Source organism: Coptis chinensis, chromosome 6 (genome assembly GCF_015680905.1).
Source record: "Coptis chinensis isolate HL-2020 chromosome 6, ASM1568090v1, whole genome shotgun sequence".
NCBI classification, from domain to species: Eukaryota; Viridiplantae; Streptophyta; class Magnoliopsida; order Ranunculales; family Ranunculaceae; genus Coptis; species Coptis chinensis.
Genome location: NC_141461.1, coordinates 5,562,749 through 5,634,837, shown reverse-complemented (window position 1 = coordinate 5,634,837; position 72,089 = coordinate 5,562,749). Strand labels below are relative to the sequence as shown.

The 72,089-nt window shown below is 35.5% G+C and overlaps 4 protein-coding genes and 4 long non-coding RNA genes across 11 annotated transcripts; 3 read left to right on the top strand and 5 right to left on the bottom strand.

Moving 5' to 3' along the window:
* Positions 1–2,974: 2,974 nt before the first annotated feature.
* On the bottom strand, positions 2,975–3,960 carry LOC147491029 (uncharacterized). Its single transcript, XR_015200185.1, has 4 exons — positions 3,909–3,960; positions 3,604–3,681; positions 3,482–3,532; positions 2,975–3,012 (listed from the first exon to the last, which is right to left on the bottom strand). It is a non-coding gene; the product is annotated as an uncharacterized LOC147491029 (long non-coding RNA).
* A 6,919-nt stretch (positions 3,961–10,879) lies between these two features.
* On the top strand, positions 10,880–16,549 carry LOC147491028 (Ubiquitin carboxyl-terminal hydrolase family protein). 2 transcript variants are annotated; one of them, XR_015199319.1, is made up of 3 exons: positions 10,880–13,046; positions 14,023–14,891; positions 15,008–16,549. XR_015199319.1 is itself a non-coding variant. In XM_086566965.1 (1 exon), the coding sequence occupies exon 1, from the start codon at positions 10,908–10,910 to the stop codon at positions 13,005–13,007; it is 2,100 nt and encodes a 699-aa protein (XP_086423091.1). In that variant the 5' UTR covers positions 10,880–10,907; the 3' UTR covers positions 13,008–13,164. The 2 variants fall into 2 exon arrangements, 1 of the variants encoding a protein (XP_086423091.1); XM_086566965.1 differs by lacking the exons at positions 14,023–14,891; positions 15,008–16,549 and having other exon boundaries at positions 10,880–13,164.
* Positions 16,550–21,184: 4,635 nt separating this feature from the next.
* LOC147491027 (uncharacterized) lies at positions 21,185–22,147 on the top strand. 2 transcript variants are annotated; one of them, XR_015199247.1, is made up of 2 exons: positions 21,185–21,344; positions 21,770–22,147. It is a non-coding gene; the product is annotated as an uncharacterized LOC147491027 (long non-coding RNA). The 2 variants fall into 2 exon arrangements; XR_015199246.1 differs by having other exon boundaries at positions 21,185–21,380.
* A 2,700-nt stretch (positions 22,148–24,847) lies between these two features.
* LOC147491026 (MATE efflux family protein) lies at positions 24,848–27,442 on the bottom strand. Its single transcript, XM_086568696.1, has 3 exons — positions 27,072–27,442; positions 26,087–26,959; positions 24,848–25,600 (listed from the first exon to the last, which is right to left on the bottom strand). The coding sequence occupies exons 1-3, from the start codon at positions 27,135–27,137 to the stop codon at positions 25,028–25,030; spliced, it is 1,512 nt and encodes a 503-aa protein (XP_086424822.1). The 5' UTR covers positions 27,138–27,442; the 3' UTR covers positions 24,848–25,027.
* Positions 27,443–39,535: 12,093 nt separating this feature from the next.
* Positions 39,536–40,614, bottom strand: LOC147491025 (nuclear transport factor 2-like). The gene is made up of 4 exons (XM_086567164.1): positions 40,357–40,614; positions 39,990–40,187; positions 39,789–39,898; positions 39,536–39,605 (listed from the first exon to the last, which is right to left on the bottom strand). Exons 1-4 carry the CDS (start codon positions 40,612–40,614, stop codon positions 39,536–39,538), a joined length of 636 nt encoding a protein of 211 aa, XP_086423290.1.
* Positions 40,615–41,838: 1,224 nt separating this feature from the next.
* Positions 41,839–43,131, bottom strand: LOC147491024 (uncharacterized). Its single transcript, XR_015198441.1, has 4 exons — positions 43,068–43,131; positions 42,687–42,758; positions 42,503–42,575; positions 41,839–41,937 (listed from the first exon to the last, which is right to left on the bottom strand). It is a non-coding gene; the product is annotated as an uncharacterized LOC147491024 (long non-coding RNA).
* Positions 43,132–56,633: 13,502 nt separating this feature from the next.
* LOC147491023 (uncharacterized) lies at positions 56,634–61,440 on the bottom strand. 2 transcript variants are annotated; one of them, XM_086568718.1, is made up of 3 exons: positions 61,197–61,440; positions 59,711–59,782; positions 56,634–58,975 (listed from the first exon to the last, which is right to left on the bottom strand). In XM_086568718.1, the coding sequence occupies exons 1-3, from the start codon at positions 61,207–61,209 to the stop codon at positions 56,889–56,891; spliced, it is 2,172 nt and encodes a 723-aa protein (XP_086424844.1). In that variant the 5' UTR covers positions 61,210–61,440; the 3' UTR covers positions 56,634–56,888. The 2 variants fall into 2 exon arrangements, with proteins under 2 accessions (XP_086424844.1, XP_086424845.1); XM_086568719.1 differs by lacking the exon at positions 59,711–59,782 and having other exon boundaries at positions 61,197–61,438.
* Positions 61,441–63,507: 2,067 nt separating this feature from the next.
* On the top strand, positions 63,508–64,279 carry LOC147491022 (uncharacterized). Its single transcript, XR_015198532.1, has 2 exons — positions 63,508–63,667; positions 63,923–64,279. It is a non-coding gene; the product is annotated as an uncharacterized LOC147491022 (long non-coding RNA).
* Positions 64,280–72,089: the final 7,810 nt, after the last annotated feature.

The following is a 72,089-nucleotide window of genomic DNA, read 5'->3' as shown; positions in this document are numbered from 1 at the left end:
AGCTTGCACGTACACTCTGAAGAGACAATGGCTAGCTACATCCATCTATATCAATGGACACTGCCTTTGTTCTTGCACTACTACAGAATGACACTTATACCACTGTTTTTAAGTGTGGTATAAATATATTTACCACTGTTATACAACCGTGACAATAGGTGGTGTGGTATATAATAATAGCAAAACTGTGGTATATATGTTTAACGGATACCACGGTTTTTCAAAGAACCGTGGTTTGTAATGCCCATTATATACCACGGTTGTCAACATAACCGTGGCATATAAACTATTGAAACCGTGGTATATAGTTATACTAAACACTACGGTTTATGCCAAACCGTGGTATATATATATATATATATATATATATATACGGGCCGGCTACGTCGACATACTATTCTAACATACTATCTTGACATACCCAGCCGACCCTCAGATCAAACAAAATCTAATAGCTAAATCTATTTTTAGAAAATCAAGCAAATAATTTTTTTTAAAAATAAGGGCAAAAATGGCATTTTGTTTCGGAAAAGGAGAAGCTTTCTTCTTCTTGGTAGCTTTTAAGCTTTTACACCCAAAAGAAATACGAAAGAGAAGAACGAATCGCCCGTCTCTCTCTTCCTATATTAAACTTTCTATGGTTGTTTTTGTTGGAACCCTCGTTTCACCTATGATAGGAGGTGGAGTTGAATAATAAGGTAGCAGCGAGTGCATATCCATCTGCGTATATTTAAATTGTTCTGTTGCCTTTTTCTATATCTATGACGGTTGTTTTGACTACCGAATGTATATTGTTATTACCTCAATACTTCTTTGTTAACCATATGACTGGTTTGTGCCTCTGATAAAATAAAATGTAGATATCAGTCTTACCTAGGAGTGCATCTTTTTAGTGTTTGTAACTGCGTACAATGCTCTCTTTGGGATATTTTTTCTGTAGTGGGCAACTCGCTGAGGAGGTTTAATTGTTTCCGTGTGTTTTGTTTAACGTGTGTAGTTGTTATTTGCAAACTCATGCTCTGCTTTTTACTAGGCCATTCTTCCCTTTGTCGTTTCTTTGGAGACTTGTTCCTAGCTTTATTAGCAGGTGTAGTGTTTACAGACAGTAACAACAACATTCTTTCTAGCACATGAGCTTGGAGTTGTGACGAAATATGAAGCAAAATACTGGGCTATTCTACTTGCAGTGGAGAGTGTTGTGCAGAGAAATTGGAGATTGATTCAGATTGAAAGTGACTCGTTAGCAGTGGTTCAAAACCTAAATGGAGCATGGTGGCCGGATCAGAGCAATATGGATAAGAGCAACCTCTATGCTAAGCAGCTGGAGACCCACGCGTACAATGTTGGATTCAAAGAGCACGAGTGTGGAAGCTGCTACAAATTTTGTTCCTAAATGGCCTACCAAAACAGCATCAGCACAGCTAGCAAACTGCGGTTTGGTTGTAATCCCACTTCTTGGTGCTTTCGTTAATCTAAAGACGCTTAATTTATCCGGAAATGCCATAGTGAGGATAACTTGTGCTCTTCCTCGAGGTCTTCATGTGTTAAATTTGGCCAAAAATCGTATATCTGCTATTGAAGGGCTTCGTGAACTATCACATCTTCGTGTGCTGGACGTGAGCTACAACAAGATATCACAAATCAGTCGTGGATGAGTAGCTTCGTGTTCATCTGTAAAGAAACTATATCTTGCTGGTAATAGGATAAGTGGGGTGGATGGGCTTCATCGACTTCATAAACTCAACGTTCTGGACTTACGATTCAACAAAATCTCTCAACAAAAAAATGTCTCGGCCAACTTGCACCAAACTACAAATCATTACAAGCCATTTATTTGGAAGGCAACCCAGCACAGAGGAACGTGGGAGATCTGAATTGCAAAAATATTTACGAAGCATTTTGCCTAGCCTTGTTTACTTCAGCAAGGAAACCATCACAGCAAACATTGATTGATAAAAATTGGGAAACCCACAAGTCCCCCCCACCCCCCACACATTTTTTTTTCTTTTAGTATTTTCGCCTGATCGAGAAAATGGGTTTCTATTTTGCAATGAATGAAAGAAAAAGGCGTTACTTTTGGCAAAAAAATATAAAATGACATTTTCGCCCCCGTGTTATTTGTAGCTCATTTTCTTTTATTTGCTTGGTTTTCTAGAAATAGATCTGGCCATTAGATTTTGTTTGATCTGAGGGTTGGCTGGGTATGTCAAGATAGTATGTTAGAATAGTATGTCGACGTAGCCGGCCCGAGATATATATATATATATATATATATATATATATATATATATATAATAATGGTAGTAAGAATAGATCTTCCACTTAAAACCGAACACCAGATAACAAAATTTACGACCGCCTACATACAACATTTCCATCTTCCCAACAAATTCCAAAATGTACAATAAACTATCAAACATTGCAAAAAAAAGATAATAATAATAAAAAAACTTCCATTAATTTTTTTGAGTGCACTAAGAAAACAAACTTCAAATTCCTTTTCATAAATTAAAAGGTAAGACTCATAAATTAAACTGGAGGGTCCGAACATAGCTAAAACTCATCCTCATTCGCCCGAATGAAGCACCCCATTTTCCCTGGATGAACCGAATAATATCGAGTCGAACACCGTCAAGTTCATCTTGCGTGTATGTCTCCTTGAGGTTCTAAATTTGTTATCTGGATGAGTCAAAGCACAACATGTGGAGTTACTATATAAGAATAAGGCGAAGTCATTGAGCCAAATAAAGTGTTTGTCAAAACTTTGAATACCTTATTTTCAAATGATCCAGGTTGAACAAGCTTCTACTATTTCCCTCATAAACTTCATTGTATAATACCCACACTCGTGCCACCTAGTTGATATGGGCCCTAACACATAGACTCACAACATATGTAAACATATACTTTTCAAAGAAAAAAGACAATAATGTGTAGGATTTGTTTACCTTGATCTTGTCCCACTTCAGCTGAACTCATTTCCCATCAACCCTTTGCAATGTGAAGACCGCACTTCACAATTAGATAAATGCAAAACATTTAATTCACAAGGTTTAGAGACAACCAATAGAAACTAAGTTACGTTCTATTAAAGCGAAACATGATTCACTCCCACATAGTTTGTACATACAGTTTTCACCTCACACATGGTCGCCAAGAGGTTTGAGAATAGATGCATTGAAAGAGAATCGAAGAAACTAGAAAGATTAAAGCAAAACACCACCAGGTAATAGGGGTAAACAAGTAGGTCCCTCATCAGACGAGTTACTCCATCCATAAATTAACATTTTTTTATGGTAAGGGTGATCAATGATAATCATCAACTTGACACATTATGAAACAAAAAGGAATAAGGTGGTTCGCAGTATCTTCAAAACCAAATTAATATGAATGGAAAACCAGGAAAAAAAAAATATCAATCATTTACTTCCTAAGTTGCACTACAATAAAAAAAAAGTAATATCAGATAGGGTGTCCTTACCGGAGAGTTGATGTAACTTGCCCCTTGCCCAAAAGATCCCTGATGAGTGAGCTGTGAAATTCAATTACCCGTATTTACAACAACTCTTTAAATCCCAAAAGACCATTGAAAAGTAATAATACCTGGGAACTTTGACTCGATTGAACTCCAGCAGCCTCTTTTCTACCATGACCACCCTTCACAGATCCTTTGCTATCACCCTGTCGAAATTGTAATTCCTCAGATAAATTAAATATCGTGTAGAAAATTAAGCTACAATTGACAAGTCACGAGAATGGATCAAGCTACTTTGTAGTGTCCTCTCCATTTTCAAGTAGAGAGAACGAGAGAGATAGAGGGGAGGGGGAGGGGAAACGTGACTCCTATAGGCAAAGCAAACTATCCAAACTATAGAAAAATATCTGGAAAGACAAGGACTTGTGCTTACTGCACGTAAAGCTTTGGCCCTTAGTATAGGAGAGTTTTCCCTTAAACTTGCCTCGCAAAAAATAAATAAACAAACAAATAATATAATATAAGCAATTGTTTGATCTCAAAAAATAAGAGAGTCTTCGCGATCGTATCATATTTACGAAGCACAAAAAGAATTTTATCAAATCCTCTTGAAAATGAATTATCTTGCCCCAATGCTAAAAAGAAATCTTTTTGGCAGAATTCCTTGTAATCAATGAAGAAACGCTTCCAATGTCCCGGATAAGTGCTTTTGACTTGACCTAGCAAGGTAGTAAATAAACTTCTCTTGGGATTTTGGGTCATCTTTGTACCATAGGCAAAGATAAAACCTACACGCAAGTCGAAGCATCAAGAAAAGACGGACACAAAACCTTATCAAAAAGATGTTCCAAATTACTTTTATGGACCAACTAACAAAAGATGTGCATCATCGGTAGATGTAGCATCCCCGCAAGTAATTTAGAAACATTTGTTGAATGACTTCGACTTTAGCAAACAGATTCTAAAGCTTCGAATTGCTATCCGACACGGTGTGATTCTTTTCCTCCAAATTTTCGCGCAACTTGCGATGATTGCAGAACAATCACCGCTTCTTTACAGAGGCAAACCGGCAAAATGAGCCACGTGTAGGAACATCATGCTCTGCAACTTCCATACAATCTGTATGGAAAGCTCTCTGACAACCATGGCAAATATATAAAATTTTGCCACCCCTTGCATCAAACTTCTTCCACAGGTTCACCTCTCATGTAACTAGCCGGAATCGATGCACAAAATACGGTAGCGAACGTGTTACGCCTCTATCTACTAATTATTTTATTCCTTCCTTTCCTTTCTCACTTGCGGATCTTCATTTATGAACAAAATCACAGAGAGTTTTCCACTATTAGTCTTTGGCGTGCTGAACTGAGCCAGGCGTCTCATGATGATGATTACATTCTCTTAAGTCTCCTTCATTATTATAAATGATAAATCATATTATTTGTTATGGCACCAATTTATTTGACTCCCATACTGCTTTGGCTCCCATCCCCATACAGATTAGGCTCCCATCCCAGATCCGTAGTTAGTATCTCTTATTATATTCCTTAGCGTACATATGTACCTTTCGTAGTCTGTATAACTAATACGATTCCTTATCGTACAGTAGTACTATACGAGCTACAGAGAAGTATATCACTAATACTATTCCCTAACTACCATATGTACTAAAACTGCTGCACATAAAAGAGCTGTTCTTTTTGTACTAGCGAGAACTCTCTATTGGGATATGGAGATATTTCTTCGTCAGTGTCGGCCCAAGACTTTTTATAAAGTTTAGCCAGCCATACTTGTTGGCTTTTGCCTCGGAAAAGGCAGTGAAATCAATCACTTTCCAACCTGAACTGCACGCCCAACTACAGGAGCGGAAAACACAACGAAATGAGTCAAAGCCCTGGCTGATGTTTCATACTTTGGAGCTTTTGAGTGCAAACGTATGAATGCCCTAGCCAATATCAATCATCTTTGGCACTATAGCCCTAGCCTATTATCAATCATCACAAAACAGATTTTATTTTATATTTTTTAACGAATTTGTCAGTTGCATCTCCATATAATACTCATTTTAACTAACTGGACCCAATGCACCGTACAACTAATTGCTAAGCTAAAAAAAATTGATCAACATTCAAGCTGTTAACTACCAGTCTACTCTGCATACTTGCAATTTCTATCAAATATTGCTTATTAAACCCAGGGCCCAAGAGCCCAATCTGATCCAAAATCCAACAATTAATCCAACTGACGACATTGGCATCAAATGTAGCATTGTGATTAAAAAATTGATACAAAATAAGATAAAATGGTGGAATATGGAATATTAAAGTGGATATCAGTAGCATCATAATTTTGTCCACACTCCTTTCCTAATCTCTTGTCATCACACAAATTAGTTAACTCCAATGAAAATTTCAACCGAAGGAGTTTCCAGTAATTTCAAATTAGGTAAAAACATATAAAATATATATATATATAAACAAGTAGTTGTAGCTATAACAGTGATGAATGAAGATTGTTCTTACTTGTAGATGGAATAACCGCCTTTACCAGTTCCAGTTGGATCACCAGTTTGTGCAATGAAATTATTTTGAACAGTGAAATAAACAGCCATTGTAACACTTGATCCTGCATTCCAACAAACAGAATAAATACAGGTGTCAGTTAAAAAGAAAAGTTATGAAAGTTTAGGTGGAAGGAAGAGTAAAGAATGCAATCAAGTAAAAAGCCCACAGTTTTATTATGGACGGACCTTCTTTTATAGACACACCATCGGGCTTTTGCGTTCTTCTTGCAAGTATAGCTACTGAAATAGCGGGCATCAGTCCCTTAAAAAGTCAAAAGTGGGTTAATGTCTTAGTGATAAATATTGATGTCCAAAAAAAAAATAATAATAATGATGTCACATACATCAATAGCACCACCACCGGCAACAACAGTGGAGTTCTTAAGAGCCTTCCGACTATCATAATCACATCATGCAAACTTCGGGCCAGCCTCCTCAATAAACTGAAATGAAAAGCAGAGGATGTTCATCAATGAGTAATCGTTAACAACGAGATTTATTTAGATCACACAATTGGTGAACTTGAGGCCGGGACAGATCTATATCACCACCACGGGGGCGGGACGCGAGGTTTACGCCCTTCTTTCAAAGCTTTCCTTATTTCTGGCCGCTTTCCAAACAACATACTTACGCTTACGCTCTAGTCACTGTCAAAGAAGAGGGTACCATTAATGTGAAACACTATACATCAATGTCATCAAATGCAAATCCCAAAACACTTTAAGAAATCGGTAGGCGAACATCGATTGCCATACTTCATTCTTGTCTAAAATCGAAGTGTCTATAAACTTAAAAAGGAGAACAAGTGAATGTGAGCATAAATTTAGAAAGAAATATAACTTGGAACTCACATCAGTTTGGAGTTCACCAAACTGGTTAAGTATCTCAAAGACAATGCTTGCATAAAAAGCTTTTGCGAGTATTTCTACAACAAGTCCGAAAGTTATTATAAAAATGGCATATCAATGTCATGCTCATGTGAAGCAATCAATGTGTAGTGTTACGCCAATAAGATAATTTGATATAGAAAGTGAAGGATTTGACATACTGAGATCACGCCTTGACCGGTCTTGCTTATCGGCCTTTGCAAAGACATTTGAAGCAAAACCCTCCACATACAAGTTATCTTCGGGCCCCAACTTCAAAGACTTCTTATCCTGTAAAAAATTGATGAAAATATTTATAGCAATGATGAGATGTATCTATAAACAATAGATGTTCTAAAATGAGTACCTTTTCAGCTCCACCACGAAGAACAATTGTTGATGTCCTACCCGATAACAAAAACTACACATACCGCTTGAAGAAGATTTAGAAGTTGAGCTTCGACATTACGCCTTCGTGAAATGGGCCTCTCTCGGCCAATTGGAAGAATACTGAGGTAATCAATATTTCTAATATAGATGGTAGTGGCAGAGAGAAGTCCTCTCTATTCAATTTTTTTCTCTGTTAAAAATTGAACAAATCAAAAAATTGAATAACAGACTAGAACTCAAGGATATACCATTTTAATCCACGAAAATTAGTTTTGAGGAGTGCTTAAAATTAGTTGGATCGAGATGATGATTTGAGGGTCTTGAGATTTGGTGAGAGAGAGAGAGAGAGAGAAAGAAAGTTATGTTTTATATTTCGATTTTTTTTGTTTTCCTATTTCACGAAATTTTCAAGTTTTTAATTTGTAACACTTCTCCAACGCCTTTTAAGCGTTAGCAATTAATTCTGGAAATTCACCCAAATAAACCAACGCTTTACAACATTGCAAATGCTTATTTAACGTTGGAAACTTACTAACGGTAAATAACCGTTGCAAATCAAAAAAGGTGCGTGTTGCAAATATCCTATTATGGTGTAGTGTAGTTCAATTTCATCGAAATTTGGGGAAGATGAATGAAAATGAGGTGGAATTCGAATAGATCAAGAAACATGGAGAAAACATCATGCGGAGTTAAGAGGGAAGGGTTTCTCTTTGTTGTGTTCTTGAGTTGAGGTCGAGAAGAAATCCAATTCTTTGCACTGTTATGGTGTAGTGACGATGGGTTTTCTCACTGTTGCGGGAATCCTAATAGTCGTAGAACTGTAGAAGTTGTGGGGAGAGACCGAGAGAATAGCGGGAATCCAATTTGAATGAGTTTCGTACTGTGTATTTTTTTTTTCGCATATTTGACTATTTGGTATAAAGTCATAAACCACGGTAGAAAGTGGAAAATTTATATACCCTTTGTTTATGTTTAAGGTAGTGGGGATGTGGAGTACTCTCATGCTGAAAAAAACTAACCATGGTATATGGCCCAACTTATCCCACGGTTTTCATGTAAGCGTGGCATATACTAGTAAACCAATGACCAAAGAAATTTCCGCCGTGGTATATAAGTATTTCCCACGGTTTTTGGAAGAACCGTGGTATAAACGTTCTTATTGACCGTGGTATATGTGTCATTTTGTAGTAGTGTTGTATTACAACTATCATTATGTTGCAGCAACAGAAAGAGGACGTGACTATTTCGAATACATTAGCTCATGTTTGATGACCTCATCAACCCATAGCTACTAATGTCTTTTCAATGACTAGTATTGCCCTATGGCATTTGGCATTTTTTAGTGCCACCTTGCAGGACCTCTACACCCAATGTGCAAGGGTTCAACTAAAATATCAACCTTGCATTCTACTAATTTTTATATCTACAGCTTGACTTACTGCAAGTCGATTACACTCCGAACTGGGGCAAGCTACAGCGATAAGCACAAATCTTGAACCAGTCAATCAAGCTCCTAACTGGGGGCTAGCCATAGCCATCTCCGGATTAGGGGCTAGTCATTGTGGTCTAAACAGGTCAATCAAGCTCCAAAGCTGGGGCTCAGCTACAGTCACACCAAATCAAGGCTAGCTATCAACTGCGATATCCAAATAAGGATGCTCACTAAAGCAAACAAACCCACTTGGGTCACGACGCCCAGCTGAGTATAACGCTCACTTGAGCTCAAACGCTACATAGCGTCACCACTTCTTACTAGTTGAGGACCTATACTTCTATGATCAACTCAATATAGAATGCTTACTTAAGCACAAAAGGTCCTTTGACCTACTGGAGCAGGAAGCTTATATAAGCGCTAAAAGGTCTCTTGACCTACGCTTACTCAAACTCAAACGCTACATAGTATCACCACTTCTCACTAGTTGAGGACCTATACTTCTAAGATCAACTCAGTGCAGAACGCCTTCATAAGCACTAAAAGGTCCCTTGACATACGCTCACTCAAGCAAAATGCTTACATAAGCACTAAATGGTCCCTTAACCTACTTAAGCACTAAAAGGTCCTTGACCTACGCTCACTCGAGCAGAACGCTTACTTAAGCACTAAGGGTCCCCTAACCTACGCTCACTTGAGCAGAACGCTTACTTAAGCACTAAAGGTCCCTAGAGCTACGCTCACTAGAGCGACTCAAACGCTCAACTTAAGGAGAAGAACAACAACGAACTCCAAACCTAGGTTAGTTACATAGAGATAGTAGATGTTCTTTTTATGAGGATGTAAAAAAGATTATTTATTGCCGCAGGACATTTCTTATATAGAGCAAAAGCGGAGTTGATCACTTGAGCTCTAATACTCTCTTGAGCTACAATCTTCTCACTAGATTAATGACATATACTTCTAAGATCAATTCAATGCAGAAATCAGAACGCTCTCTTGAGCTACAATCTTCTCACTAATTGAGGGTCTACACTTCTAGGATTAATCTAGTACTTTTCAAAGCAACATCATTCTCATATTCAATCATTATGTAACCCATGTGCTTCCCACGGATGGAGTTAATCTCTCATCATATCATCCTACGAAATAGGAACGACTTAATAAGAGGGGGATGTGTAAGGGACTAATATACACAACCAACGTATATTATACACGTGTCCAACACAACTCGTCACTATATCAAAACCGGCCAGGTCGCTCATACCAAAACCTGCCAGGTCACTCATATCATGACCGCTACCAGGTCTTGTAACGCTCAAAGACTGAAATGCAGATGTTACAACAATTATGTAACAACAACCATGCACTTTATTGCATCCGCATTAAGGCTCATTCAAGACCATATTAAGTGGAGGGGCTATAAAATCAGGAGGAGACATCATCTAAAGAGGACCGGCTCCACTCTCGAAGAGCATGACTTCTTCTCCACGATCAATCTATTTTTCTATTCAAAAAATCAATCAAGAGGAACTACGTCAGACTTGATTCCAGTTCACCGGAGAACTGGATTCGTAGGCAGCTCGCATCTATCGCAAGCTCAGTCAAATCCACAACTCAATCTCGTTATCCTAAGTTGTAAGACTAATTACGAAATCCAATCTTTACAATAGCTATCTTTAAGTACTGAGTGATTTTCCTTACGCATAGTTGCAATTAGGGGAAGAATACCTGCAGCAATCCTTCCTGCCTCTTTCCTCATACACCCTTTTCCGCCGCAAGCATCACAAGGAGATTTAGAGCACTGCGAGATAGTGAACTTGAGTTTTAAAGGCCTTAGTTTCTTCTTCAGTATCAGTAGTACTTGTTAAATCCGATTCTTGTTTTTCATCTTCTTCTTTTGAGAACGGTACCATACAAGGAGAAGCACTCTGATGTTCCATGGGAGCAATGCAGCACAAAAAAATCTTAGAGAGAGAAAAGAAAACTTATCTTGGCTATCAAGGAACTGAAAAACTTGGCATATATTTGACATATCGAACACTAGTCTATTACGCCAGAAATATCGCAAGATAAAAAACACCGTACCGATATTTAATTCACTGACCTAATAATAAAACTAAAACCCTCTTTAAACCTTTATTTATTTTTTTCTCCATCCTCATTTCTCAGTTCTCACTCATGGCTTCTTCCAGCCTTCTCCACAAAACCTCATCACACCGTCTCTACAAACACCATTACCACCAACACCAAACCTTACGTCACTTCATAGACTCTAGAGTAAAATGGGTAAGAGACAGAGCACTAGATCATGTAGTAGAGAAAGAAAAAAATCTCAAACCAATGCTTTCACTCAAAAACTTGATTAAATCTGAACCATCAAAGTCCATACCCATTTCTATAGCTGCAGATAACAAAAACAATCTCTCTTTACCTACACGTGCTATCGATTTCATCCGTAAATACCCTTCGATTTTCGAAGAATTTGTTCCAACAAGTGGGAGTGTATCTAGGCCACATGTTCGTCTTACGAATGAAGTTATTAGTTTAGATGAAGAAGAAGAGAGTATTTATCAGAGGGAAAGTTATAGGGAAGATGTTGCCAATAGGTTGTTGAAGTTGTTAATGCTTACTAGGGTTAATAAATTGCCTATAGATGTTTTGGAAAGATTGAAATGGGATTTGGGGTTGCCTCAAGATTATGTAAAGAGTCTTGTCACTGATTTTCCTGATTATTTTCAGGTTTCTAGTATAAGGAGTGGAAATGAGGATGCCCCTTGTCTTGGATTGGAAGTGGTGTGTTGGACTGATGAATTGGCGGCTTCTGTGATGGAAAAGAAGGCGAGAAAGGATAATTTGGGGTTTAAGAAGGGAATGCCGCTTGCGTTTCCGTTACAGTATTCTACAGGTTATGATTTGGAGAAAAAGGTGAAGACTTGGCTTGATGAGTGGCAAAAGTTGCCGTATTTATGTCCTTATGAAGATTTTTGGCATCTTCAGTCCAAGAGTGATCAGGCTGAGAAGTGGACTGTTGCTGTGTTGCACGAGCTACTGAATCTTTTTGTTTCTAAGAAGACTGATAGGGAGAATATTTTTTGTCTAGGTGAGTATCTTGGTTTTGGTTCTAAGTTTAAAAGAGCTTTGATTAATCATCCTGGTATTTTTTATGTATCGAATAAGATTAGGACTCATACTGCTGTTCTTAGGGATGGTTTTAAAAGAGACCTGTTGGTTGAAAAGAATCCTATAATGAGTATGAGATATCAGTATATTCACCTTATGAACAAAGAGGCTGAACAGGTTAAGTCGACTGTTTCACTAAGTACTAGTACTGTACAAAAGCGGACTCCTCGTGCTGATGAAGAAGGAGAGATGGGGGCTTGGGCCGAGGATGAGGATTCCGTTGAAAATGATAATGCAAATGAGGAGGAAGATGAGGATGCAAATGAGGAAGAAGATGAGGATGAGGTTGAAGATGAAGCTGAAGAAGATGAGGATGATGATGATGAATTAGGTGCTCGTCGTAATGATGGCAGAGGTAGGACGGGGCGAAATGCATATGGACGCATTGAAACAAAGGTCACATCCAGGACTTCTGATCGAGCTAGCTCAAATAGGAGAGGCCCCAATATGGTGGGTGACAGGGTTCCTACGCCCCCTTCTAGAGGATCTGATCGCCGTAGAAGGGATAATGCCGGTATGAGGTCACCTGGGAGGATGAGTTACTCGAGAACCAGGGGAGATGAAGGTGGTTATGAAGTGAATGCTCGTCAGAGTGTTGTTAGAGGTAGGATAGGAAGAAATGAATATGGACGCGATGAAACAAAAACTCCGTCATTCTCTTCTGATCAAGGTAGCTCAAATAGAAGAGGCTTCGATATGGTGGGTGACAGAGTTTCTACATCCCCTTCTAGAGGATCTGATCATCGTAGAGGAGATAATGCCGGTATGAGGTCACCAGGGATAATAAATTACTCAAGAACCAGGAGAGATGAAGGTGATTATCATATGAATCCTCGTCAGAGTGGTGGCAGAGGTAGAAATGGAAGAAATGAATATGGGCAATATGGACACACTGAGGCCAAAACGTCATCATTCTCTTCTGATTGGAGTAGCTCAAATAGAAGAGGCCCCAATAGGGTGGGTGACAGGGTTCCTACACCCCCTTCTGGAGGAGCAGATCGTCGTAACGGGTATAATGCCGGTGGAAGGTCACCGGGGAGAACAAATCACTCGAGAAGCAGCGAGAGATTGCGGACTGAAAAGATTTCTCAGTACTAGTCCAGACTCTTATGTGCAATATTAATCTCTGTATTGGTGGTAAGAACTTTCTCATCTCTATTTGACATTAAATCAGTTGTAATTTTGTGCGATATTTGCAATTTTTTTTTGTGTATTTTTCATTTGTCCGAAGTTATATGCGAAGCACCTTCTTTTACTCATGTACCATGAATGCTTGGTGTTATGCTTGTTTACATCATTGGTTAATAAAGTTGCATTGATCATCTTATGAACACTTTAGGGTGGGAACACCCTAAGAAGGAGAAGCCTTTAGGGATTTGTTACAAATTCATAATAAAGTTTTCAATGATGCTTGGTTGAGTAAATGACTGAGGTGGTCAAGAGGGGAGTGGTAGTCACTTGTAATAGATGTAATCCATTTGGCTGCTCCTATAATCCAACTTCAAGGTGTTGTTATCATATGGGAATCGGGTATGATGGATAAGTAGAAATGAGTCAATGTGGAAGTAACCTAGGAGAACGATGATGGAGTGCAGATCATATGTTATTCAGGTAGTTTGAAGCAGGATATATCAGCTGCGTTTAGTACCCTGCAAGCTAAATCTCTTGCAGGGCCGTAAAAAAAAGAAGAGGTTATGTGTCACACTTAGGAACTAAGACTTGCTTTTGGTAAGAGATGAACATTACCATTTATATATTCGGGTGCATGGTACACGGTGGTACTCCAGCGCATTTCTCCCCAAGTCAGAATAATACCACCCAAAAAGGCTAGAGCAAGGCCTGATTGAAAATGAATCGAATTATTGATTGTGTCATAAAGATCCTTATGTCCACTCCCCAATCCCCCAGAGGAATGTGTGCTTCTAAAAATTCTATATTGAGGCAATCCTGGCAGAGCAGGTTGGGGAGTGGTCTTCAGGGATCACAAAGGTGCAGTTAAAGGTATATTATATAGGAGGACTAGGAGTGGCTACAAACTATGAGGCAGAATGTTCTATATGACTTGAGGCTGGGAGTTTCTATATGACTGGCGATAAGCAATTTTTTCATGCAGAAGGCTTGTGACATTTTTCATTGTAAATTATGCTTTTAAGCAATCTCTTTGGGGAGCAAAATGAAAAGGAAATTGAGGTATGCTATTGCGTTATCCCTTTAACAAGTTGCATTGGTTCCACCCAAAGTAAAATGCCATGTGGTCCTCTTCACGTATTCAGCCTAACTTTTCTGCTCTTCTTTATTAGACCAAGTCTTGGTAGTTTTCTGGTACCTTGGATTCTTTTTAATCCATTTTCATATGAAATTTTGAAGGGTCCCAATGCTCTAATATGCAACATGCGAATTGGTATAGTACCATAGTAGACATGATTTATCTTTTGCAATTATTTTTGTATCAAGAGGAATGTCTTAGGGATTTGTTTTTCACAAAGTTATAACGCAATAATGCAACTGCTAATAACTAGATATATAAAAGAGAAGCAGTTGTAAATAGGCCATAGAGAAATAAATAAGGCGTAATTGCCTGCGGTTACAAGGTGCCATTAAGAAGTATGTTATATAAGTACTTAATATATTCAAACCTGATTTTTTTAGTGAATTGTCCTGCTGTTACAAAAAGTAAACGCTCTGAATAGCATATAACTTGCCATTCATATGGATCTAATCATTCATATAACCAAAGTTTAGAAAGTGAAAAGCAGGAGATCATTAACAGAAGATGCATAAACATTTGTTTTCCTTATCTTTGGTGTTGATGTCACTTGCATTTATGTTAACAAATAAGGCAGAGCCTATAGTGCCAACTCCATTTAGTGCAACAACACAATCTGCAGAAGGGCATGCTGTTTACATCGTCATATTTTCAACACCAAAGATTAAACACGCTGAAAGTTTCCATCGTAGAATCTTAGCTAAAGTTGTTGGCAGGTTAGTTTTTTTTCTCTATATCTTTTCAGGGTTTTTTTTTTCTTGTCCTTGTTACTGTTGTTGAGATGGTGCTAACTTCTTTATTTTCCCTTTTTATTACTATTATTTATGGCAAGTGAGAAAGCAGCCGGAAGAAGTTTTCATTTAGAGCATTCCCAAATGCAAGTCAGTATTGAGGGAAATTGAGAATTTTCGCCGTTTTTTATCAAAAAACCCTTGCCCGATGCAAGGGTGACAAAGTTGGCCACTTGTCACCAAGTCAAAACGAGAATAACAGTTGCTACCGAGATAGTTGCTGAGTTGTGAGCTATGGACGGAACCTTTTATTCTGTCTTGTGTGTTTTTTTTGGGTTTTTTTTTCGGACAACATTTCATCCTGCGTGTTTTTTCGTTTTTTTTTTCATACGGGATGTTTCATTCCGTTTGGCCGTTTTTTCGATTTTTACATTCAGACGGAATCAAACATTCTGTCCGAGATTCAAAATCACCTCTGCATTGGGCACCCTCACCTTGCTTTTCACCAAAACGGTAACAAAGAGGGGAAATTGAGCCTACGTGGAGGTGAAAAATACTGACTTGCATTGGGAATGCTCTTATGAGTTGGGGGGTTATGGGTTTTCTGCCAAGCTTACTCCTGACCAGGCTTCACGCTCAAGGGTATGACTTCTCTCTCACATCACTTTTGTTTTTAATTATTTTCTTATGTTTGTTTCTTTACCATCTCTTGGGCGACGTGCTCATAGACCAGCTCTTGTGCTATAGCGTGAAAAAGGCCCCTATTATATATTCCATTTCTATTCTTATGGAGTAAGCAGTACCGTTTCCTATTCCTATTGCTGCTCCATCTCCTCCCCTTTCCTAAATGATGGGAAAGCTGATGGCACCCCGACGATGTAAATATATTGTCATGTCCTAAACTAGAGTGTAAGGAGTCATTTTGTTTTAGATATGCAAATTACATAAAGCAGCAAAAAATTTAAACAACACTCTCATTGTAGTGTGACGTTTAATGAACCGGCGATTATTATCATATGTTCTTTATCTACATCTACGCCTTTAAAGTTTAAACCCTCCTCTATATGCTCATGCTGCACCCTGTCTGTAACAAGTGCTTGATTGGAGATGCTCTATTCCTATGCGCGCAGTTTGCAGAATCCACCCCAACTTAAATGCCATGTGTCACCAATTTTTCTGTAGTACTTATCTGGGATATGACATTAAGAAAATTTTAATATTTGTTTTACTGTGTTTTATGGTATGTTACTATCTCTTTTTTTTCTTTTTCCTTGGATATATTCTCAGTGTTGGGTTTTCCACCATGTTTTCAAGTACAAGTACATGGCTCAGATGTAACCATCTGCATCACCATTGGTGCAACTCTTTACAGGGATTGTTAACCAACATTCTTCTTCTAGAATCTGCAGATATATTTTTTATATCTGGCTTGATTCTAATTCTTTTACAAAAGAACTCTAGAACTTTTTAAGGAATTATATGAAAGAGCAAATTTGACTTACTTGCTGTCTGGAACTCGATATGCTTGTATGGAGTCCCACGCTCCCCTAGTATACTAAGATTGTGAAACTCAAATATAAATTGTGGTTTTTATCATACTCTTTTCATTAAGCATTTGTAATGCAGCACATTTAGTACGTGTCATTAAAGCTCCGCAATTTTTATTAGGGTTAACTAGTATTACCCCCACTCCCCCCTAGATTGGAAATTAGGGTCTCCTTCCTTAAATACACACAAAAAAAAAGTCAAAGTGGGTTGACCAAAAAAAATTTTGTGTGTATTTAGGGGGGAGACCCTAATTTCCCATCTAGTGGGGGGGAAATCCTAATTGGCTCATCTAATGGGGGGTAATACTAGTTCACCCTTTTTATTATTCCGCGTCTTTAAATGTAATCCATCAAAAAAATTTAGCAACAATTTTCTCTTTAATTTTTCAGAGGAACCAGGTGTTTACGTATACAGTATATTTGAAAAAGCAAATCCCTATTCCTATTGTGAAGACCGAGGAGACTCAGTGAACTAAGTCTCTTTGGCAGACAATATATCTACCAACTCGTCTTTGTCTACTTGGAAAATTATGTGTGCAAGCTACTGCAACACAGATTAACGGTTGCATACTAGCATGATGACAACTTGAATTGGCTTGAAAACCACACTGATAAGTGGAGATTGTAATTTTTGCTTTATTTGTGTGATCCGGGTTTATCATGATTAACATATTTTATACCGATTTGATTGTTTAAAGAGCCTTATCATAGGTGTAAACTGTTGAGGACCTGCCTCAATTGACTCTTGCTGTTCTTAGAAAGGGTGCGATCTCTTGCAACTGTTATTGACCTTTTGGTCTTCCTGCTTTTAGGAAAACCACACTGCAGAGTGCAACTTGGGCAAAATTTTAACCAGAGATGACAAGAAACAAACCGTACTCATTCAGTTTATCATAGAACAGGTAGTTGAATACTAACTTGTACATTACAAAACTTAAAAAGTGGTATAGATATTTTGCACTGAGAATAGCTTTAGCAAAGTCAAAGGGGCAACAGTCGAAGCTTCTAAAGAACAAAATATTGGCCCAACTAAGAGATCTGTATATGGGTTTTGGATTAGGCTGAAGAGTGCATGGGCTTTAGTCACGGTCTTTTTTTTATACCCGGACTTGGTGAAAAACACTGTTCTAAAAATCGGTCTAGGTGCGCTCTCTAGGTGTTAGGTGGTACCCAACCAACTCATCTAGTAGGCCTAAATCGTTTAAAAAATCGGTGAACTAATTAGGCGGGACTAATCTACCTCTAGGCGGTCCAATCAAACTTTTTTTTTTTTTTTTGAATGATTAAATGTAAAAAATTAAAGGCTCGTATAGGCATAAGATTTGAATGAGTTTAAAAGACTAAAGTCTAATGTAAATTATATACCACTTTAAGAAAGAATATGTTTTTATATGAAGTCAATATTTTTCAATTATTACGTATTTTTGTAATAAGTATTTTTGTTTGTGTTTATTTTTTGAGTTATGGTAAATGATTTTTTTTATTTCTTGTAGTATAAATGAGTATTACTATATATATATATATTATAAGATATATTAGAAAAGAAAACCGCCTAGTGCCTCAGCCCTCTCCTACTGACCGACTACTGCCTAGCATTTTTTGTAACACCAGTGAAAAAGAATGGATACTTGCCTTCCAAATAAAATGGAAAGTTTTTCGGAAGCCCGCGATCCGCAGAGATGTCACTTAATAATGTTATTGAAAATGACTAGAAAGTGGAGGAAAAGTAGTTGTCCTTGCCCAATGAATAAATAGAATCTTAACAGGGATGATTCTATATGTTTCACTTTATTAGAATGTCTATTTATATATCTAATTCATCCAATTTCATACTATAAAACTATGGGGTAAAGGTTCAAACATTGAGGATAAAGTTTGGCCCATTCGATTTTTTGGATGCTTTCTTCTTCTTTCAAAAATCTACCTAAAACTTTTCTTAGTGGCTTGAAAGGATTAAGTGGGAATTTTGGAATGACCTTGCTTCCTTAACAAACTTACCAAGATTTGTTTTCCACTAAAGTAATACATAAGAATCAATTTCAAATATAGATTTGACATGAGTGAGTCGAGTGGAATTCCTTAATATGTAGTGCTAACTTAGCTTTTATTGAATGGAAGAATTTTTTTTTTTCGCTAATCTATTGAATGGAAGAAATTGAGGCTTCACTTGTACTAAATGCAGACATGCAGTGCTGCAAGCTAAAGAGCATCTATATTCAACTATTCTATAATGCTTAAACGAAAAAAAATAAAATGAAGGCACTCAACTCCCATATATATGATAGTAATGCAGTAACGCTGTAACGCACAGTTACTAGTTAACTACCAAGAAAATTAAACACTGCCAAAAAAGATGGTACTGGCGTACTGCATAGTTAAGAGCCCATGAGTAGATGTCAATTTTAGTGCAATGTCCATATTCGAGAGTCGAGACTCCCAACTCCCAACTCCCAACTCCCAAACATTTTCTTTTCTAGAAAAAATTTACCGATATGATGTAGCGACAAAACTGCAGATGATACCTAAAACAACTATAAAACAAAAAATTGAGTGCAAGGGCAACAGCAGCCAAGGCCCTACCCCTACCGATCCCCCAACCAAACAAAATACGAAAAAGTAACGGCCAGAGCCAAATTTCATTCCAAATCAAATCACCCCACCCATCTATCACTAGCAAAAAAATCTTCTTTTTTATGTTCTCTTTTAGAAAAATGAAAAAGACTAAACATCACCACTATTCCCAATCAAAGTACTATAAAGTAGCCGCATTATGCAATGTGCCACACATTTGGAATCACTGATCTTATGGATGTGGTGTACTTTACATGTCGTCTTCATGTCCTTTTTATAGTTTCATAATCATCTGTCACAACTAACAAGTAGGTAAGCTTTTGTTCCAAAACAACAAGAAAGTTTCATTAACTCATTAAGAACTGATTACCAAAAAAAACAAAAAAACTCATTAAGAACCACGCACTTGATGTCCAGAAGTAATTATTCAGCAGATATAGTGATATATATACATTGTTTTTTTCGATAATCTAGTGATATATATACATGTTGACACTGTAGAGGCTTACTTTGTTTCTTTTGGTGGGGTTGTAGACTCAATCCCTTTGTTATCTCATTGCTAGATTGCTAGTCATGTTTGGTGGAAAACGAGTTCTAAAGTTGACTTTTTAGTGAATGCAATCTATCTAATAAAACAGGTCAGTGTGGGGCTACCACACTAACCTATTTATTTTTGGATCTAAATTGTAACTAGGCGGATCTAAAGGCTTATGGTAAAAAAATGGGCCTCAGCCTCCTAGTTTAGATCTGGGTTCATGTAAACCTCTTCTCTTCTACCCATATCATAAAACCTCTCTATTATCCATGCGTTATAACATAACCTTCATGTTTTTGAGATTGGGAAAGAAATCACGTATATTTCTCATTTTTGATATTTTTCTGTTCTTCTAGAAAAACCCCATTTGCATTCCTTGTCTTTCTCTTTCAACTTGTTTCGATTTCTTTGGATTCTCCTTCAATCAAGTTCGATATCATTAGATTTTGAGAAATTAGGTTTTGCAAAAAAGAAATTTTTTTCAACAATGAAGAAATCAAGTTTAACAATAAAGAAACATGGGTTCATGAAGAAAAAACAATGAAGAATCACTCTCTTTCTCATTTCGATTGATTGTTGTAAATATTTGTGTTTGTTTTATTGATTTTTCTTTCTTTTTCCTAATTTGAATAAATTGGGTTCTTGTGACTGTAAATTTGTTTTTGCATAGAAATTAAAATATGTAAATTTATTTTTACATATTGATTTTTCTCAGCAGATCTCGTAACTCTATGTAAATATGACTATGCAAATTTAACTTTACATATGTAAATTGATGTTTACATACAAATGTCACTATGCTATGCAAATTTAAATTTACATACCAATGTCACTATGCAAATTTAAATTTACATAAGAATTTTCAAATCTCAAATCTGGTTTTGAGTGGAAAAAAAAAAAAAAATCAAATCTTAATATTGCTTCTCAAAATTTGATTTGCTTGGTTGGAGAACAACAAATTTCAAGAGAAATTGATTGAGAGAAAGAAAAGAATAATTTCGTATTTGAAAAGAACAAAATGAGATAAAGTGAGAAAGGAAGAAGAAAGAGGGTAGTGGTGTCAGAGGCATTTTTGTCTGTTCCTTCTGATAATTTGGGGTTTTGAAAAAGAAGGAGGTTACGTGAGTTTGTTCACATACGGGGAGTTTTAATAGACCGGTTTTTTTAACAGGGAGATTAAACCCAAAATTTGGGGGCGGTGTGGACAAGTTATTAAGAGGCAACAAGAGTAGGGAGTCATTATTAAAATCAACAAAGGTCACTGCTTCTGTTGGGCATTTTCAGTTGAGCCCTAATCTGCTGGGCTGGAATTTAGATTGGGTCGGGTAGGCTGGGTTTAGAATCGTATCAAATGAGCTTTTAGAAATTGTGTCGTATGGCACGGGGCATACACTATTGTATAAACAATTTGATACCATCCAAGGGATGGTGACTTAGATGGAGACTCCCTTGCACCAGTCCAATTCCTACTTAAAGCAAATTTGTTAGGATTTATATATGTGGTGGTTGAAGTGGCTGGACAAAACTGTTTTTATTAGATACTCGGGTAGTTTCTTAGCAGAAGAATATTCTTCCTATTAAGTATGGAGCCTGATCATCACGTGGTTAGTTTTCAAATTGGAATTGGAAGCATGGACCCACCAGCACTATTTCTCTTAAACAGTGATGAACAAGTAAATTGGTTTTGGAAACCAATTACTACTTTGGTTCCTCACGTTCTCTATAAATATCCCACGATATTTGAGAATTAAGAAGACACAACTAAGAGAGCTCATAGTGTACGGGGTACGTAACGAGTATATTATTGGAGCAATAATTAGTGTAAGGCAATAGCCAAATTTGTGAGTGTATTATGATAGTGTAATAGCATAAATTTGTGAGTGTCAAAAGTATGTGCGTGTGAAAGAGAGATTGGTGTTTGTGTGATGCTTCTGACATTGTAAACAACTCTTTGATTATAGTGGATTTTGGTGTGTTTGTAGACGTAGGCAATTGTCAAACCACATAACTTTCTCTTGTTCGTTTATTCTTTGTTCTTTCATTATTACTTTAGTGGTTGTATTGGTGTTCTTGTTTTGTCATTGATTCTAAAATCTTGAGGATAATTGTCGTTAGTCAGGATTAGTGTGATCTTTAATTCCTAACACTTCTTAGTAATTCTCATTTCTATTTTACCATCTTTCTGCTGATTTTTGAACTCTTTCTGATAGGGACTGGAAAGAAATGAGTGGAAGAACCATTGGCAGGCTCAAGTTGCAGACTTGAAGAAGAAAGGCGTGAAAAAGGAGTCGAACAACAAAGTGTCGTGGGGTGCACAGATGCACCAGAAAAGGTTTGAGTCAGATGGGAAAGACTAAGCTCTTGTTTGAGTTACAACTTATGTAGATATGCAACAATCCCTTCAACTGGTTCCTCCATTCATCCAGATGCGCAAGCACAATAACGAGTACCCCGTGATCAAACAACTTTTTTTTTCTCTGGTTTTTATGCTCGATCATATGACTATACTTAGTTTTTAGAGCCATGCTTATTGTCTAATTATTTTTAGTAACTCCAAATATACTAAAATCAAGTTATTTTCGTTTTTATTCTTTAAACCTAATTTAGAAGTGTTTAGAAGTCTAGTTTGTGAGTTCTAATAGTCTTATAAGATTACTATTATGATATATATAGATTAGAAAAGTGTTTCTTAGTGTTTTAGTAGGTTTCTAAAATGATTTAATGGAGTTCTCTATATAAAAAGTTTCATAGACGAAAATTTTAATCAACTCTTCAATATTATCAATGAACTTATGTTTCAATTTATCTATTTTATGTTATACTGAACCATTTATATCGCTTTAACTACGTTAAAGTTGTATTGTATGGCAATACTTGGTAGGAATAGAAGAACATTGTACAGTGAAAATAATGACATTTGAGCTTACTTTTTTGTTTGCTATAATAATTCGAATTGATGTTTGAGATTCTAGTAATGTCCTTTATGGTATGGTCCTGCTTGAGAATATCACTTTCAAACCAAATTATTGACGAAGGAAAGGAGTTCACGAATATGAAACAAGTTATCCCAAACTTGTCTAGGGTGCGTAACGATCCAGCTATTTGTGATGACAGTTCTTTTAGTTTGATACGCACGATCAGCTAAATGATACTAGATCAGAAGACATTCTTAGAATGGAAATGTCTTTGACTCCTTGTGTTGTAGAAGTAGAGTGTTCTCACCAGATCATATCAAGTTATCGCATTGCAACACGACTGTTTGAATGTCAATTATTTGGTTAAGTTGGTTTTAATGCCTCTTTGGAGTTTGTTTCCAGCGTAAAAAAATTGCACTTGGTGCTGTCTTACGCAGTTTGCATTTCAACTCCATCCGTCATGGTGGGGATCGCTATATATATATAGCCACATCATAAGTGTAGCAAAATGGGACATTGGCCACACTTTTCATGCATTGCATCTGCAACGCTTGTAGGCGTAGTAGGAAATTGACTTACTTTCAAGTTCTGTAATGTTCAGTTTTGGCAACGCAGTTGCCCACTTGTTGTAGCAAAAGATGGTATGCGATCCAAAATATTTGATACAATAACAAGTTTTGGCAACACCTTGAATCGTGGCTAAAAAAAAGGAGTCTGCTATTCATTTGATTGTTTGCCACACTTTTTAGTGTAACAAAAACTTAAACAATTATATTATGTTTCTTAGGTGACCTATTTCCTATTTTCAAATTTGATAACTATTTTATCAAAGAAGATATTAAACCATCAAACATCAAATCCAACAAAACATTTTCATAAGTTCAACGAAAATATGTTACAAATTTGTTCAAATTTAAGTACAGAAGTATATCGACCACTTCATCCAAAATATAATGCTTGTGTAGCCCAACTTACTTGTCAAGTTCCATTAATGTTTCATGTTTTACTTGCAAATTATGAACTGTTGTAGTTCAAATCCACTGCTCCTAAGAATTGCAAGAAATAAAATAAGCAAAGGAGTTAGTACATGAAATCAAAACCCAATTCCAATTCCTGAATTCAAACCCCCACAAGTTAAATCAAATCTCAGTGTAAACAAAACAAAATTCATCTTACAACTACCAATAAACCATCGATCTGTCACTATTCTAAAGAATCCGAACAACAATGAGAAAAATGGGGAAATGTAGACAACAAAAAGAAAGAGATATTTCACTTACGGAAAGAAAAAAAAAATGTGCGTGTCGCGTGAGTCAGAGTGTTTGGGTTTTGATTTCAAAGAGAGAAATAAAAAGAAAAGGAAGAATTGGTATTGGAGGCAAGAAAATAAAATAAAATAAAATAATGCATGTGTGTTTGCTAACACTCTGCCGTATTGGTCCACACATGTCCAGTCTTTTCAACTGCCCTTTTGACCACAATACAAACCAAATAAAAGAAGACATAATAATTCCCCTTAAAAAAAAGTTTTTTTTTTTTTGGGACATGTGGTGTACAATAGAGTTTGTTTTGGGTTTTGTTTTATTTTTTACTCATATTTCATGAAAATATGAGGGTCACTGAAAAATCAACGCCAAGTTAAAGTTAGGGCGCGGATAATTGGGACGCTTGGTGTAGCCAGAGCCACCTTGAAATGCATAACCAATTCTAGTATCATCAACGCTTATAGCCTTATATAAGATATATCACCGATATATATTAGTATTTTGGTAAGCGTGGGTGATGATATTTATTTAAAAAGATAGGAAAAATCTTTTTCCGGGATATCGTGAACGAATTTCGATATGTAAACTTTATAGAAGATAAGCATTTATTTATGCTCAAATATAATTGATGACAATTAATGGATTATGAAAATAATATTTATTTTTTCAAAATGTAAAATAACTTTAGCAACGCTAATAAATGTTGCCAAAACTAGCAAATAATTTGTAGTTCTAGAATATGTTAACAACACTACAAAGCGTAGCAAAAGGTTAACAATTGCTACAATAATAGGCGTAACAAATAATTTTGTAGCAAACAGTCTCATTTCTTATAGTGAAAACACTCATACCAAATGATTATACATAACAAAGTGTTTAGAGATCTGACGTTGCAACAGCCCAAATAGTATAAATAGATTAGACGTAAATGCTCAAAAGCGTAAATGGTGACACAAAGTGGATTCCATATTTGTTTTTCAAATTGTAAAACTACTTTATCGATGTGATTTAGGAAAAAGAGACTATCCTACATCCTATGAATTGATTTAAGTTTACTAAAACAACATTCCACCAAAGAACTCTAGATTCTGCTATTTCACAAGCAGAAAACTTAAAAGGTTGTTTGAGTCGTAGGATGACATTTCCTAATTTGTTATATAGATAGAGAAAAGCAAAACGTTATGAAGGTAACTAGATGACAATGTTCAAAAAGTGTGGTGCATTGCATGATACAATTTGAAGTTGATAGCACCCTCGAACAAAATTGGCGTCGCAAGTCGGACGTGCACTAAACGCTATCCACAATGTTGATGGTATCACTCCCCAAAAAGCGTATCTTTTCTTCATCATCTTGATCAATTGAATCTCCAAACTTGCCACCACTCATCTCCAAGCTAGTAAGCTTCCTGGCGCGTAAAGCTTCACTTTCCCAATCAGTCCTCAGCAACACGACAAATAGAATAGATACAACACATGCAAATTGCGCGGACAGTAGACCATACCATAGCCCTCCGAAACCCAACTTAAGCCAAAAGGCCAGGCCAACAGCGATAGGCGTACCGATACAGTAGAAAGAGCCGAGATTTATCCTAGCACCTACTGCTGGTCTTGCTGTGCCACGTAAGACTCCACAGCCAGTTGTTTGTGGACAGTTGCCAAGTTCACATAGTCCCATTATAGGCATCACGGCTGCCACTAATACACCAACCAGCTCGTCTTTTGTGAAGACCGCAGGCCATTTCTCTCGAAAGACGACCGTCCATGTCACATTGAAGATCCCTATGAGAAATGCACATCCCAGTGCAACCAGTGCTGCCAACTTTGCTTTGTATGGATTCCCTGCTCCTAACTCGTTTCCAACCTGCAAGAAAGAATTGAATGAATCTCATTGGACACATAAAACACAAGAAGCATTAGAAACTAAAGGTGTGCCAATACATGCACAACTGTAATCAAATACAGTACCTACATGGCTACATGCATGTGCTATAGTTACTGTAATACAAGAAATGTTCCAGATGGTTTCAGAACACGAATCTCAAAAGTCAAGATTAACCCATATCCAAGTACGCTCCACTTCAATTTCTTGCTTATATGAAATACCTAATAACTATTACGATAATGTAACACATAAACTAACTCATTCATATATACATGGAAAACAGATTTTCAATATTGTAGCTATTCCAATGTATTTTAATGACTTGCACCAAGTGTAAATATTAATGCATGTGAAAATCATTATTGATAGCACACGCACTTCATTGTATTAAACCAAAGTAAAAGAATTACCATTTGCGAAAAATTTCCACTAATGACCAAAAAGTAAATGAATTATGAGACTTACCCTTGTAGAGACACAAGCAGCCAAAGCCATGGGAACAGTGTACATAAGACTTGTCGTCTGAATCAAAATAGCAGTAGCAGCAACAGCAAGTCTAGGATTTGGCAAGTAGCCAGCAAGAACAGTCATAATTTCATACCACCACCATTCCAAACAAATTCCAAGGCAACTTGGTATAGCAATTTTAAGCAAAGGACTTAAACCATCAAACACACTTCCAATATCAACTTTCCATCTCAACTCACAAACACCAGATACATAAACATACCCAGTCATCAAAATCACCATATTCAAGTTTGTCAGCACTGAAGCAATTGCTACACCTGGTACTCCCATCTTCATAACCATCACAAACAAATAATTCAATGGAACATGAAAAAGAACGGCGACAAACGAACACAGCATCATTGGTTTTGTTATCCCTTGAGAACGCAAATAAACTCGTAAAGGTTGTAACAAAGTATTTGTTAACAAGTCTGGTAAAGAATAGATACAGTAAAGTGCAGCCATTGATGTTATCTCCTTGTCTTGGCCCATGAAAAGCATGATTTTCTCTAAATTCATCCATAATAGACTAATGGGCATCGACGCGAATAAGAGAATCATTACTGTTCTTTGTAAAGAAAGTGCCATTAAATCCCAGTTCTTACTACCATAAGCTTGACTGCAAAATGGTTCCAAACCTGATGCTAAACCATTTAAAACAGAATATCCTGTTATGTTTGTGAAACCAATAGATAAAGCACCACCTGCAAGTTCCAAACTTCCTAACCTTCCCAAGAAAAGAACAGACACCATGAATCTAATGTAAACAACACAGTTCATTGCTGTTATTGGTAAAGCCATAGCCCATAGTTCTTTAAGTTCTTCCACAACCTGTTATAATAAATAAATGAAGTAAGAAAATAAAAACAAAGAAAAACAGGGGAAAACAGAGGAAAGAAACAAAAGTTATAAGTCAAGGGGTTTTAAGGTTATACGGTTATACCTGAGATACAGAAGGGGGCTTCTTGAAAGAGCAAACAGATTCTTGTTCTTCTTTATGTGCCATCATTGATGTATACCAAATGATCAGAAGCTAAAAAAGGTCTTCGGGGTTTAAGCTTTTGTAACAAAAGATGACAAGATGTCCAGATTGACAGAGAAGGAGAGAATCAAGAAGAGTGAAAAACACACTTTGCGTATGTATGCTGTTATACTTTTTCTTTATACTGCTTTCTGGTTATGTTGTTCCTGAAGAGGTTTGAAAGACGTTACTAGTCACTATAGGGAGGAGTGAGTACTGTTGTGCTAAGTGAAGTGGGTGCGGAAAAGAAGTTAAACTTTAGTGAAAAGAAAGCTGGAATACAGAGAGATAGTGAAGAGGAAAGTTGAGGGTTTTAGCTTTTTAAGGGCAAAAACAAAAGGAGTTTTAAGACTTTTAGTGCTGCTCTGCAATGATATGAGTGTTTTCGAAACAGTTCTAGTGTCGCCTGTAGATATTTTGGGCTAAATATATCGAAGTGTTCTTAAGCCTAGAATAAAAAATTTCCAAGAAATTTAATGTCCTAATATATAAAATAAAAAGTAATGAGTTTTCCTTGTATGTTAGATCTTATCTCTCCTAAGCCGATTTTTTTTTTCTTTGTAAAATAAATGTGATAGAAATCTTATGAGATGGTTTTTATGAAACAATCAACATATAAAATAGAGTAAGTAAGAAGGGAACTTCGGAAAATTTGCAGTAAATTTGTTCGGATTTGATTTAAACCAAATTCTAGAGTACAAGTTCTACATGCGCTATCACATTTGGTCTCTCTATCAAGCAAAGAATAATGAGAGTGTATTGCACGGCAAAGTCTTTAATCAAGAGCGGATTGTACCACCAGCACCCATAAAAAAGTGTACTCTAAAACTGCTATTGATTTAAATGTTTAAAATGAACATCCCATATCTGACCAGATAATACTTTTCAATAAGTGGCTACCATCTTTGCATTGCACTTTGTGTTTGGAATCCTTACTAAAATTAATTTCGTGAAATCTTTGAAGATGTTGTAGATTTTGTTTCATTTGTCACTTTTTATTTTTGTTTGGTAAAAGTTTCATTGTCACTGAATTCTGTGTGGAATGTGAAAATTTTCTGACACCATCTCACCGAAATGCATATGAAATTTCATGACACTCATTTTTTTGGAATTTCAAGTTTTGGATTCTCTTATACTGAATTACTGATGCCCTTCAAAATCAAGGAGAAAAAGGATAACTTTTATAGGTTTTATCTGAGCTAAAACAAGCAGTCACAATCACCACCTTACTAGCAAAGGCAGTTATAAGGGTAATACCAGAACATAGACTTATCCCCACTGATGTTTTTGGCATTGTTAAAGACACTGTCCTAATCTCTGATGCATCTAGCCGCCTTGTACGGTAACGCCTTTATATATGTCAGGGGCGGCGTTGCAATCATTTATATACTACTTAAGATGGGACGCTGCATTGTGAACCAAGGACCACGTTTAGGGATATGACATCTAATCGAAATTTTGGTCATGATGTTAATGTTATAAAGCGATTGTGGGCGAAGCATGGCCGAAAAATGTCAAGGGTCATTTTTTTATGAGGAGGGATCGATCTGCCCGAGCCAGGAGAGCGCATGTTCACTTGCAATCAGATAGGAAGCAAATTCCATCCCGAAAAATAAACAAAGTTTGCTGTAGACTGTAATGTGGCTGACAAGGACAAGACTACAAGCGAGACCAGACAATTTAATTAAAAAAACAAATACAAAAATAACATTTTAGCCCTCGTCTTCTTGCAGCACCAAATAGTTTTAAGTTTGGGTAATTTCCTAAATCGGACCTTAAATAAATAATTAGGACAAAACGGCCCATGGACCAATTATTCCTTTGTAGGACGTGTACTTTTATATATTTGGTTTTGGGCTGAGTGGTTTTAACTTGGACAATGTCTATTCTACTATTGTTTTCAATAGATATATTCACTCTTTTCTCTCATATCTTATATATAATAGCAAGATGCACGTGCTCTGCACGCGATGTCAAATAATAGAGCAAAAAACATAATTATTTGTAATTCACTAATTCTTTATTATTTAAAAACATAATTGTTTGTAAGAGCCAACAGAGAGCATAAGACTATTGCGAGAGAAAAGCATATACACTAATAGAGCTAAAACAATTGCCATTTTAATGCAAAATATTTGCTTTGCCAAGCATATGTCATGCTCAAAAAATAAACATATATAGTCCTTCTTTAGTTTTGTGATGAAGTTGAAGGAACAATTGGTGACCTGGTAACAATCGCACTTGTGCTAATTCCATTAGATCAACCTTATGTTTCAAATGACGCAATAATAATCACAAATGTATTGCTCGACTTCCACGTTCCGCTTTCCTGACCGGGGAGCTTCACACTATAAAGACGTACACAACTCTATCAACGATAGAGTAAGAACACTTATATGTTACCTCAACCAATACATGTATAATATTATAATGTAATTCTTACACTTACGTATGTGTCGCCAGTCCCATGTGATGTACATTATACACTCCATACCTGCTGGTGCCTGTTCTTTTCTCTTTGTTGGTCCATTTGTTTGTTTGTTCTTATTAACCACCTGCAAGGTATAAGCCAATTAGACTTCCATGTGAATAATTTGACTTACTAAGTGTGCAAATTAATTTTCAAGGCTATTACATTCGTCCTTCCCTCGGACGTGACTCCAAACTTATAAAAAGATCATTTTCTTTTGCTAGAGAATTTTCAAAAACAATACTTTTGAGTAGCGTACTATGACCTCAAACTACATAGCTACTCGTCTCAACACCAATTGGGTTATGTCATAAGGCCATCATACAAATATCCAATTCAATATAAGCATAATATTACAATATGAACTTTGGCCTGAGGCATACATTTGTCATTAGAATTTAAATAATAGTTAAATCATATGTGTAAAGCAACATACCTAAAGAAGTGCAATGAAATGTCTGATCTAGATCAAAAGTATAGCACAATGTCACCATCTACTTCAGAAACCAATGGAGTTCGTAAGAAATTGGCTAGAAAAGAACCAATGAAACTGAGATAAGCAAACTGGTGGTCTTTTCTACAATCTGATGATTTTAACTTGTCCCATTTGCCAAAACCCAAAGACACAATTGGTTCACTTGCAGCAAAGTCCATCATCTCATCAACTCTCTGCAAGTATTTCAAAACACATTCAGACATGCCAATATCAAAGTTCAACTAACAAAGTGAGAGAGGATGAAATGATAAAGTGAAACACTTCTTCCTTACCACATAGAAGTAGGTATAGACATGAGAGAAAACAAATTCCTTTAACAGACAACATATAGCTTGAAAAGTTACTATAATGAGGGGTGCCTTGTCGTCAACTCTCTTCTTTTTTTAGAACCAAGTGGAACCAGCTAGTAAGACCTCCTACATGCTTGATGTTACATGCCCTACGAATATACAAACAAAAAGGTATTACATGAAATCCTAAACCCTTTGGCAAGGTATCATAACTTGCTATTTAGTAGCCAGTGGGTTTAAATGACATCTAAAATAACAAACAAAAGTATCAATACACAACCATTCAAGTGGGTTGTGTACAAAGAACTACACCAAAGAACAGTTATGTTAATAGGGATCATTGAAGTGTAATTAAACGACCAATTCCCAAGACACAAAAGAAATATCATCAGCGATGTGGTATGCATGCAAATCACTCGATGTTTTTAAAAATAAAACTTGGGATTAGGCAAGACTTCTATTTAACTGAACATTAAGATGAGTTGATGAGGTACACAACATGTGATGCATATCATATATCAATGCCAAGTGAACCAATGAATAGTTGTCGAACCAATGAATGCATGAGCATAAATAACGCATGTTTCAATAAACCAATGGGTTGTGTACAAAGAACTACACCAAAGAACAGTTATGTTAACAAGGATCATTGAAGTGTAATTGAACGGCCAATTCCCAAGACATAAAAGAAATATCATCAGCGATGTGGTATGCATGCAAATCACTCGATGTTTTTAAAAATAAAACTTAGGATTAGGCAAGACTTCTATTTAGCTGAACATTAAGATGAGTTGATGAGGTACACAACATGTGATGCATATCATATGTCAATGCCAAGTGAACCAATGAATAGTTGTCGAACCAATGAATGCATGAGCATAAATCATGCATGTTTCAATAAACCAATCTTGATCCCAACAGAACTTGTATCACGACTTCTTTGGGTAAACGACTTCTTTTTCTTTCCTTTTTAATGATCTATCCATCAGATTTATGAAGTACAAAACAAAACTTAAGTTTACTAAATCAAACAAAACACAAAGCATTGTCTGACAGATCGAGATAGCAATGACCTTCAGCTAGGTTTGAAGTTTGTTCTTCCATTTTCTTTTATTCTTCGGATACCCTTTCAAGGTTTATGTAATCATATAGAAATTTCAACAAAGACCATTAACATACTTTATACAATTTAAAAGGGGAAATAGTAAAAGAGAGTTCAACAATGAGAGAGAACCTGAAAATTTGTCAGTGAGGTGTACCTTATCAAATTGCGTTTGAAGTTGAACCCTCCTCAAAAACCAGAATTATTTTTCCGATTAATGGCCACTTTACGGTGGAACTAATGATTGCAAGAAAAATAATGTTAAAGTTAGTTAAAATTTATATTACCATATTCAAAAGCTTGTTTTTTGTTCAGTAAATCTAAAATATCAGGGGAGAGAGTAATGTACAAAGAGGAAGATATAAACTTTATCTCCCGATTCTTATCGACATGGACTAGATTCCCTCTTTCAGTGGCGCCCTACTTCCCACTTTGAAGTTCCACAGCTCCCTTGCTACGTGCATTTCCCTGAAAAAGAAAAAGAATAAATATACACCACAATGGGTAGATGCAAATAGGCATCAGCTTCAGGAACACACATAGAAGCCGCCTCACTCTCACAATTCAACATACAATCGACTTAATGTGCAAATAAAAGAGAATCAAGTAAAAGAGCTAAGTTTGAACAGCAGAGGGTCACAACACGCTTTTATATACGAATGTCGTCAGAAGATGGAGATTCATTCTGTAATGTTATTTTTGTCTCAGGTTCTTCCTTGCAACCCATGTGTAATAAAGTTAGAAGTTAAGTCCTCTTGATGAGTACTCTTCTTAGGACAGTTGGACAGTATACAATTTTTTTTTTTATTATTATTTTGGTACCAAACTAACACCATTTATTATTGAACGACTGAACGGTACGGTATTTACATAGACCTTGCAAGTCACTAACACAGTTGGGCAGTATACATGATCCTTGGTTCCCGAACTTACATCTACGGTAGGTGTTTCCACATATTCTCAATTATTGGAGGAGAAATACGATATTGATCACTAATACAGCATAATAAAAGGAAGTATGTAGGTAGACTCTTATCAGATACCTGTCAATACATTAGTGTACTTGCATATATTTAAATTCTACATATGAAAAATTACGAAAAAGTAGGTACATGAATAAAAAAAAAATAGTAGAAAACATAACTTCATGCATTCAAACAGAAGTTTCAAAAATCCACAAAATCATACCATTAGTAAAGTTTCTTTGGAACCATCAATCCATCACTTCCCCAGGAAACATTGGTGGGAATCGAGTCATGAGAAACATCAAACACTTGGTCCAAGCCACATATTTTGCAACCCCGGCATTCTGTGAACTGCCCCATTAACATCTTTTCCTCCACCTAACATTCCCATTTGTTGCTGCATTGAATTCTCGTCAACAAAATTTATGCAAATGCTGTGAATTCTCGGGCAACTCTCTAATTGATCGATTCCTATCTATAGCCAAAACCATGACCCTTGATTTCCCATTATCTAAAATCTCCTCCAACTCACACCACTCTTGTCATCACTCATCACCCATCGATCTCAAAGCCATTTCAACAGCTAATATAACACCAGACTCACCTCCAAGTTCAAGTAAAGCCTTTTTCCCTTGTCGTGTAGTGGAAGAATCATTTTCCAGCTTTCTCAAATCTGTGGTAGATGGTACTCTTTCTAATAAACAAACAACAACCATTGATCTAAAGTCCTTGTTGTAAAAATCTTACAGCATCGAGCACTACATTATTAGAGGAATGTTACAACTCTATTCAAAAGAGAAACTAGAATAACTAACAAAAGAAAAGGATCACTCAAACAATGAAAAGAAGAAGGTTGCTTCCGTAACAATTGACCACTTTCTCCTCTACAATGTTTATAAGCCCCCATTGCATTGCATAGGTTGTAGTTTGATTGGGATAGACGTTGGCATTGGAGAAAACCCCTTATGTCAGATTATTCTTTAATTCTTCAATACTTTTTACTGTCTAAATGATGAACATGCACGTTATAGCATTTGCAGAATGACAAAATAACCATTAAGTTATGTTGGGAGTAAGGCCAAAGAGATAAGCCACTTTCCCTTGAAATTTAAAGCTTTTACTACATAATACCATCCCCATGTGGCTTTTATATGCAACTTGAAGATGTTGAAAACAAAACAACCATCACACAGAACAAATAAAGATAAACAATCTAGCTGGTAAACCAATATACACGAACTTTAACTCGTGATAGTAAACCAAGAGTTTGATGGGAGTTACAGAAATTGGAACGATAGTGAGAGAGAGATGACGCTTTCTTTATGGCTTGAAAGGTTTAATTGTGTTTAAGGAACTCTTAGTAAATGGGCACTTGTGTTGCATGTGTAAGTCATATAGTTGATTTATTGATATAGAATTTAATATGAGCACATAATATGATAATTGTAAGTACAATAATTCGCAGCATTATTGTTTTGGATCTGAATTTGGAGACACTAATTGTTTTTCTCAACTGCAGCTTCATCTTTAGTCACCTGCATTTTTGCCTTTTCATGTGCTGAAAAAAAATATTTGGAGAGGAATCTAGCTACTTGTTTTTAATTAGCAATTTTTTAGTACTTGTGAAAGGTACTATTTAATTAAAAAAAACTTAATATATAAAATAAGGGGGGGGGATGAGAATAAATAACTCAAATTTACCTTGATGTTGCTGCTATTATAACTTGGTTCTTGAAGTTGTGCATTGAACTCAAGAAATTCATTAGATTCTAGTGAATCAAAGTCCTGAAAAAATGTTCATAGTTGTTAGTTTGTAATAAATTCGTATTTTTTTTATGTACATTGTAAAAGATGTATATGATGAATCAGAAGAACCACTTTTACCTTATTGTATTTGAAACGATCAATTGAATCCATTGGTTTCACGATTAAGAATGTCAATCGAATCTCACCTAACCAGCAGAAGCATTGCAAGATATTTGAGAGTTTGGGAGAAAAAAAATTGTGATTAAAGATGGTAAAGATGAAAAAAGAAAATACATTGGCTAGGGAAAATTATTAATAGTTTGTTTATTGTGGTATATAGGCTTTTTAAATGTTTTTTTTGGTGGAGCTGCAAAAGTGGGCATAATTTATCGGGTCAATTTTTTAGTGTTGATGATTTGGATTAGCAAAGGGAGTAGCATATTACCTGACCGCTTGAGGAAAGAGCATAGGAAGGCATGCGGCAGGAGTAGTTGCACATAAATACACCTCTCTTCTTAAATGGTTGGAAATCTTTGTTGACATTTTCTACACCAAAAAACAAATTGTTCAAGCCTTAAACTTGATAGATTTGACATATCTAGGGAATTCAACCAAGTAACAAAAACTGATGGGAAGATTTTCCAAGTGTGTTAGACTTAGCAATTCATCAACAAAGTTGGTTCCAATTTCTTATCCAGAAATATGTACATCATCCACACAGTAAATCTGTAACTCTTGGAGTAATGGTAAGGTGACTTGCTGTAAATGAGATCATAATGTCAAATAAAGACACCAACAAAGGGCTTCATACACACTACCTTTAGGAGAAACATTTGCAACTGAATATTCTTTGGGAGGGATTCTGGTGGTGGAAGTGTGGAACCACCTACCAAGTCCTTGAATCAGACTGTTCTAGCTCAAACTGTAACCAAGAAAACTTTGCAAAGTAGCAAGGATTCAAGCACAGTCTTCGATCTTCATTGTTCTCTTTGTTTGCTGGAAAATTTTCTTCTAACTCTGTCTTGGTTATCTTCCTGCTTGGTTTTCCATCAGCCTTTGGAGGATATAGAGGAGGTACCTGATTTTGTGCTTCCCCATCATCAAGATGTCTCTCCAGAATCCTGTGATGCTCAATGAATAAGCTGATTCTCTTAGGTTGTGAAATGCTTTAATTGGTGTAGTTGACACACTTTTGCAGGAGGTCATAGATAGGGCTCTCCACCCCCACAATTGTTCTCCGATTTTTTTTGCAAGAAATTATTATTTAATACAAAATTGTTTGTAAGATAAGAATGTAAGGGTCCTAGGTCTTGATAAAAATTATTTGGAACAATTGCATGCATTTGATATGCATTTGATTTCCCTAAAACCAAAACATACGAAATTAGTTGGTAATTGTTTGCAATAAAAATAATAGGAAGGGAATTTGTTCAATTCAAATAAAATTGGCTAACTTTATCGTCTATCAATACCATGTCAAATCTGATAGTTTTTCCTTGCAATTCTTTTGCAATGTCAGATAAAGGAAGATATGTCGGCGTTGCCATTTTGAAGGAAACCTATAAAATTTTAAAGTCAGAGGATTATAAAGCAGGAAAGGAATAATAAAAAAGTAATAAATCACTCTGGAAAGTGTAGTTGTCAAATTGTTATTTCATTATAAAAAAGTACAATACTATAAAAAACAAATGAGACGATGAAACAATGTAGTAAGGATAAAATTGTGACCATTTTAATTTGGTATATGCAAAGTGTTGCAGAAGAGACTAAGTTAGTAATGAGGAAACCTTTTTTGCAGGGTGATGCTATTCCCAGATGCCAAAGATGCCACATGAGAAATTGGGAAGCAAGAGAAGAAGTTAGGCATTGGCAACGTAACAATTTATGTATTTATACTGACAGTTTCGGTGCACAAACGGTTATTGCTTGAAAAAACCATATTAGCGATAGTTTGAGCAGTTAGTCTTTGAATTTTGAAGGAAGAGTTTTTTGACGGTAGAGGGAATTGAACTTCAAGCAGTAGAGATCGAAGTGATATATCTGTTGTTGTTTGTTTCCTTCCTGGGCCTCGCTAGTTTGTCTACAAACCTATATGGTATGGGCATTTTCCAAAAGTAATAGTAGAAAAACTGCTTTCAAACAATATCTCATAGGTGGCTGATCCATGAAGGCATGAATGAAGACTCAAGGGAAGACTCCTAGCTCCTGCCTAACACTTAAGTATCTTTTCCTTAGCGCCGTTTTGTTAGTTTTTAATTTGCTCTTTATTTGTTTGGTCTGTCAGTGGTGCCTTTGGTGCATTAGGAATGGGTAAAAATGTACATCTATGCGGAGTGTTGGGGAGATAGAGTACTTTGTCAAAGTCTGATAATGAGTGATGTACTGATTCATGAATGAGGTATCACCTACTTGGATTGTATTAGTCTTATAATAGTATATGTGTCTAAGTGAGCTTCTATACTGCTCTAACATAGACATAAGATTGGGATTTTAGGTCCTATGTTAGTGTATTTGAGGGCGTAAACCATATAAGCTTGTCACTGAGATAGTAGTAACTATCGATGAAACGTTGTAGTAAAAAAACTGATGTACACTGTCTTCAGTACATAATTATAAAGATATTGCATTGCTGAATTATGCAAAGAACATATAGATTGAGTTCATGGCCATAACTCGTGCCGAAAACACAATTTGTTGCACCAATAACAACACAAACCAAATTTGCAAAACAAAAAGTAGGGTAGCTACCAAAGTGTGACACCGGTGGCTAAGATCAATGTGACTATGGTAATGAAGCTAGCCTCAGAATTGGGACAGATTATTTTGCTAATATTCAGGGGTGGACCAAGGACTTCAACTCTCTCCGGGATAAAAGCCTAAAAGATGATAGCCATGCCAATGTGTAATCCTTCAAGCCCAAGTTCTAAGAGCATCTCTAGGTGGTGGTAGTATCACCTGCAGATTTGCCTCCAAAATTTGACAAAACTTTTCTAAAAATCTGACCAACTCTAGGTGGCCACAAATTTCACCCGCATCATTCGATCATTGGTCGTCACGTACGACACCCGATATGTGGCCCCAAATTAAAAAAAAAAAAAAAAATAAAAAAAAAAAAAAAAACCACGCGACATTTGGAATGACGCGCGACATTACCATTGTAGCGCCGCATCCACATCCGAAATTGAAAATTTGCATCCAGAGATGCGGCTAGACAAGTGATATTACCAGATTTGCTTCCACCTAGAATTGGTTTTTCGCAAAATTCCGAGTTTTGGAAGCAAATTTGGAGGTGATACTACCACCTAGAGATGCTCTAAGTATGTGGGCAGACTTTTTTGCCTTGGGCAGTTGGGCTTTAGGTAGTTTAGGTAGTATAGTATTTTTTGTTTTGTAGCAAAAGGACCCCGGGCTGAAGCCTGGTCCAGCCCTCTCCTAGGTCCGCCCCTGCTAATATTTGTGCAGCCATAAATATATGAAAAAGGAAGGGGAATTTATGTAGTACCACAAATCATGTCAATAATCATTATGGAATGGTTATGAATGAAGTGACTTCTAGAGCTTAGTGGCCAGTTGGCAATGGGGATAGATCAAAACATAATTGGATAGGATATATAAGTTAATTGTTGAAGCTCTGAACTTCAGCAAGAGTGAAATGAAAGGGAGCAATGATGCAGTCAAGTCATTTGTCCTGAACAATGAACCGACTATGTCAAACAACGGAAACTATTTGAGACAGCTGACGCAGACAAATATATTATTAGAAAAAGGGGTTTGAATAGAAAGATCAATCTGGTGTTCAGACGTCAAAAGAAAGTTTGTACTGCCTCTGCATGGCAAAACATTAGAAAAAGAAGAGTTGGAACCAACTGGACTAAACTAATTTGGAATGTGCACATCCATCCTAGAATACTTTTGCTCGGAAGCTCATTGATCTCCATTGAGAAAAATAAAAATAAAAAGAGGAGCTAAGCTTGCTCTTGCTTCCTGTAGTAGACTTGCCAATGGAAGGAAGGAACAGCTAGTTAGTGACATTATATATTAATTTATACGGTGCAGTTCTACTTCTCAAATTTGGAGCTGGATCAAAACGAAAATTAGAACTGATGCAAGCAGTATGAGTTCGCAATTAAGAATTTAAGATAGCATGTGAATGTTGCAACCGTTGGAGACACCAAGGGATAGTATATGACAATGAATAGAACATAAGATTATTGATCAACTTCTTAATATTTGCCTCGAACTCTTGGAGATGCGCGGAGGTTGAGAGGGCCAGCAATGTGAGGAGCGATCATGGTTTTGTAGTTAAGGAGTTTCTTGTGATTCCATAGCTCAAAACAAAGAAGTGTAACAGGACGGTCGTCGATCCACCTCTCTGGATTATATTCATTGCATCCTCACCCCAGATATACTTCATATGTCCCATGGCATAAGGCTGATACAATAGCAAATCACCTTTATTAACGCTAAATACATCTGGCAAGGTATCATTTCCACATCAATATTTAACATTCTGCAAACAACCAAGAGCAATATTTAACATTCAGCACATGTAAACACAAATAGCTTGGGAATAATAAAAGTGTATCTGTGCATGATCCACGTTGGAATCCTATTTTCTTTTTTCAACCCATTTTCGATCCTAATATCGAGTCCTCAAAAACTTTCAAAGATTTGCCCAAGTAAGATTGGCAGATTAAAGTAAGCATTGAGTTTGACACTGTACCTTGATCTACATTGTGTGTTTGTGTATGGGATGTCAAGACTGTAAAACAATGAGCGTCACAAATTAATGCCAACAAACAAAGTTCCTTAAAGAAAATAGAGAAATTGATAAAAAAAAAAAAAAATTATGTGTGATACCTTCAGCAGGAGTAAACGAATGTGGGGTTTGAAACCGCATTCGATATCTATTTCCATCCCTAATACTACGCAGATGTCTTCTTCGAGTATAGTCATTCGTTGCTTACATCCGATTGGCTGTTTCTGGTGTTAGTTGAAACACGGGGACAAACACAAAGATGAAATAAAATTAAATTGGATGAAATGCAAAAACTTAGAGATGAAGGGCAGTAAGCAAAACTACCACATTAGTTGTCCCTGCTGCCCCATTGCCTTCATATGACTCTAATGATCTAGCAGCAACATGGCCATTTTTTGAAGCTTCTATGAAAGGGTTTGATACAAATTGATTTCGGGACTTTTTACATCTTCTAGAGAATGGATCATAACCATTTTCAAGCAGCTTTAAAACTTTTGTTAATTGGTTTCTTTTCAGAGGCATTCATGAAGTTTTCGGCCTTGTTTTTCTTGTCAATCTCTACCAATCACACAGCCTTAAGGTTTTTTCCTTTTGGCTAGCCATAACCACACTATTACCCCCTGATAACCTGCATGAAAGTTCACCAAAAAATTAACTCAAGAAAAAATTGACAGTAGGTAATAATCGTAAACTGAAGGATATCTCGACTTTCGACTTACCACCATGCCTATGTAATTTTTATCATTTCCATTCATCTCAAGGGTGTTCTCCAACACCAAATCCATAAACTGTTTGAATCCAAGAAGAGTACCAACAACCAGGCGACTTTCGTCCAGCTTGACTGCAAGACATTTTACAGTCCAAATTAGGACCAATATTTGTATGTACATGGACAGGAGTAGTTTTCTTCATAACTTTAATCTGCATCAAGTATTTAAATCAAATAACTAACATTCAAGTGATTAAAAAAAAGGAACTTATCAGTAAAAGTGACAAAAATTAATATGCTCACGACTAAAGCATAAGACTTCTTTGGAGTATCTTCCGGAACTGTTGAAGCCGGCTCAGTCACTAGAAGAACTTCATCTTGACCTAAATGAACAGGGGCCTCCACAACCTCAACTTCCATAGTGGATAATTCACCATTGTATGATGGCTCATGAACCACCTCGCCATTTCCATATAACACTTCTACCTCTGGAGTTGTATTCTGGGCATGGGATGCTTAGGAATATGAGAGGGCCCTGCAGGAAAAAAAAAAAAAAAAAAAAAAAAACACAAATGGTACCAAGCCACCTGTGGAATGTAAAGAAATGAAAAAAATATGAAGGCAACCTAGATCTAGGGTAACAGGAGTTGATGTGGCGTTTTTCAGTTACGCCATTAACTGCAATGGCAACTGTATCGGACTCCACCGTTTCATACTCAATCACATACCTAAAAATATCATTAAGAACAAAATAACCTTTGTCTTGTGGGGTCAGGTAAAATGATTGAGTAAACTTCCTTTTCATATTATCCTTCACAATGAGACATCCAGTTACTTGAACAACAACTCCACCCTTGTAAGAGTCCTGAGCATCAATTGTTTTGATCTCTGCCTTACATTTCTTGTAGTCCATGGAGAGAATGACCATATTAATTGCCTGCTTGAAGCTAAATAAAACACTATTATTTTCATTTTTTTCTGCATTGTAAGAATTCAATGACATTTAAAAATCATGTTTTTCATCCTGAGAACTTCGTTTCATGGGTTTATGATAAACAGATAAAAAAGAGGTAGGGCACTCAGCTATATATCTAGATCATATTTTACCACCACCAACATCAATACAATATTGAGTTTTAGAACATTAAAAGGAAAAAATCCAACATCTATCGTAATGTAATCGTGTAAATAGATATTTTCATTTTTTTTTTAATTATGTAATTTGAAAAACATTATAGACCGGTTATTTTCCTTGCAAATCACATATGACCTATCACGAAACATCTTTGATGAGAATTGAAGATTTGTTTTTATCGATGATAGGTGATAAAATCTAAATATTGTGACAGATTTAGATTCAAGCAACTTACATCAATTGTTTTGATAGAAGTCACCTTTCCATCGGTTCCCTTACCGCTTAGTACACTTGAATCGATAGAATCGTAAACCATTTTCGACCATTTGGACAGGATGAGGGCAGGTAGGATTGGATGCTTGCGTTGCCATCTCATCAGCGGATTGGATACTTTCGGTGTTAAATGGGTATCATCCTTCTCTGATACTTTTGCAACATGGAAGACTTTAAGCTCTTTGGACAGTTTAGCTGCTGATGATGTCTCTTTACCACCTTCTTCATTCTTAAGAAAAGCAATATATGTTAAAGGTAATCAACCAGAAGTCTAATCATTTTGGTTTTTTTTTTAAAAAAATGAAGCGCAACTGAGTTTACTTACAATTCTAGTTTTTGACTCAAATGGAATCTGCTTAACAGCAGGATGAGTTCGATTCTATGAAGAATTAAGCCTTATTTCAACCTCAGTTGGTGGGGATCGAGTATCAAGCTCTTCAGGTATTTTCTGATTTGCTTCTCTGAGATGGAGGGCTTTTATCTGTTCTGATGGTACAGGTGCTTCAATCCCATATGTTTCGTTGTGTGAAGAATTACATTTTGTGCTAACATCAGTTGACGGTAACTGAGCATCAGGTTCTTCCCGTATTTTTCTGAGCGCTTTCTTTATGACGGAGCGTGTTCAACTCTTGAGAAAGTACAGGTGTCACTCAGTTTAAGATGTTTCATCCTGTAGATATGCAAAGGATTTTAATAGAACTTCATTCGTACTCTTAGCTCTATATTCAAAATTTGTTTTTCTTACTTTGCTTGGAATCTCGGAGTGTTCAGAAGCTCTATTTCCACCTAGGAACTTTTCTTCTTCTGGTGGTTCAACTGCTGTTGGAGTCCATGCTCTTTCATCTGATTTTTTTCAAAGAGATGTAGGGAATGTCAGAGAAATCAATTAATGCAATTCAATGTAGTTTATTAGCAAAATACCTTCAATATAGTTAATTAGCAAAATACAAATGTACCAATATTCTATGTTTTCAGGCCAGGATTCTGTCACAGTGTTTTAAGGCCAAGATTTTCAGGGCTTTTTGACTTCAGATTGTCATTGTCAATTGCGATAATTTACTCTGACTTACTAAAGAAATCGATAAAGACTTTTCATTTAAAGTAGATTGAAACTTGTAATAGGGATGTGGATTTACTGTGTAACCATGGCTTACTTTAGATTCTCGGGATAGAGACTTAGGATTTTGGTATATGGATTTCCACATTAATATTTAACATATTATAAGTTTTCAAGTAGAAGTTCAACCCTCCTATATTGTGGGATCGATAACTGGTTGAAGTAGTACATATACATATTTCCTTGCAACCTCCAACTCAGACCCTTTAATGAGTGAACAATAGCCAATAATCTACGTATCAACAGACAGGCCAACCAAAAATTATCGGATAATAAAGTTAAAAGACTTACAGGTTTTTTAGTTTTTTGCAGTTCCCCGAAATATTCAGGAATGTTTCCATGAATCATACAATTCCTCAGTATCCTACATTTTAGAAGCAAGCTTAGGATATAATCAAAGCAAAGATATGGCGGTAGAGAATATCTTAAAAATGAAAAAAAAAATGGAGTGTTTATCCTAAGAAGTTTAACTTACAATGTTTTCATGGATTTCATTGTACTTAACTGTGGGAAATCAAATCTCGTCCCCTTTAAATCACTAATCCTCCTGCACATTATATAAAAGTAAATCGTTTGACCATATAGACATCCGAAAGTAGTATCTAAAAGTACTTGCGGATAGAAAACAACTCCTGTGGTCTCCATAAATTCTTGGGGACATGGAATGGAAACTACAACTTCAGAAAATAGTGTTATTTGTAAATTTCTTTGGAATTTTAACATCTGAAATTTGCAATAAAAGTTGCAAAATTGTGGTGTTGCAACTTTTGGGAAGAAGCAACAGCTTAGAATCTTTATGTACTCATCGAGGTTAGCAATTTGCTATTAGTAAAATGAATTAGAAAGACATACTTACAAATCACTCAAGCTAGTCAATGTAGAAATGCCTGCAGGTATAGGCCCCTCAAGAGAGCTTCCTTTGTATATGCCTGAAACATACCGAGCCAAATATCAGTCAGTAAAGTGTAAGTGTCTATTTGGGGGGGCAATAAGCAATCCAATCAATGCAACCCTGCAAGTTGAGTAATTAGAGGCTACTACTGGTTGCATAATACATTCTATAATCAACGATAGGCAACCAATACTAATGAGTCATATTTTAATATCTATATCCTACTGGTAAATATATATCTCAACGAAAACCCAAATTCCAAATCAAACCACTCGAATTAACAAATATACTTAAGACACATAATCAACCAATAAAGGTTAGGTGAATATATGTATTAGAGATATGAATGATCACATTGGCCTTTCTTTCTCTCTTCTTATAAAGATGATCACTCATCTGCTAGATGCCTACAGGGCTATAGGACAACACTTTTTACGATGAGAATCATATTATTTAGCATTACAAAACGGTTGTTACCCATTGGTGTTTGATTTGAGAAGAAATGATGTAAGATGCTGGAATCTCTAAATGAATAAAGACTATAAACAGTACCAACCTCAACTGAGTATATGTTTGTATGTCCAGCAGTGTCTTTCTCAACATAACCTGTCCAACACGTTTTCTTCGGTGGCAAATGTCCCAATTAGCTTAGTCTTTTCCCCAGCCAACCATTCCATGCTAACTTTCCCAACCTGCAAGAATCAGTATTTCAGTTCAATGTTGAAGGGCTAATATTCTACCTGATAATTGTCCATTAAGAAAGACTTGCAAAGCATGACCTGCTGACAACACCGTGAGTACAGGATACCGTTCAGTCTTCAAGAAGGCTTGATCTGGATCTATCTTAACGCTGACTGTTCATGCTCTAAAATGTGGAAAATCAGACATACCAATGCCCTACAAAGCTAAATGGATTCGTCATAATAAAAAAAATGTGTTAGACTCCATTGGTAAAAATTCATAATCCAACCAATGTTACCTACAACACAAAAAATTATAAGTTGTTGAAGTCTTTCAAGATTGTCAAGAGAGGGAAAGAAATTCTACCTTTAGTTCTTAGGCACATACCAAGATACATTGTTCTATTTGCAAAAGTAACCACTAATTGCTATAGGAAATATTACCAATATCACTACCACAACTAACAGCACAAAGCGGTCCTCCTAACACTCCCAAAGTTAAGTTATATAACTACATTGTTTAACAGCACAAGTCAGCCCATATGATGAAATATAAAATTTAACCTGTTCACAATATTAAAAAAAAAATGCGGGATAGTGCCAAGAGCATATACAGGATACAACATAACTAATCCAAGGAACAAAAAAAACATGCATGCGCATCTCAGCTGAAGGCTTCAAGAGAGAATTCACAGCTTGTGATGGATAGGTTATTTTACTCTAAACTCTAAAGACAGACGCAGACAATGGCTTATGCACAAGACGGCAGTCTAACAAAGTTGTTTTACCATATTGTGCATCCACAACAGTGGATTTATCTACAATTTAAAGTATAAAAAAACTACGATATTTATTTGCAATATCTATACAGCCAAGGGAATAACATGATATGTCATATAAGACAACCAAACAAATATATACACTTTCCAGTTCTCACAAAGTTAAATTGCAAAAAAGAAGAGTCAATATTAAAAGTAGGTAACTCAATCAAGATGAATAATTAAAATACTAATAATAAGCAAGCACAAGGGAAAATTGAATTTGGTGACAAAAAACTTGCTCAAATTGAGTTTATCATAGATAAGCCCCAAACCACCAAGTGAAGTATGGCAATAAGAACCTCGTGGATACTGATGTGTGCACGTGATACCTGAAATCGTGACCCCACTCTGAAATGCAATGTGCTTCGTCAACAACCAACAAACAGATTCCCGTTTGTAACAAATTAGACCAAAACCTACAATACCGTATGAAAAAAGAATAAATATTACATTTAAATGAATCTTGGCTACCGACATGTAATAGAATAAATCCAAGTCATAAAGCAACATAAATCTTACTTGAGTAAACTACCAGTAGAGACTAAAATCATACTTACTTATTGGGATCTTAGGGCGTACGTCCCTGTATTTAAAATTTAGGGTTGTGAGCATCGTAACCATTGATGTCATCATCATCATCATCATCATCTAAGCCAATTCTGAATTTGTGGTTAGATAGATTTAACATAATCCTAAATTCAATTCCATCTACAGCCATGTAATCTCATGCATTTTTGTGTCCTGAAATCTAGTCCCACTACATTATTTCAACATAATCACACGCTCGTGTTTTATCACCACGAGTCATTTTATCAATGGTTTTACGATTCATTCTGTCCTTCTCCATTATGCCACAATCACGTTCAATGGTTTCCTCTCTAGTGCCTCAAGGAATTAAAAGAACGAGAATCTGATGATTTAACTATTTGGCTAAAAAGAGCAGGGGAACTATATGAAGTAAAATACAAACACATTTTCACAACTTCTAGCTAAATGATAGGTAGGATACAGAAAGGTTCTAGTACCCGCGAGAAAGAGTGCAAGCCCTCTCAGGTGTAATGTATAAGATATCAAACCGACCACTTTCGGCATTTGAGTAGACGGTGGAATCTCTCTGAGTGCTTCCAAGGTATTCAGCCTTTATTCCCCGTTGTTTTAAACGCATGACCTAATACTGAAAGAGATAATTCTAATAGACGAATTTTTTTTGGTAAATGCTACCAGCGTAGACCACTACCTCCAGCTTTGAAAGGTCGTCCCCGACCCGCTTCCCTCGCTAGAAGGGTTGTCCACAAAAGGGCAAATGCCAATGTCAACAAAAAGGGTAAGAATAGTACAAACTAACACTCTATTATTCAGGCAAGAATGCAAGCTGGGTTGCCATTGATAGGAGATAGATTTCGTGTAAAACCAGCTATCCGATTGATGAAGAAGAAGGAAAATGGAACGATTCCTGAAGTGAATAAACAGACTTTGTCGATCTACTCTCTTATGGCGAAGAAAGAAAGAACTCATATTCCTAAACGACTTCACGCGGGGGACAAAGTCTTTCTGACTGAACTTTCACTTTAGCACTATCATCTGAGAAGTCGAGGCTTACCAAGTCGTGACCCCCAGCACTATACAATCCGAATATACGGTACCTTCTCCCGGCACGGGAAGCGGCGATAGTAGACTACTCTGCACTCTTTGGGTAAAGGGTGGTAGAATGATTTTGAGAATAAGAAGTTTACCCTATTTCGTATCCAATTTGAACTCCTGGCTGTATAGCATACGAAGCAAAGTCTAACTAAAGGTGAGGGGACATTTGAGGGTTCATGTTAACTCTAAACTAACATTTTCACAACATAACCCATTTAAAGTAACAACATACAACCCATTAAAATCAGGAAATCAAACCAAGCACTCCAAAATTTAAATTTTATTGCAAATGAAAAAAAAAACTCACCATTCTGACCAATGCCCTTGATGGTACACGTGATATTAGGACACCACGATATCGTCGTTCGCGCTTTCACTCCTTTCCCTGCTTTCACTTCTCTTCCCACCCTTCTTAAAGTCGGTATTCTCCTACTTGCTTTGCTTTCTTCAAAACTGGAAGAAATCAAGAGAAAATGAAGGCAACAAAGAGTTTATATTTTTTTTATCAATAGAGGACGAAGAGGGAGAAGAGAATACCTGGGAGAGAGAAGAAGAGAAACGGTTGGTTTCTTGAATTCGGTATAAAAGGTAATTATTTGGCAATTAATGAAGGGTAAGTCGCGAACAATTGAATAGGGGCGTATAGTTGATTTTCAACCTGAATTTACACATACGTCCTTAAGTTACTATATAATCTTAAGGGTATAGATAGTAGTAAATTTTGAAATGACTAAGTAGTCCTTCTTAAAGGCATTGAATAATTGATTTTAATATTTTTATCAAGGGTATTTCATGGCAGAAAAAAGGCTGGTCCAATTTAAATGTCCATGTTAATTATGGTATACTCTACTAATTGAGATATATATATATATATATATATATATATATATATATATATATATATATATATATATATATTTAGAACAAAAAAATCAATAAAAATATATATATATAAATTTAGAACAAAAAATCAATAATTTTTCTCTCCACCCTATTCAAGATAAGAGCATCTCTAGGTAGTGGTAGTATCACATATATGTTTGAGGCAAAAATTTAAAGTAATTATTTGCAATATTTGACCAATTCTAGGTGGAAGCAAATCAGATTTTGCGTTTAATCTCTCTCTACCTTCAACTGGCTACATAAAAAAACCCCTCCTTATAGACTAAACCATAAAACGTTCCTGTTTTTTTTCTACATTTAGAACTTACCAAAATACCCACGTAATTAAAACAACCCGGGCCAGCTTTCTTTACGAGAGAAAACTTCTCAAAAAACTCAGCACCATCTCAAATGGTATTGTCTTCCACACAATCCCAAATTCTAAGAATTTAATATCGATTTTATGGTGGAAGAATTAAAGAAGGTTGTAGATTCATATTCGAACGACAATTTCCGAAGATTGAAAACAGGGTGAAGATAATAAAAATTCAATTTCTAAATTTGTTCTCATTATATACTAAATTAAGTATCGACATTGTTGATTTCCTACTTGAAAAGAGAAATCCAAATACTAAAGATTGAATGTTAAATTGGTTGTAAAAATTTTGCAACAAAACTTGTGTTTGGCCGTTTGGGTTTGTTGGGGATCTTTTTCTTTTTAGTTCTAGCTTTCACAACGATTAGAGAGTTAAATTATGGAATTAAAATTAAAATGATTAGAGTTTAAATTTTCATGTATATGTAAATCTATATTTACATAATAAAACTACTATGGAAATTTAAGATTGCAGAGTAAAACTACTATGCAAATTTAAGATTGCAGAGTAAAATTTAAGAATGTAGAGTAAAAGTACTATGAAAATGTAAGATTGTATAGTAACACCACTATGAAAAGTTAATATATATTGCAGAGTGAATTTTAAGATTGCATGATAAAACTACTATGAAAAGTTAAGATTGCAGAGTAAAACTACTATATGGACCTGACAACCTTTAATAATCGAACCCAGGGAAAAATAACATTTCGACTTAAGTCTTACTATGTACCATCACCACATGTTTCCCATAACTACATATTTGTTTTCTAAATAACTTCATATAATAACAACTTCAAAGACATAAACACTCAAAGACCTACTTATTAAGGCTTATCAAAACTCTAACATCATGAATTTTTGAATTGACTACTTAGAAAATATAAGAATGTATAGTAACAATTATTACCAGGTCTGTGACTTTCCCTTTCTAAAACACAATATGTTTTCAATTCCAGGAATGAACTAGCCATTGGCACCATACCAACTTTAAAATCCGAACAAGCTCGATTTATAATTTTCATGTGAAAATTTAAATTTACATAGTAGTTTGACATATGAAAATTTAATTTTACAAAATAGTTTGATATATGAAAATTTGAATTTACATAGTAGTTTGATATAAGAAAATTTGAATTTACATATGAAAATTTAAGTTTACATAGTAGATTTGTGAAACAAAACATTTGTACTATGCAAACTTAAAAATGCATAGTAGTAGTTGATTTCCTACTTTTCAATTACTAATCGTGTCGAGTTTGTCAAATCCAAACCCAACCCGCCTATATAACGGGTTACCCAACGGGTGACCCGCCAAGCCATCCGGTTAATTTCATATCAGTTTCGGATCGGATTCACATACAACTTGTATGCAAAATATTTAGTATTTAACGATTTTATTTATCAAAACAATATGCATTAATTCACAAAAACTATCCATAATTTAATTACATATTAATGAAAATTGAATAATTAAACATATCTTTATCGAATGAATCAATATGACTACTAATCTTCTTTCTTTTAGGTAGTTGGGATGATAGATGAGATTTTAGATCAGTTTTGGATTGGATTCACAGACAACCTGTATGCAAAATATTTAGTATTTCACGATTTTATTGATAAAAAAAGTATATTTAATATATATATTCTCAAATTAAAAACCATCCATAATTCAATTATATATCAATAAAAATTGAATAACAAAACATATATTTATCGAATGAATCAATATGATGAGTAATTCTTCTCATTTGCAGGTCTGGGTGATGATACCAGAGGTCTGGGGTTTGAACCCCGCTAACATCAAAGAGTTATTGATCTCATTTAAAACAGGCTTACCAATCAAAAAAAAAAAAAAAAACCTTCTCATTTTAGTCATTTATTTTAGGTTGTTGGGATAATTAAACTTATCTTAAAACAGGCTATACAGGTCACGGGTTGATGACCCGACCCATTAGACCCGAGAACTAATTGGGTCTACTAATGGGTTACTCGAGTTAACATATGTGACCCTAACCCAACCCATTTATTTGATGGGTTTGGCGGGTCAACCCTTAAATGACCCAAAAGCCTTTTTTTTCCAACCCAAACCCGCTAATTTCGTGTCGGGTTAGCGAGTCGTGTACAAAATTGCCACCCCTAGGTGTCGGGCAATTTTCATTACCAAAAAGTAACTATGTAAATGTAAGTTTTCATAGTAAATATAGATTTACATATATAATGACTATGTAAAAATACATTTATATATATTTTGTTAGGTATTGGGCTAATTTCAATCCCAAAAGTTACTATGTAAAAGTATTTTTACACAGTAATACAAAAACGTTTTTAACTAGTTGTTTTAAAAATCTCCAACTAAGAATCGTAACATATAAAAACCAATGTCAAACTATAAAATCCAACATCAAAAAAAATAAAGTAAGTTCATCAACATCTCATTTTTTATATACGAGCAACATCAAAGAATGCAAAATCATCGACATCTTGCTTTTATATAAGAGCAACCATCAAATAACAAATAATTGAATTGGTGCAGAGCATGTTGTAGGAGTGGAACCCACTTTTGGGTTGTGATGGTCATAGCAAGGGTGCTTGTTCTTCTTCCTACCTCTTGCAACACCAGTGCTTTGCTTCCGTTTCTTGTTTGGTCTCCCAACTCTTGCCGATCAAACATCATTTTCATAATTTTCCCACGGATCTTGTCCACCATTGTAATGATAGGCAAGTGGCGTTCTAGCAGAATCCAAGAGTTGAAGTTTGCGGTGGCCATAGCAACGGTACTCACTTTTCACCCAACAGAAGCACGCCAAGGATTGAAGCTCCAAGTTTGTCTCTATCACACTATGCTTCAAAGAACGAATAAAATGAAATGTCCAATGGATAAAGGAATAAAATCTGACCATTTTCCTCCTTAAAATCCATAATAATACAATTAGCACCAAGACGAACACTAGTTAGGATTTTACAACAAATGACAGAAAAGCACAATCCCTCCATTTCACTGCATTTACAAAAACAATGCCAAAACTGATGAACACTACGCAAATCTAACTTACCACCAAAACTGATGAATCACTACAAAAATTTTACTTTTTATAACAAATTCAAAATCTAATATAAACACATAAAACCAAATTAAAGCAAAGCGAAAACAATATCAAGATGTATAATTGCATAAAACTATAAAATACGAAAGAAACAAGAAGCATTAATTGAATAGAGTTCGTAATCAAATTGAGAAAGCATCCAACACAAATTTGAAGACGATCGAGATGAAAATATATACCACTTTCTTCAATCTCTCATATGTAAGAATAACCATTTTATAATTTTTCAATGTCAAATCTTGTTTCTTCAATGGTCAAACAATGAGAATCTGAAAGTGGAAGCTTGTTTCTTCAATGGTGAAACAAGAACATCACTATTTCGGTGTTTTTCATTTTTCTTTTTTTGTAATCCGCCTCGGTTCGTCAATCTTAAATCTCTATTTCCATGAAATGGTAGAAAATGAAACAATTTTGGTGAGGATATTAAAATTAGACCGAGATTTAATTATTTTTACAAAAATAGAGAGGTTACGTATAAACGGCTTAAAAAGAGGGGGCTTTAGTGGGTATTAGTGATTTGAGGGTGGATTAGTGTAACGGGTTCTGAATGAGGGAGGTGAGCCTCATTTCTTGGAGGCAAATAATAGTCGCAAATTTGGAATAGGGTTTACCTTGCGCGACATTGATAATGTCGCCCTAGGTTGAAAAAAAAACGACATAGTCACTATTGTGCCGCATCCGCATCCGCATCTGAAACCGCAAATTTATATCCACGGATGCGGCTAGACATATTGATACCTCCACATTTGCCTCTACCTAGAGATGGTTTTTCGCGAAATTCTGAATGGTTGAGCAAATATGCAGATGATACCTCCACCTAGAGATGCTCTAACAACTCACACTTATCTAGTGTTCATGATCACGATTTCAAATGGAATTTGGGAATTTTGCCGAATATTTCAGTTTTTGAAGAAAAACAAAATGGTGTTGAAATATAAATGGTCTTTTTGTAGGACGTCACACTATATTAATGCACTTTTGAGTTTAGTCACACGAAGTTCAAAATTTTAAATTTAGTCACACTCTGTTAACAAATCTGTTTCAAGTTGTACGTTGACTAGGTTTGACCGTACGTTGACCGTATATATAAATATAGTGTGACTAAACTCAAAAAGTGCATTAATATAGTGTGACGTACTACAAAAAGACCCAAATATAAATATAGGGTCGACATAATTAGATTTTGCAATCTTGTTGGCCAATATATTGGATTTCGCCTAAACTACTTATTATCTACATATACCATCTCATCAAAGTAAATAAAAAATTAATTTTTCTTTACCTTTTGTTCAATTTGAATAGTTAAAATTGGAAACATATATATTTTCTTTTTTATGATTGTAATTATTATATAACTTCAATTGTGATTTGTCCAATCTCTATTCAATTTTATTGTGTTTGGAAGGTAAAGGGGCCAGGGGTGGGGGTGGGGGGGGGTGGGGTGTTAAGAGAAACAGTGGTGGAAGTTAAGGAAATTGGAAGTTTTTTTTTCGATAATCATGGTACGGTGGAGAAAGCTAAGTCATAATGAGAATGTGATGGTAGTGATGAAACACAAGTGGTATGGTAATAGTGTTGGTGGGATTTTAAGTTCACTAAATGACACTGCTTTTGAAGCCAAATGTTGTTGCTATGAATTATTTTATTTGATATAATTTAATATTATAATTTTCCATTAAGACATTATGTAATAATATTAAGACATTTTAACAGTTTTTTTGAATTATATTTTTTTAATGTCAATATAACAAGGGAGGGAAGTTTTATGACCCACACGGCTGGAATTCCATCCTACGGTGGGCTGAGTGGTGGTTGGGATTACATATAACGCCTCGATTACTGTGTTAGAGTTTGATGGTAATTAAAACTTTCCATTAATTTAGCAAATCAATTAATAGTAATTAAGATTTTTATTTATTAAATCAATAAATAATGATAGTTAAAATTTTCTATTAATTAAGCAAATCAATAAATAATGGTTTAATTGGTAATTAAAACTTTTCATTAATTTATTAAACCAATAAATAATGATAGTTAAAAATTTCTATTAATTTCGCAAATAAATAAATAATGGTTTAATTAGGTAATTAAAAAATAACTTTCCAATAATATCAAATTAATTAATGCTTTTAGCAATATTTCAAAAAATAAAATAAAGAACTCAGTTTAATCAAAATTTTCAATTTTTTTTTTTATAAAAGTTGATATTTAAGGAATCAAAAATCCTACACATCGATTGTTCCCACATAGTCACCACAGTTGTTAGGAGGTCACCCGTCTTACGACTACTCATGCATAAGCAATCTTCACTACATAGTTCCCACGAATCCATAAATCAGGAAAAAATCTCTATGTTGGGATTTGGCGGATGAATTACTTATATCTTAGATCTCAAACAACTTCATAGATACTAGAATTCATACATGAGGCGACCTTTTCCCCACGGGCTAGGCACCTTTCCAAGTACATGTTTCAACCTCGTTTCACGGGCTAGGCGCTACAGTATATCCCCACGGGTCGGGATATTACACTATATGCCAAAAATTTAGACTATCTAAAATACTAAAATAAAAATAGCAAATTATTTCAGGTTTCTACCATTTTTCCAAAAGCAATTTACTAAAAGACAAGTCAAAAAAAAAAAAAAAAAAAAAAAAAAGGTTTATTGAGAATTTCTTATAGAGATGATCAACAAGTTTATTTTCAATGAGGCTTTTTCACGGGTATTTTAATTTCTTAATTGATAGCTTATAAGAATTTAAAAACGGATCGAAAAGTTATGATAAGTACGAATTGGATATTACTACAAAGTTAACTGGTTAAAATATGTGATGAGACATACTCTAAAAGAGTAGGATTTCAATCTCAGTCAATAACATGCGAGGCGTTAAAATATGAGGATGACAAAACCATTATGCAACATTTTAAAATGGATAGTTGGTTTACATCGTCTCGATGAACAGATGAACAGTTGGAATTATAGAAAAACTATGAGTTAATGAAAATGAAATAAACAAAAAAGCAACTCAAAACCATAAAATAAAATCAAATTATGAAATTTAGGAAAAGTACGTACCTCCAGTGCATGTAGTCTTTGTTATATATATATATATATGAATTAAGTTGTTTCTTTTGAACTACAAAATTTCATGTTCAGTCTATTGAAGTATGTTCAAAATAATTTTTGTAGAGTGAATTTGACACAAATTTTTTTCGATTTTTTATTTCATGTCTTATACTTCACCAGTTACGCTGAAGTAAGAGATGAGTCAGGTGTGCCGTCACGAGTCAAACAAGAGCAAATTAACATTTGTTGATATATCCTTACAATGTGCAAATGATTGCTGAAAGTGTAGTTAACCGTTGCATTGAATATTCTCAATTATATAGCATGGTTCAATTACCTGGCCGGTAACTTTGTTATATTTGCAATTTGCATAGGTTTTTTTGTTTATATTTTCAGTGTCAACAGTGGTTGTGTTATTTCATTTTAAAGTAACAAACACAAGGGAGGTTTTGCCAAAATTCTTTGCGACATGGCGTTCATGGGCGTGTAGAGATAGCACCAAAGATAAAAGACGACAACATAATTTGTGCCTTCATAGCTAGCTGGAGCATTTCATATTCATGTTTTGTAATTTTTTTTTTTTTTTTTTTTTTTTGTAGTTTTTTCTTTCAATATCGGAAACTAAATAATTAGGAGGGTGTGTATACATACTAGGGATACATATTGCCAAAGCATGTGTGATATATAAAGTTTGCGGACAAGCACGTTTAATGTATCATATTGGTCAAAATTGTTTCGGTGGGATGAATTTTTCACGAGTACTTTTTGTTTTTGTTTTATTTTTTGAAATTGTGAAAAATACATGAATTAAAATATATATGTCCAAGACAAAAAAGTTGTACTAAAATCATAAAATAATGTATCAATAATTATTATTTAAATAAGAGGCAAACAGAGAGATAATGTTTGTTAAAATTGTGGTTAAGAGAAAAAAATCAGTGAATCTAAATAAGAAAAAAAATCAATAAAAAGAAAAATAATATTAAAAAAATCAATGCAAATCAAGAAATTAAAAAACAATCCATGCCAAAGGCACGTGCATTACCTAGTATATTCAAATTTAGAGGCTGGATGTAGTCAATGGAATGACAAATAATGAAGTTAGGGAATTACTTGTTATGGTAGGGAAACACACGAAAGTGATGGTAATAGTCAGTGGTGGAGCTATGGATTCGGCTATGATTAGCTACACCGACCGAGATATACTTTTATTTTCCTAGTATTTTGAGTAAATCTAGAATGAGAAAATCATAATCAGAAGATTTCAATTTGTTAGCAAAGATCATAGATTTCGGTTTTTCCAATAGGTGCATTTCTATCTGAACAAGATGATGTTAAGTATTTTTGGTGAGGGATGTCAAACACGCTCAAACAAGTGGAAGAGAAACCAAGTTAGATTCAAATGGTTGGGGGAGAGAAAGATTTGTTTTTGTTGATTTTATATTGATTGATTGCAAACACATATAAAAGAAATGACTTACATATACAAAATAATAAAGTGGCAGGTTAAATCCACTATTGTTAAGAATCAAACGTCCACTAATAAAGCAAGTTCATTGCAAACCCTTATCTTCTCATTCACTCATAGACAAGCCAATGAAAAAGAATTGAGTTTTGATCCCTAGTAAAATTTTCCTACCTCTAAGAAGATTCGACTAGCATGAGAAGTTGAAACATAACCTTATCTCTAAGTGAACTTCTCAACTTCTAGCTAGTTTTCACATCTAAACTGTTATTTTGTAGCAGGATGCAAAAACTAGCTTGTTATAGTTATGCAGATGAATGAAACTCCATTAATAAAGGCTGACCTCACATGAGCATTGTTAACCCTCCACAATGAGAACTTAGCTCATTATCATAGGAATCATGAACTTACAAGATAAAAATCAAAGAAGAAGAAGAAGAAGATACTTAATTTAACTAGAAGAATAAATTTAAATTACAACAATTGAGTCTCCTCCATGAACACCTATTACAAATTTTAAAAACTAAACTAAAACATGAAAACTAAAAATGGGATTCTCCAAAACTACCTCCTACTCCTACTCCTAAAACATGAAATTGCTCTCTACTAAAACTAAAACAAAGAACGGTCTCTCTTCTTGCAAATGCAATAAATGAGAATGAAAATTACAAAGTCTTCAACATTTTTATATAACGGAGACTTTCTCTCCATTATTTCATTTTTTTTTCCACACCTACTCCTTCAAATTATAACCATGTTATAGGGTCACCTACTCCAGTGTGGAGATTTGTGCTTCTATCTTACTGTTCTTAGCAAGTGCGCTCTATTTGGAGGAGAGATTGATCTCCCTCTTATTATTTGCCTTTTTTATTTGTTGTTTCTTTACAATTGTAAAAATAAAATTGTATAGGGTCAATTTAAGTATTTAACTGCATTCCTACTGATAAGATAATTTTTACTGATAAGATATCGGAGAAGGCACAAGGAAATTGAACCTCAAGGCTCCAGAACCTTTAAGAAAAGACACAGAGATGAACCTACAAATTGCAATTGTAACTCGAGGTCAGCTCATCCAACTCCTGACGCTACAAGCTAGTTATTGGTAGCAACAGACGACATAATTTTTCCATGCCTTACATATGGGCTTAAGTTTTCAATCACATATTAAGAAGGGAGAAGACGGATCTTGGTCAATTAGGAGATGAAGGTTGAAGATCTGATGTACTAATAATCTCTCTCTCCAAAATGTGCGTTGTTATATACCTATGAAATGAAGATGCATAGACCTAAAACTACCTCAAACTACTCAAAGTATTATGTATAAGTTGTGTTAGAGTAAAACGCAATGGAGGAATGATATGAAGACGTCTTTTCTCCGAGCACAACTGAAAGAGCCCGTTCATAAGATACCACCTACATGGTTACATCACAGCGCTTCAAGTTTCTTTCTTATGTACATCAATGGAGAAAACACTTGGGCCAAGAAAATCTTAGAAATCAAGATAGGATGCTTTAGGTTCAATCAGAATTTGAATAACTTACATTAAGAATTTCTTTTAACAGTGCAAAAAATAGAAAGAAAACACAGTGCAAAATAATCGAAACCCTTGGAATCATTTGAATATACAAAAAAGGCAACAAAACAGAAAAATGGCGCACATCAGTGTATGAAAAGATGCCATACTTTGACTTCCCTGTCAGCATGGAAATATGGAACGAAAAAGTTCAGTAAGTTCAGGACTTCGCTACAATACGCTACTGCTGCTGTTATCATTTCCCTCAATAAGCAATGGGCCATCCACAGTTCTGTTCAGTCGTTTTAACCATATATCATAGTCCACAGGATAAGGTGTCCCACAGAGGCTGTCCACATAATCAGAAAATGCTTTCAATAGAGCTGAAACCTCACCAAGTTGCTGCTGAATGAAACGCCCAGCCCAGCAGTTCTCTCTCCACTGCAGAGCCGACTCAATCGAGTCCTGCTGCTCCATTGTTCCCCCACACACATAATAAAGAAGATAAATGAGGCTCTCAGCATCTGATGCGGGACATAACTTCCCTTGTTGAAGTGCATGTGTTGAGGAGAATTGCAGGTTTATTGCTGGACTGTCTCTATCTTCTAAAACTGCACGCCCCCACGATATGGGGACATACAGGAACCTGGTTCTTGCACCATTCTTATCAATGACACATACTATATTCTCAGGACAAATGTCACCATGCTGAATTTTGGCCATCGATGCACTCTGCAGAGCTGATAAGCAGTCTCGACAGCATTGGAGTGCCTCTGTACTCGAAAGTGGCCCATTTCGAGCAACAACAGAAGATAGTAACTCACCAACAGGACGTGTAACTAGAACTGGGGTCCCACACCATGGATGATCACATCGATCTCCAAGGCTCTGCTTCCTACAAGCACCAGAATGCAATATTCGACCTGATGCAACTATTTCTGGCAAATGATTGGTCGAGATTCCTTGCTGTTTTAAGATGTTCAATACCTTTGTCTGCCTCTGTACCAGATACCACAGACTCATGTCCTCCCAAGATGGTTCTAGCATAGATGGATGAGCGCCCACATATACGGTCAACAACTCACCAGGATTCTCTAGAGAAACAGCTATGTATGAAAAACAGTTACCTTCTACCACAATATCCTGTATACAAAATCCTTTCTGCTCTTCTTGATCCTCTAACATCAATACCTCACCGCGCTTGAGTTTCAAACATGACATTTTCTTTCCAAAAGATACATTATTATCTTCATAGTCAAGTTCAACAATCTCACCTGTTTGACTCGACTGTTGTATGGGCACCATCTCATGGCTGTTCTCAATGAATCGGTATTCAATCCTACGCTTCTGAAGGCGTACGCTGTGATCAGCTGCAAATTCAGCAATCGATTTTTTAGGTGGTCCTTTCCACTGTACAATAGAGTAAAATGTTGCTAGAAGTAATTGCCTAGTTCCTAGGTCTCCCCAGTTCGGATTCCCTAGCTTGTTCCATATCCGTTCAACAGGAGATATGCTGATATCAGCGTGGACTTTCATCCACTCAATAATACCGTGGTATGGGCTGCTTGAATTGGTCTCTAATTTACTAAGATCTCCTCCTAATTTGATGACGCCGCCAAATTTGGAATCAAGAACCAGCAGATATACCGAATCACCAGTGACACTTTTGAACTTGCTCAAACTCCTAGAGAGAAGTATACGGAAGCCATAAAAGAGGGCCTCACAGATTGTTATTGTAGAAAAGCTGTTGCTTCTTTGCACAATGTCCTCCTTAAATAATGCAAACTCCACCACTTGATCCCACTGAACTTGCAAGTTGCTCCCATTGTTGGATACCAGAGCTGCACCACAAAGCCTTCCTAGTCTTGCCCTAGGTATTGCTTGTTCAACTGTATAAAACTTAAATCCAGGACAGCGAGGGAAAGATACAGAAAAAGGAAGAGGTCCATCTTTGTGCCAAAAGGCACGCCATAATCCATCTATACTAGCAAGAAGGAAGTCTTCGAGGGCAAGATACTCATCTTCTCTCAGATCATCAGAAGTGTACAATGAATATGGCATACGCACGAGTTGCTGAAATAAGACACTTTCCAGTGCATAATCCAATTTGTGCAATTCATCATTCACAAAAGGAGATGCAAATGACTGCTCGGTCTCAAAACCGCTCTTCTCCAGAACCCAGTTTTCAAGACTGTGCGTAAATAATTCAACATCAACAAATTTCTTTAAAATGTCCTTTAACCCTTTGAGAACTCTTCTAGACGTAGGCACGTACTTGCTCGAAGTTGAAGTGCCAGACCTGCTATCAGGGGAGACACCTGCATTGAGTAACACAGGTTTACATGTAATCGCAAAAGAAAGAAACTCTTACACTCGCTCAAGAGAAATATGGGTGATGATTGCACTAATAAGAAACGCAGTCAATACAGAAAATAAACTGAAAGTTTCATTTCATAAAAAAATTTAAGAGGGAGAAGAACTGGTTGTCATTTCTCTTGCACTAAAAAGCATATTAAGCTCATATTGGTGCTTGAAATTTGGGATTATGGTACAGCTGCAAGAAAAACGAAGAAGTTAACATATATCTTCTTGCTGTCAAAGATGTGAAGTGTTTGCTCTCTTTTGTAATGCCATTGGAGATTTAGGTTTTTAATCTCATTTGAGCTGATTATTTTGTTTTTTTTTCCACCATATTTCCTCAATTCCTATATCCAATTTACTCACTCCAGACCTTTCCTAACTCCTAACCAAATCTTCTTGCTCAAAATGGAAACAGATGGCCCTCCTCAAACGACCAATATGTTCAAGCAAGAGAGGTTATGGTTCGGTATGGCACATAGGTCAATCACTGACACCAAAAAGGTCAAAGTATGGATGTAGATTTTTTACAGGGTATACAGTAGGAAAAAGGAAATTGACTCCTTGCACATATTTTTTTCACAAACATACATACTTACACAAGGGAAAGAATCGACAGTCGTATTCTACATACAAATTTCAAAGAATGACAAAAGCATGGATAAATTGCAACTTATATACTATGAAAAACATACCACATTTAGACTTCCTAAAACTTCCATCCAAACTTCTCCCTGGGGATGAGTCTGAACCTTTTATTTTGAAACCTGAAAAGTATGTCTAGTAAGATACAGATACTCAACTCAAAGCTATGATCAAGAGTTACACTAAAAACATAAAATATAAGACTTCCTTTCAAAGAGGTGACACAAACTGAATGAGATACTAAGAGGTCGAAACATTACAGGAAACGAGAGAACCAACACAAGTTTTTTACCAGCATGAATATATTATAAAATTTCCAAATACCACAAATTCAAAGGCCTTTTTTTTTCACTTGCAACATAAAAACAAAAGGACATCGTTTTACTCTACACTTAAAATTCTTTATGTTTCAAAATTCAAAAGTGCATCAAAAAATGTTGGGAGAACCTAAAATCAAGTGATAACTCAGAACACGGCAAGAAAAAAAATCCAACTTCTAGAAAGGGAGGAGATATCCCAAACTACAAACCCGTTGGGTACTTTGCTTCAAAGTCATCTAACATCCATTTTCTACCAATTGGTTGCACTCAAAATGATGAAGTTTAAAAGCTAACATGACACACTCATTATATTCACTCTGCCTCCAAACGGAGGTTAAAGTTGCAGACAGAGAACCCAGACATATTTACATTGATACTGACGGTTGTTTGTCAGAAGTCATTTTGTGCCAACAAATGGCTCTTAAGCCGTTCTTATTTTTTTCTTTGAGGTAGGCTCACAATCAATATTTCCAACAGCATGGTCTTTAGTGCTGGAGTGGGATGTACTTGATAGGACAATAGGTTGTATTTTCCCATTGCTTCCCTCAATTTAGTTGGGGATTACTTTATAACCAACTACCCAAAGCGTTATTTTGGATCTTGCAGTCGAACAATGGGGAGCTGGGTGGTTGGAATGATGTAATTGTTTCAGAAAAAAAGCTCACTCAAAGGCTTGCTGTCGAGTCTCCTTATGTATTACCATTTATTTCTTTTCCATGTCGAGCCTATGAGTGATGTTCTTGCATTCCTCTACATTATCTGCTCTTCTCCTAATTAAGATAAAGCACAAGCAGACTGATCTCACACAATGGGTCACCCTCACTTATGTTGCTAAGTTCTCATCCTATGGCATTGCTTTTTGAGAAGTTCTACTTCTTCACCAATTCATAAGCTGAAATAGTGATTGAATAACTACTACTAAGTAAACAAAATTCTCTCCTTGAAATAAAACAAGGTGTAAAACTCAACACTGTAAAAATGTTTCAACAAAACAGCTTACTATAAAAGGGGCAGTAAAACCATCTAAAAAAACCAACTTTGGGTGTTCTTCTAAATTGTTTTTCATGCAACCCATCACTATCAAGTTTCTCAATTTCGAAGATCTATAGTCATCCATAATTACACTAAACTCCAAAATTTCAACTTTTTACTAAAAATAAACTCACAAATCTTATACCCAAACTTGTTAACTAAACAAAAAAAAAAAAAAACTCACCAAACTTCATCATGATTCCAAACTAAGAACAGCAAATGCAGCTCCAAAACAACAAGACACCAACTTTGTAATCTTCAAAGATTCACTCATTTTGAGACATTCATTCCACAATGCACAAGATGGGCTTTTGTTATTGTGTTTTTGTTGTTGTGGGTGTTCTGCATTTCTGTTAAAAAAACACAACACACTTGACAGTTGACACTACCCCTTTGCCTAAGAAAAAGAAAACTTTTTTAAATAAGAGCTTGTGCCTGCAGTCCCACTACAACAAACGAGGTCAGTGAGAAGTGTGCAACGACAAAGCTTATGACTTGGCCCCACCATTTTTACTGTTTATGCAGTTGGTCCCACTGTAGAGAATGATCCTGTGGTCAAAGTCAAGTCAAAAGATAGAATGCACTTGTAACATACTTACAAACATCGTGCCACTAAAACACTCTTGTGTTTTTTGGTTTGAGATTATTATAAGATGTAGTTGATAGCAGAAATGTCGTGCAAATTTGGTTTCATAATGTTTTCTAGTGAATATCCACAATACACTACGCTGATAGTATTTCCAATGCAGGTGGATATGGTGGGTTTGTAACTTTATTCACCTCTTTTTTGTTCAAAATATTTTCCCAATGTAAAAGTGAATATGGTGGTGACTATTTTCCCAAGTCAAAACAAAGGTGAAACCTTTAACCGAGATAGTGGCTGAGTTGTGAACTTCGGACAGAATGTTGGATTCCGTCTCGTGTGTTTTTTTTTATAAAAATAATGGGTTTTTTTTTCGGACGGAATTCATTTCGTCTTACGTGATTTTTCGACTTTTTTCGGGTTTTTTTTTTTTTTTTAATTTCAGACGAGATGTTTCATTCCGTCCGGAATATTTTTTCGATTTTTACGTTCAAACAGAATCTAACATCCTTTCAGAAATTAATATTCACCTTTGCATTGGACAACTACCAAAACGGTGTAAAAAAAGAGAAATATTACCTATGTGGAGGTGAATAACAGTCGACTGCATTGGGAATGCTTTGAAAGGTATATTGATATTTGTGTTAAATTTTATGTTAGTAGTGATGCTAGGAGAGTTATAACATTGATATATTAGAGAAACCAAGAATAAGAATAGAGAAGACTAGAGATTGATTAGGGTTGGAGTTTAGAGTCTAAGAGAGAGTTTGTTCTCTATCCAGAGTTACATACTTATATTAACCTAAAATATGATAATAGCAACTACTAGATATGGATGTCCACACTTATAGAAACATGGGACTTTCCATATTAGACATATACTAATACTAACATATTATAATACTCCCCTTCAAGCTGTAATTACGCAAACTATACAAATTACAACTTGGATTACAAAAAAACAAAAGATAATAATACTGCTCCTCATTTTGCATAGAACTGTCTTTAGTTGAAGAAACTCGAACAACTGTTGAGACGTTCTGGAGGTGAAACTGTCGGTGTAGGCAATGGCCTAACCTGAATACTGAAGGTGTACCACAGTCACAAACTGAAATCATAACACCGGTTTAGTGGCGCATGAGACTTTCCATATTGGACATACACTTATAGAAACATGAGACTTTCCATATTTGACATATACTAATACTAATATATTCTAATAATTTGTATGGGTTTCTATGTGAAAATGAATGTAATTTGCACACAGTACATACCTTCTTTTGTCCTAGACTCTAATCCTAGCTAAACTTAATATTCAATTTTTAATGATTTAAAACACTTATATATATTCCATAATTCCAATCCGTGCTTTTCTTTTTTAGAGTGAGTGAAGGTGATCATTTAATTTTGAAATTATTGATCTTTTCTCGATCTAATGGGTGAAGCAATTATTATTTTGTTTGAATCGATATCATCTGTTTGCAAACCTGTGCCACGGCCATGTAATACAAGCTTATTACAAGATCAAAAGAAAGAAAACAATGATATGTTCACCAATAATGCATTTTTTTCTTCATTATCCAAGTAATCAATTAAAAGCTTGGACATTATTAGTGTATGGCATGTTCAACATTATTACAATTGTTATGGGGGCTCAGGTTCGACCGTTTGACAATGTGGTTTAAGGCAGTGTTCGAAAACAAAAAATTACAAAACAGAAATTTTCTAATATTGGGTATGTGAGAACTGCCACCATAGAAATTGTTTTTGTAAATTCTTAAAAATGCGCAGTTTGTGGTAATTATTGCTTTTATAATAAACAACACCTGAACACCACTCAATAATAGGTTATGAAATGACTAATTTTAGATAAACACAACCTTTAAATAGATCCTCCTTGTCTAAAATAGTTAAGACACTCACAATAAGAACTTGTTCCTCATACAATTCAAGGGCAACTCAAACGTTAATTTGTAGAGTTTTGTCTTGGTTCAGCATGGCAAATTCCAATAAGCTTCCCTTGATTGCTGCTGTTCTTGTGTTCTCCGTACTTTTGTCCACATTGCATTTGGGTTAGTCCTTATAATATAGTATCTTATCGATTAAATTTTTCATCATTATTTCAATTGTCGTTGTTGTTCATTTGTTATTATATATTGTATGTTGATGGATATTTAAACTAAAATATTCGTTCATAAATATCACAAAGAAACCGGTTTCTATAATTGTATGTGGAAACGTTTTTTTTTTTTTCCTTTTTTCCTCATTTTTTAATGGACTGTACTTCGAAGAGTTGATGTAATAAGAGTCCTTGTTCATGCATGCAGGCGATGCTACTCCCGGTTATCGTGTTTCAGAACATATTTGGTTAGGGAAATGCATATCGAGGGAACAATGTATGAAGGATTGCATTGACGCTGGACATACTGGATCCCAGTCGAGTGAAATATCAGATTATCTTTGTCAGCCAGATGTTGATCGTAACATGGATGTTTGTGGATGCCCAAATAAATATGAGAAGGTGGTTGGACCAGCTGATGCCATCGACCCCTAAATATTATTATTTGTTTGATTTTGAAAAAAATATATATTGTTTCACAATGTAATCTTAATTCAAATAAACTATTGTAACAAACTATTGTAATAAGAAATAGAATCCATCCAGCAATTTTTGCTTTGTTCAATCTTAATTCAAATAAACTATTGTAACAAACTATTGTAATAAGAAATAGAATCCATCCAGTGGCGGATTGAGCCAGGAATTTGTTCCAGTGTGAGTCGGTGAGCACTAAAAGTTTTCAACTCAACTCAATTTGTGTGTACACAACTACATGAACTTAGTTTGTTTTATTTTAGTTCAACACTGTTCATCAATATATATATAAATATTTTACATAAACAAGCACTTCTTAATTTATTTAGTCAATATTTGAAAATAAAAAAATTATGTTAATATATTTAGGTAATGGAGATTTCCTAATTCGTAAGTAGTATTGAATTGGGTTACGAGTCACAACTCATTGCAACTAGTTAATCAAGTTTAGCTTTAGCTTTAGTATTTATTTATTAATAAGTCATATATCTTGGTTTTTTCGCCAATTATAACAAGTCAGTCAAAAATTCTACATGGTTTCCAACAAAATTAAATTTAAAAAAGCATAGAATTATATGATATGATCAGCTTAAGTACTCTTCTAACTTTTCATTTTAATAGTCCAATGAATCCATGGCTCAACAAATGTAATATTATCTTTACCAAATAACCCTTCATAGTTCACTTTTTTACAACTAGCTAAAGTCCCTTATTCAATGGCACAGAGAAAATTCAAAGCATAATAGAGGCACATACTCCATCCAGCAATTTTTGCTTTGTTCGTTATTGCATGTGTACATAATCCATTATGGCTTTCCATTTCAATATGCATGTGCGTTTTTTGTGATTTTCATATAGATGAATCAATTCAATGTATAATCCCAGCGTCTTCAATAATTCCAACAATGCATATAATTTTGTTAGTTGTATATAAACTCTTGAGTTGAGAATTAATATAATGTTGATCAAGATCCAAAGGCCTGGGACTCTGAGATTCAAACCCCGCTTGCATAATAACTAGTTACTGATCTCTTAAAAAAATAGGCGTGCCCACACATTTGCAGGTAATAACTAGTAAAATTGGTAAAAGTGTAAAGTGCGCATTTGGATAGTGATACGGTGAAACCAGCAGTCTGGACTCGACTTGCCAACATCAAAGAATTATTGATTTCATTTAAACAGACTTACTAATAGATTTTTTTTTTATCAACTCACAATATGCATGAATTTCTTTTATTAAGATCGAGAACTAAATGATGCAAGCAAGAGAATATAATTGAATATTTGAATGATGCAAGCCTGTGATTCTAACAATGCATGTGTATCTTTATAAAAAAAAACAATGCATGTGTATTTCTAATTGACTATAAACTCTTGAATTTCAAAATGTTGATCAAATTTACAAAACACACAATCTCAACTCACATTAAAAATAAATAAATATAGTAATAATTTAGAGAATGCTGAGAAAGAGAAGAGTTGTGAGTGAGTAGGACTGTAAATGGATCGGTTTGGGTTGGATTCTGGAAAATCTGGACCAGAACCGATAAGAAAATTGGGAACTCGAAACCGAACCAAACCGATAAGATATATTGCGAACTGAAACCGAATCGATATATTGCAAACCGAAATCAAACCAACCCTCCGAAAACTATAAAAATTAATTAAATCCTAAATTAAATTGATTAATTTCAACCACACAATTGATAAACATATACAAAACTAATAATAAATATTACTAATATCATTTTATCGGTTCGGGTTCATATCGGTTCAGTGGAGGACAAATCCAAAATCAAACTAATATCTTATCCATTCGGTTCGATTTCAGGTCGGTAGAAGACAAACCAAATTACTAAAACTCAAACCATTTTTTATTGGTTTGGTTCGAATCAATTATTGGGTTATCGAAACCATTGATAGCCCTAGTCATGAGGTTCGTTAGTAGTTTGATCCTTTTTCTTTAGTCATATTAGAAGTACTTTTCTTCGTAGGCAAACTAAAATTAAGTTTTTCAATGCCGGTATACTACATCTACCATACTCTGATGGTTGAATTATGTTCACAAATTATGTTCACGGTAAGCGACAAGGTTAATACTTAAAAGGAAAACAAAATCTCTCTATAAGATGAATGAGAATTCGATTGTTTTTTTTTTTTTTCGATAACCACCACCCTATCTATATATTAGAACATAGTAATATCAGTTACAGAGTTGGAAATACTAAGGGGAAGTTGAGTCCATGAGGCTCCTTTTATAGCCCAGGAAGCAATCTCATGTGCCAACTTATTTCCAGTTCGCCTGATCCATCCAAATTTGCAGTCACTAATTCCTGCAACTAGAGTTTTAATATGACATACAATGGAAGAAACTTTCCAACCTACATCAGCTACAATATTATCAGCCAGTACTAGCATAACACTTCTGCAGTCACCCTCGAAAATGACATGTTGTAGACCCATCTATATTGCCAGCATCGCAGCTATCTCTTCTCCTATGTACTTAGCTTGATCAGCGTCCTCAGCAAGAAAACACTTGTATGCAGTCCCTTGGATGCTCCCATCTCCAGCACGACAAATGGCCCTAACAGCTCTGCGACCTGTATTCTTGTCAAAAGCACCATCAAAATTCAGCTCATACCAAGGGGGCGAAGGCGGAAACCAAATACTAGCTTCCTCATTCCGCGAGCCAAGTAACTGGCTATTATTGATATCGGAATTAAGCCTTGCATAAGCTACTTCACATTTTGTACTTCTGAGTATTGTATTGTGTAGCATTCTATTCACCCTTGGTTCATGGTGTTCCATCTTTGCCTTGTTGCGACTCTCCCAGATCTGTTACAACAATAAGAGGATGTAAATACCTCTTCTTCTTAAATATTCTTCCGTGCTATCACACCAGCAAATGAATTCTTGTAGCCAATCCCTGACAAGCCAATCACTATGAAGATCAACCTGTATCATGGATTCAGAGACATACCATATATACTCGTTTAGTCCACTCACATTTGAAAAATAAGTGCTCAACTGTTTCGATAGCCTTGTTGCAGAGTATACATGAAACATCTCCCTTGAACTTGTGTTTATCCAGAATATCCCAACCCCCCCCCCCCCATATACAATTTCCAGAGAAATACCTGAGTATTAGTAGCAACTTTAAGTTTCCACAGCTTCTTGAGCACCTTAGGATTGAAGGAAGAATTAGTCACCAATTCATCTTGCTTAGTAAGAAACCTATATGCAGTTTTGACTGATAACTTGCCATTTTTGGACGCCGACCATATGATTTGATCAGTGATAAGGCTTGGTCTGATAATAATAAGGTTTATGGAGTTCTTGATTGGATCAAGAAACAATTCTCCCAATCGATTTTGGTTCCATGAATGGCACAGAGGGTTGATAAGATGACTTATCGTAAGACCGGCTATAGATGGGTCAGGTTCGAGGTAATCTTTAAGCAATATGGGTTTAAAAAGATGTGTAAGCCAGGGATCATGATATATAGATACCTTTGATCCGTTTCCAATTCTCCATAGATAACCCACCTTGAAATCTTTCATGGTTCTTACTATACCTCTGAAAAAATAAGAAGTACCCTTAGGCAACACCTTCATCTCCGTCATATTCCACCAATTGGGGTAAATATTTTTAACAATTGCGACCATTTCAAAAGCTCATCTTTGATTAGTCGCTAACAATGCTTGTTAATGAGTGCCTTGTTCATATCTTTGCTGCTGCGGAACCCAAGGCCACCGTTATCTTTGCTTTTGCATAACTGTTCCCAACTCAGAGTGTGATATGAGTTGGACGTATCAGTCCCGTTCCACCAAAAATTCCTACAGATTTGGTCCAACTTGTCGGTGATTTTACAAGGCAACCTGTAAGTACTCATGGCATAAATTGGAATTGCTTGAGCTACTGATTTAACAAGTGTAGTCCTACCTGCTTGGGACAAGACTTTAGCCTTCCACCCTGTAATTTTTCTTTGAACTCTTTCAACTAGATATTCAAAATCAACACTCTTCTTCGGACCCAAAAGAACAAGTACGCCAAGATACATTTCCTTTTCATCAAAAGCTCGACTTTCCATCTTTTTTCATGAGCATTTTTTTGTGTATTTAATTAGTTGCGGGATGAACGCAAGTTTTTCCACTAAAATAGGCTCTAGAATTTTTTTCAAAATTTACCGCACATTTTAAATATTTTAGAGGCACGGCAATAAGTCTCCACTATTTCCTTCATTTTTGCAGATTCCGCTAGATTAGCTTTACAGAATATTATAGAGTCGTCGGCATAGAAAAGATGGTTTATCCCTGGTGCATTCCTCCTTATTTTTATGCCTGTTAGAATCTTTTCATCTTCAACTTAAGCTAGTAGTTTGGAGAAAGCTTCAGCAACTAGAATATAAAGGTATGGAGAAAGAGGGTCGCCCTACCAAATACCCCTCTCAGGATAAACCTTATCAAGCGGGGTACCATTTAATAACACATTATATGATACTGTGCTAATACATTGTTGGATTAATCTCCTCCATTTTGCTGAGAAGCCTAACTTGCCCATAATATGATCTACAAAACACCACTCTATCCTGTCAAAAGCTTTTGCCATATCGAGTTTTATAGCCATCCAACCCTGCTTCTGTTTCTTCATTTTCTTCATGTTATGCAGGACTTCACTAGCTAACCCTATATTATCACCTATAGATCTGCCTTTCACAAAGGCACCTTGAAGCGGAGATAAATATATGTAGGTGAGATTTGAGTCGAGTAGCAAGGATTTTTGAACAAATCTTATAGGTGAAGTTACATAGACTGATGGGTCTGAATTTCAATATATGGTCTGGGTTGGGAATTTTAGGTATCAAGGTGATGAAAGACTCATTAATGCAAGGGGTTAAGGTTGCAAAGGTGAAGAAATGTTTGACTGCATTACTGATATCTTCTATAACAACCCTATTTTTTTAATTAAATAAATAAATATTTATAGCATGTATTTTATTAGTATTATTTGGACATAGGCTTAAGTGGGCTTTAGTTAGAAAAAAAAATAATAAATAAAATAAAATAAAATAAGGGGGGATAAGTAGTAAAAGAGAAAAACGTGGGTAGAGATAGGAATAGGGGGTTATAACTACCGAATCTTTTTCCTTGTAGATAGGGGGAGGAGAAGAGGAAGTTGCGGTAGAAGTAAAGAAAAAAGGAAAGAAAGAAGAAAAAGAAAGAGGGGAGAGAAGAAAGGTTGGTACTAGTACTGATGAAGAACTAGTTGAAGAAAAAGGGTGTTAACGTTAACATCGAAGATAGCTATGTTGAAAGTTTTCTTAATGAAGAACATGAGCAGTCGGAGAAGCAGCTCACAAATAACAACCAGTTGCAAGAAGATGAGGAACAACAAGGTTCATCGCAATTCGAGGAACAGCAAAGACGTAGAAGGCAAGAACTCCAGAATGAGATTTTTAGCCTCCAGGTAATACTTCGTGATGCTAAGCAATGCTCATCTTGCAATATAGAAATCTCTCGAACTGCGGGTATGCCTTTGCTGGAAATGGAATAAGGCCGGCCATTAGTGATGATCACTTCAGGGAAAATGGATGTGACCAGATAGGAGAAACTCCGAAAAAAGAGAACAAAAAGTCGCTGGTGGTTCAAAGGCACCCTTGTTCATTTTGTGCGGATGCAAATGTGAGTATTTATTAGTTTAGTTAATTGTTTATTTTTATCGGAAGGCATTAACTTTTGGGACATTGGTGAAAGTACTAATCTAGAAGGTGGGTGCAAGTATTGTACCATAGTGATTTTCTTATGACTCTGTGGTGACATTCTTGTGAATGTCTTGTCCACATGGTTCCAGATTGTTTCTTCCTAGACAGTTAAGTTATTAGCTCACCACATACAACTAGTTAGGCGTAAAAAAAATCAAATAATAGACTTACCTTTAGATCATCTCGGTGAAGCACAAAACTCCTTTAACAAGTGCAAAAGTAGGTGCCATATCCCATAGTGGTGACAAGTTGACATTCAGAGATGTCGCAAGAATGAAGTTCCATAGGGATGGCATGTATGGGGTAAACCACATACATCTGGTTTGCTGGTTCGCTTTGTGACAAATCAGTCTTTTATTGTCCACCAGCCTTATCCTTATCTCGCCAGTACGGACCGGTTCTTTTCACGTCTTTTGTTCCACCTTGGCGATAAAGAAATTCCTTGATCCAGGCTATTAAGTGTTTGCCAAGTATAATTTCTTACTAAGGAAACCTTATAGCATCTTTTATCCGACGCAGTGAGCCTCACTTAATTTGGATGAGTGACGGAAAGGATATGAACTCGACCATTCTATGCGTCAGATATTCTATTCGTCAGATATTCTATTCGTCAGAAAATAGTTTTCTGCATAGGGTTTGATCACAAATTGCATAAAGCTAGGGAGAGAGTTAGAGTTTTTGTAAAACATGAAAAGTTGAGTTTTATGAGTCTTCTTTCTAACTCAATTGACCTCGTACTATTCCGAGTCTTATGGAGACAGCTATGATGTCTGGAAGTTTGGTTGACAGAAAATAGTGCGGCAGAATTCAGTTTCTGTGCACTGTGTTCGAGTCCAGTTTTCATATAGTTAGAGTACGAGTTAGTATTTTTGTAAAACATAAAAGAATAAGTTCTGAAAGTCTTCTTTTCAATGCAAAAAGCCTTGTAGTGTTTGGACACTTGTGGAAAGAGTTGTGGTCTCCGGAAAATAACACATCAGAATTCTAGTTTGTTGAAAATTGAGATTTTTACCGTTTTCAACCTAAGTTTTCTTTTAGATGAGCTGAGGTTGGGACTTCGAGTTCTACATGAAAAACTAAGTCTACCTACCCTAGTTTCTAAATAATAAAGTTGCGTGTCTTTTTTAGGAATGTAGGAAAACACTATAGTATTGACAAGTTTGCTAGAAAACCTCCCGTGGTATCCTTTTATGTGCATGAACCTGTTTTGAGAAATATATCTAGTAATGAACTAAGAGTCTCTTAAACTTTTCTTGGGTGTTTATATAGTGTTTGTAGCCTACTTTTATAATGTGATTTTATTTGGAACCAACAGGGTTCATGAAATCATTTTTGGATAATCGAAGTAGAGAAATATCCATTTTTTAGCTTTTTGGACTTAAAGGTTCATAGTGTATCTCTGGGGATGAAACTTTATGTATATGATTGTGGGAGTATTTGAAATTTATTGTATGCGATTCTATATAGTATAAATTGTTGTTTTCTTTAAAGGCACATACAAATATATTGATAAATTGGTTAAGAGCTACGTAAGGCTTGATTCTAATCTTGAAAGATTGGATATGTAGGCAGCCTTTTGTAAATGTGCAGCCACCATATTATATATTATATATTAGTTTTAGTGATAACTATATGTGTACAATGTTAGTACTAAATTGGGTATGTGATACTGGTTGTTTAAAAAAAGGTATTCATTGAAGGTGTCATGAATGACCTGTTGGTGTTATGATGGGTATTCCACTACTACAAAATGACACTTATACCACTGTTTTTAAGTGTGGTATAAATATATTTACCACTGTTATACAACCGTGAGAATAGGTGGTGTGGTATATAATAATAGCAAAACTGTGGTATATATGTTTAACAGATACCACGGTTTTTCAAAGAACCGTGGTTTGTATGCCCATTATATACCACGGTTGTCAACAGAACCGTGGCATATAAGCTATTGAAACCGTGGTTTATATTAGTGTATGTGTTATAATACCGTGGTATATAGTTATACTAAACACTACGATTTATGCCAAACTGTGTATATATATATATATATATATATATATATATATTAATAATAATGCTAGTAATAGTCTTCCACTTAAAAACCGAACCTCAAGATAACAAAATTTACACATACCGC

Bases quoted from the DNA above. Each gene is read 5' to 3' on its own strand.
- LOC147491028 (XM_086566965.1), top strand. From the start codon at position 10,908: ATGGCTTCTTCCAGCCTTCTCCACAAAACCTCATCACACCGTCTCTAC.
- LOC147491026 (XM_086568696.1), bottom strand. From the start codon at position 27,137: ATGATGGCACATAAAGAAGAACAAGAATCTGTTTGCTCTTTCAAGAAG. The intron at 26,960-27,071 runs GTATAACCGTAT...TTATTATAACAG, and splicing joins AGCCCCCTTCTGTATCTCAG to GTTGTGGAAGAACTTAAAGA. The intron at 25,601-26,086 runs GTAAGTCTCATA...TCTTTCTTGCAG, and splicing joins CTGCTTGTGTCTCTACAAGG to GTTGGAAACGAGTTAGGAGC.
- LOC147491025 (XM_086567164.1), bottom strand. From the start codon at position 40,614: ATGGTCATTCTCTCCATGGACTACAAGAAATGTAAGGCAGAGATCAAA. The intron at 40,188-40,356 runs GTAACTGAAAAA...TCCCATGCCCAG, and splicing joins TTGCCATTGCAGTTAATGGC to AATACAACTCCAGAGGTAGA. The intron at 39,606-39,788 runs GTACTCTTCTTG...ACTTTCATGCAG, and splicing joins CGAAAGTCGCCTGGTTGTTG to GTTATCAGGGGGTAATAGTG.
- LOC147491023 (XM_086568718.1), bottom strand. The intron at 58,976-59,710 runs GTATGTTTTTCA...TACTCAATGCAG, and splicing joins TTTTAGGAAGTCTAAATGTG to GTGTCTCCCCTGATAGCAGG.